This window comes from Mya arenaria, chromosome 7 (genome assembly GCF_026914265.1).
Source record: "Mya arenaria isolate MELC-2E11 chromosome 7, ASM2691426v1".
In the NCBI taxonomy this organism is placed as follows: Eukaryota; Metazoa; Mollusca; class Bivalvia; order Myida; family Myidae; genus Mya; species Mya arenaria.
Genome location: NC_069128.1, coordinates 22,258,434 through 22,315,339, shown reverse-complemented (window position 1 = coordinate 22,315,339; position 56,906 = coordinate 22,258,434). Strand labels below are relative to the sequence as shown.

The 56,906-nt window shown below is 35.1% G+C and overlaps 1 protein-coding gene across 1 annotated transcript; it reads right to left on the bottom strand.

Annotated features, from left to right (window-relative positions):
* Window positions 1-38,439: 38,439 nt before the first annotated feature.
* On the bottom strand, window positions 38,440-48,750 carry LOC128241011 (N-lysine methyltransferase KMT5A-like). Its single transcript, XM_052957996.1, has 5 exons — window positions 48,648-48,750; window positions 43,999-44,152; window positions 43,456-43,572; window positions 42,381-42,444; window positions 38,440-38,708 (listed from the first exon to the last, which is right to left on the bottom strand). Exons 1-5 carry the CDS (start codon window positions 48,748-48,750, stop codon window positions 38,631-38,633), a joined length of 516 nt encoding a protein of 171 aa, XP_052813956.1. The 3' UTR covers window positions 38,440-38,630.
* Window positions 48,751-56,906: the final 8,156 nt, after the last annotated feature.

Here is a 56,906-nt window from a genome sequence, read left to right as displayed (position 1 = left end):
ACATCTCTGAAGACTTCAACTGTGCACGACAATCAATCAAGCTTGAGATTTCCCGCTTCTGCTTTACAATGGCAAGGGAGACAAATCTGATAAACTTACTGCATTATCTCATTACATGATTATCTCTCTTCGACTGTAAATTCACTTGGCTTCATCATTGTGTCACGTGATTGAATGATGCGCTTAGAGTGGATAGTAATTCTTTGTTTACGTTTCGAAGTTCATTCATCTTTTGGCGCAAGGATGCTACTTTAATGTTATCTTTATCTCAGTTCAACAGATTAAATGATTTAATAGATATTGCGTTATGATTGCATCTTGCTTTGTCAAATCTACCTCGGTAATTGGAAACCTAGCTTGCAATTTATATAGTCTGCACTTTCTCAAACTATATTTTTGGTGGTAAATCGGCTGGCGACATTTGTTACTATTAATAGGAATTTTATGTTGTGAGTGTCGAGTTAGTGGTTACACTGAACAGGGTTGAAAACAACCCTGTTCAAAAACAACAGATATTGATACACCATTTGCCCTGTACTACAGTTTTAATGCCGAATGTTATGCAAGGAACCTGTCGTACTGGTATCATATTTTGACAGGTGCGGCCGATAATCGCATTGAAGCAACGTTAGGTGTCGCACCAACGCTAAATGTTGCACTTAACGTTATATGTCGCATGGCTGACCTTAAATGTCGCACCAACGCTAAATGTTGCACTTAACGTTATATGTCGAATGGCTGTCGTTAAATTTCGCAACCAACGCTAAATGTCGCAATGAACGCTAAAAGATGTCGTAAAACCTCCGAACGTCATATGTCGCATTTATTACGCGAAATGTCGCAAACAAGCTTACTGCCACTTTATGTCGCAACATCAACGCCTAATGTCGTAATAACCACATTGGCCGTTAGGGACTGTTTTCATGTATCCGTAAAGTCATCCACTCCACTGTCCGTTAGGTTTAGGTTAAATTGAAAGTGCATGTCTTAGGGTAAACTAGAATGTGTCGTCAGAACACAGAATGTGCCCCCCACCGCCCCCCCCTGTATATTTGTCACACATAAATGGCAGCAATTTCTCATGTATTGATCAAAAGGTGCATCACAAGGTAGAAATGTTTATTTTTGACTACTGCAGGGGCCATAACTCAAAAAAGAAGGGACAGGCTTTCTACAAGATTAAAATGTGTTTTTTTACTGTTTAATTCAAATATTACCATGGCCAACACTTTTATCATGTTTCAACTTTACAGTTGTGAAATGCTTAAAACATTAAAAATATTATTAATTTCCGCTTATAAGGGAGTGCGACATTTAGCGTTGATGTTGGGACATATAGCGGAAGTACAATTCTAAGCGACATTTGGCGCAACAGATGCGACATATAACGTCAGTCGGTTTTACGACATATATTAGCGTTGGTTGTGGCATTTAGCGTCAGCCTTGTGACATATAACGTCAAGTGCGACATTTACCGTTAGTTGTGACATAAAGCGTCAACTTTGCGACATATAACGTCAAGAGTGACATTTAGCGTTAGTTGTGACATTAAGCGTCAACCTTGCGACATAAAACCTCAAGTGTGACATTTAGCGTTGGTTGTGACATTAAGCGTCAACCTTGCGACATATAACGTCAAGTGCGACATTTAGCGTTGGTGCGACATTTAGCGTAGGTGCGACATTTAACATTGCTACACGCATTACTGTTGTTCGATACAATGTTTGTGTTTTTAACTGTTCGGAGCATACTCGTAACGGGGACAAACTCTTTGATTAACTCAAACAAAACATTCAGCGATTACTTCCCATTGTTATTCATGTTCTTAATAGCTCTACATATCGTATTGGACTGCTTAATATCCAGGATTACAATTATATCTAATATCAGAAGTGAAGATAATTCAGAACTATTCACAACTATTAATGGTAGTTAATTTGGAATATTAAAAACTACACTATCAACCACGCGTTTTTGCACATTTCGCACATCACCGAGATTTTTCCTTACCGCGAACGTGATCTTTTTAATTTAATTTCACTTTACCCAGCCAGATAAGCATAACGCCCACCGCGCTCATTTCTGTAATTTTAGCCGAGTTCCAGCGCGTCCAGAAATTTAGGTAAATACGATTTAAGTACATTAAACGTTAATAATAGCAGTCTCAGTTTCAATGAACATCCAACGTTATGAAAAAGCAGTCTCAGTTTTAAAAGAACATCAAACGTTAAGAAACGAAGTCGCAGTTTTAAAGAAAATCAATCGTTAAGGAAAGGCAGTCTCAGTTTGAAAGAACATCAAACGTTAAGGAAAGGCAGTCTCAGTTTAAAAGAACATCAAGCCTTAAGAAAAGGAGCCTCAGTATGAAAGAACATCAAACGTAAAGAAAAGGAGTCTCAATTTGAAAGAAAATCAAAAGTTAAGAAAAGGAGTCCTAATTTGAAAGAACATCAAAGGCTAAGAAAAGGAGTCTCAATTTGAAAGAACATCAAACGTTAAGAAAAGGAGTCTCAATTTGAAAGAACAGCAAACGTTAAGAAAGAGGAGTCTCAATTTGAAAGAACATCAAACGCTAAGAAAAGGCAGTCTCAGTTTAAAAAAACATCAAACGTTAAGGAAAGGAGTCTCAATTCGAAAGAACATCAAACGTTCAGAAAATGCAGTCTCAGTTTGAAAGCACATCAAACGTTAAGAAAAGGAGTCTCAATTTGAAAGAACATCGAACGTTAAGAAAAGGTAGTCTCAGTTTGAAAGAACATCCAACGTTAAGAAAAGGCATTCTCAGCTTGAAAGAACATCAAACGTTAAGAAAAAGGCAGTTGTAGTTTGGAAGAACATCCAACGTTAAGAAAAGGCAGTCTCAGCTTGAAAGAACATTAAACGTTCAGAAAAGGAGACATAATTAGAAACCTCATCCATCATAAGAAAGCATTCGTAGTTTAAGAGTACATCCAACGTCAAGAAAATATAAAAAAATCTCAGTTATCTGGAACTCCAGTTTATAGTCATTCGTGCAAACGAGAAAGACAATAAAAGGCTGTATTCATGTTTTCCATTAAAGTTCATATTGTTTACACTGCTATTTAATGATGAATACTATACTCCGTTTTAGTTCATAGTTGCCCAACATGCAATGGACATTTTTATGTCTGTCCTTGAAATAAACTTTAACAGCCTAGACTAAGTGGTTAAAAACGCCCTCCAAAGTTGAAGGCTCCTGTGAATTTATGAATGAAAAGCAAATACCCTCTAGGATACCCAAACTTAGATTTCCGCCGAAAAAAAACCGAAACCCCACGCACACAATTTTTTTTCGAGCCCCCAAAGTGGCCAGGGCGATATTAACCAGATGGTCCCTAATTAGGTTTATGAGTAGCCAACCCAGCACTTCAAGTTTATGCTTATTTTATCCCAATGTTTATTTCTATACTATTATTAAGTTATTAATAGAATACTTGGTAACGTTTTGTTTTGCTTACAAATTAGGAACATCTGTTGTTCATAAACTTCTTAATCATACACGGCTGGTAGGTACATCAATAGTTATGGCATTGTTAATTGAAACGCCAGGTTCATCAACGTAATCATCACTTGCAGCTTCAGTTTAATAGAAAATGATTTGTTTTTTATGACTATTTTCATTTAACATCGAGTAAAATGTTGGGCTGATCAAGGTACAGTAGCATGCAGCACCGAGTTGCCCGTCCGACTGCAACGATAAAAACAACGATATATATGAGTATGTTTTAATTATATACAAGGCTTTCGAACTTAGAAATGTTGCATTATATCCAACATAAGAATGTGTGTGTGTTTATATGTGTATATGCATGTGTTTATGTTTATGCATATATATATGCATATAAAATATAATCACCTATAAACCATTCATTGTATTGTTAAAATGTTGATTATTGTAAGTTTTGGTCTGTTATATGTTGTATGTAGTGTACGAAAGTGCATATATATATATGGATACTTACACATGTTTGTACTTGTCGCCATTTTTTGTATGATATTCGGCCACATGGGTCTATGATCTTCTGGTAAATAAATGTTCTGTTCTGTTCTGTTCTTTTCTATAATTGGAGAAGTGTAATTTTTCTTCAGTTGGATTCATTGCGTTGTTAACGTATAACTAAAATAATAATAAAAAGTAACAACATTAAAAGAAAACTAACACTACATACATGTTTAAACGTCAGTATTATTCCTCAATGTATAATAAGTAATTGAAAAGGATATTCTTTCTTGCTAGCTATTACATCTTCAAAAGGGTCTAAACTTGTTTATCTTAATTTTCAAAAAAGTTTAGAATACGCATATCGTTTGCTTTTTCGTTTTGGATTTTTCTGATGATAAATATTGAACTTTCAATGCTAATCTTAGTTGGATGGTTTGTACACTAATGTTCTTATTATGGTGACCAGAACGTAAAAATCAAGTCATGTTTTGTTTCCTGTTTTCTATCTACCCACATTAAGGCCTTCGATGAAATATTTGTTGAATTTAGTGCTAGTTCTGAAATAATACGAAATATATTGATTTACTTTCGTGATGAATTGGGAATTGATTAGCGATATCAATATCCTGCTTCTATGATTAGCTATATCAATATCCTGCTTCTATGATTAGCGATATCAATATCCTGCGTCTATGATTAGCGATATCAATATCCTGCTTCTATATCCTACTCCTATGATTAGCGATATCAATATCCTGCGTCTATGATTAGCGATATCAATATCCTGCTTCTATATCCTACTCCTATGATTAGCGATATCAATATCCTGCTCCTATGATTAGCGATATCAATATCCTACTCCTATGATTAGCCATATCAATATCCTGCGTCTATGATTAGCGATATCAATATCCTGCGTCTATGATTAGCGATATCAATATCCCGCTTCTATGATTAACGATATCAATATCCTTCTCCTATGATTAGCGATATCAAGGTAATTGCATTATAGACAACAGCGTAAGATGTAATGTACTAGGTGATTACATTATAGACCACAGCGTAAGACTTGAATGTGCACGGTGATTGCATTATAGACAACAGCGTAAGATGTAATGTACTAGGTGATTACATTATAGACAACAACGTAAGACTTGAATGAACGATGTGATTACAGTTTTGACAATAATGCAATTCCTGAATAAACAAGATGGTTAACTGTAGTTTGGTTTAAACAGTGTTTTGTTGATCATACCATTTCAGTGTAAGCGATTGAATCGCTTTGTACTTTAAAACTATGATGGATACGTCATAAACTTAACAACGAAGTTTCTGATAATTAAAAAAGCTCCCTTTGATTGAAGACAAATATATACCTCTGATTTTTCACAAAATCTTGCTTTCTTTACAGGCTATGTTAGTTGTAGTCGTTTGCCTGAAGTTACACTTACTTTATTATGGTAGACAACCAGACATACATGTCATTTCAATGAGATAATGCACGTTATTTGAAATACATTTATTATTATTATTATTATCATTATTATTATTATTATTATTATTATTATTATTATTATTATTATTATTATATTTTATTATTATTATTATTATTATTATTATTATTATTATTATTATTATTATTATTATTATTGGGAAATGCCAGCTTAATAGTAGATACATTTTTACGATATCATTTTTATGGACAAACCTAATGAAGGCATGGTCGCAATGAAAGGTGAGGTAAATGCAAAGACAAATAACATACACAAGTTATAAGCCTCAAACAAGCGTTTGACCTAGGAAAATTATGACTTTTTCAATTGTTATACTTGATTCACACCAACACATTTTATATACATAAACAAAGTTAACAAAATTAAATCCAATTAGCGCTACAAAGCTTTCGTCTCAATTCTGTCGTTATTAATTTGTTTTGTATATATCACTTGTCTGTTCTTAACGTATTATTACCACAAAAAATCCACTGAATAAAGATAAACTTCGTATATCTTTAAACTGTTTTATTGAAATAGATTTTGTTTCAACCACTTTAAGGTCCTATTTCGTTAAATTGATAATCGGACTTTGGATCATTAACAGGAAATTCACTGACTTAACGTAAACTTCGTATATCTTAAAAATGTTTTATTGAAATAGATTTTTTTCAACCAATTTAGGGTCATATTTCGTTGAATTGATAATCAGACTATGGCTCATTGGAATGGAATATTATTATTTTCTCTACAAAACTGATTCTATCCTACAGTTTTACGAACTTGATGCTGCTATTAATCAAGGATTACAATTATAGCAAAGATTAGACATCTTTGGTTTAAATCTTGCTATTTGATAATTAGGATTACTGCTCTCAGTAACCTGTTTTATCGATGCATCATTTACTAACCACACGTCAACTATCAGTTGTGTGTGACCTTCGCATAATGTACCGAAAGAAATTATGACGTAACTTCCTTTTCCTGTCTGAATTTTTGTTCAAACGGTTACGCATTTTATTCCTCCTTCAGAAATCGATTCTGTTTAGCCGTTTCTACAATCAATCTTCTCTCAAGAACTTCTGTTTATGGTAAATGAAAACGTTAAAAGAAACATTATCTGTACATTTCAAGCAATAATCGATAGTTATCATTTTATTTTCGGCTTAGGTAATCCTCTGAATATATGCACACTAAGCCTCGTTGGGATATCAAACTTCATGAACAGTTACAGGTTTAATCTAAAAGGTTAATGGTGAGGGTCATAAATAAAGAGAATACAATTAAAATCTACACTAAATCATTTGTCAAATTCCTGCTGATTATTCCTTATTCTCATTGAGAAAACATACAAGAACAAAGATGCCGGCCATGCCCCGCTATGAAGAAAGACCCAGAGACCCGTCTAATGCAGCCGCACACAAGACCACGAGGTCGAGTCGTTTGGCGGTCAAATCACGCGGGAAGGCTTCGCAGACGGCTCCCGAGACACCAATCGCGAGGGCAACGCCGACAACTCCCCCGCCATTGGTCACAGCGTCATCAGCTACGGTCAGCACGGAGGTTCAATGTTAAGGGTCTTCACTTAGGTTTGCTGGTTGTAAGGCCCTAATCGAGGGTCCTACGCCGGGACAAGGATTTCACAATAACAGGAAACGAGACGAGTTGCTAGATTTTCAGCCACTTCCAGCAATGGCGTAGCTACATATAGGCCTTGTCGGCCTGGGCCTACAACTGTTTTGGAGAATGACAAAATTAAATAACCCGATAAAGCAATAAAATCTAATAGCTACTCAAACACATAGAATAACTCAAAAGTGTGTTTAATTATGACCAATGCAAGTTCGGTACTAATTTAAACTATGTGCAATTTCATATTTAATAAAGTGTTGGTAATTTGCATATAAAATGGATGCACTTGTGCTTTTGGTTTTTCTCCTGAAATGCTTTTAAATTTCACCATTTTGCTTCTTATTAATAAGGAAACTTTGGGGTGGAAAGGGGGACTTATCCCCAAACTCACATAGATCCATCGGGCATACACACTTTTAAGGCCTAGCTATGACCCTGTCTTGTAACACTTTCTTCCAGGGTGTCCTTCCTCTAAAACCCGTGTCTCCAGGCAAATTTTCTTTGACGAATTTTCGAGCACTTTTAATCTATTTTATCTATTCTAGAACTTTTTTATCAGCACATGCTAAAAAACCCCCACAAGATTTATTAAAATACACGAATACCATAAGAACAGCTGCTAAGCGAAACAGTATACGACGAAAATGCTTCAAAATGCGAATTATCACAAGCGCTAGCCAGACATTGTTCTGTCAAAATGATTAGCGAAAGCGGCCGAAGGGCGGGAACCACCGGAACACTGAACTCTTTTCCGATGGTTCCCGTCCTTCGGCCGCTTTCGCTATTCGATTAAGCCGTGTCGGTAACTACGTCATTTTGACAGCATAATGTCTGGCTAGCGCTTGTGATAATTTGAATTTTAAAGCATTTTCGTCATATACGGTTTCTCTCGACAAGAATACCGGTGTTAACGTGTATATAACGGGCCACTGCATCTATGAGCCAGGTATTTTGTTTGTAGCTTACGAAGAAATTATAATTTTCAACGATAATTGGTCTTTGTTTACGTTTTCGCCGGGCGAACATTCTTCACTTGTTTCATATTACAGTATAGGGTATTTTTTTTTTCAAATCTCATTTTATGTTTATGGCAATGTATTATATTGATAATATACATGTTCAAGTAAATTATAATTTTGGCTAGTTGGAATTATTTATTGTGACTTTAATGAGCATTTGTCATCAAGCCAATGTGGGCTAAACGTCAACGCAGTGATTGATCGTCGTTATGTATCATATGGTGAAATATTCTACTTCTGATGAAGTCGCAGATATGATATTTGAGTAAGGGTTCAAGGCCTTAATAGTGAAAAGGGATATAAATCCGCATTCAGGTTACTACCTATACACCCGTCGGATTTTCATCTTCTTTGCATGAAAATTGGTGGCTATATACTATATCTACAAATGTGTGAGTTATGGTTGCAGCTACGCCCCCGCTCTTTTTGAAAAGTTTGCAACATTCCTTCATTGGTCCGTATCGGAGGCATGCAACTTACAATCTCTGAATCATTATTTAGACGATTTCATATTCGCGGGACCCCGGGATTAAGATATTTGTAGTAATTTGGTCGATGGGTTCACGTATACTTGTAATCGTCTTCGTTCCTTTCTCGGAGAAAAAATCCGCCCGTCCGTCAAACTTTAAGGAGGGGCCGGGACGCACATTTAGCAGACGACTGTATGCAGCAATGATAGGAATTCACAAACCTTATTTGTACGTCCGTAAAACACAATCTTTTTGGTGATGTAATTATTTTTTAAACACATTTAACGGCATTGTTCACATGCCTAAAATCTGTGTGGATTTCAAATGATATCTTAGAATGGTGGAATGACAGCGCCGGTGTCGACGGTTTAGGCGCGGCTTGCTACATGCAGGGGCGTTGACTTTCTTTCAATGGTCAGCGCACTGCAGGGTCAAATTGTTTTTGTTGTTTTTTAGAGCTAGTTCCAGTTTTATAGCCTTATACATTTGGATCCCTCGTTTCTCCGCTAAAAAGTTGATCTTGTGGTCTGACAATATGGGCCTAGTGAAAATACTTAACAGTCACCAAAATCAAAGCGCCTGGTGTACCTAATTCTGTGAATCATGTCCCATGACATTGTTTTTAGAGCGCGTCACATACCAAACAAAGAAAATACAATTTGATAACACGAAAGGTGTGGCAGAGGTTCCGCCAGTTGGCCACAACGACGGGCCCTATTACGGAATATTTACTTGCTGAATTCCTCACCTTCATTTACTGGCCGAAGCTCAAAGACTCTTAAACTCGGCTATAGTTCAAAACACCATGTCATAGTATGCACATGGTCTGGCCAAATTTTCCGAATTTCGAACATAGTACTCTTCATCTCATTTATGTCACTTCAGTCAAGCGCTCCGGCCACTGCACGATTTTATGTTACAGCAATCGGCTATAAGTGCAAAAGTGGGGGCACCAGATCCGTCAACTCAGTTTATAGTAATAAAACTCCTTTAAGGGTACCACTGTCAACGAGCGGGAAAAGACACACGCCTGCCCATCACACCACCTATTTTAAGAATTGCACGATCGAAGTTACTCATTGGTTGCACCAATAGATACGAATCATCCCTTTTTCTACAGCCTTTATCATTATATTTGTTGGATTGTTCTGGATAGGGGATCGTCAACATAATATTAGTTTTATATATGACATCGCGTATGGGAAGGTACATTACATTACCCATGTTTACATAGTCAACATAAACGTTTAATATTTAAAATCTTGTGTATTGCAAATCGTCAAATAATCAGTTATAGCATTATTTTAATGGGCTTCCCTAATACTCTTCATTTCAGACTGGTGTATCGGTTTATCGATCATATAAACACTTATACAAAGGGCAAGTTTGCGGACAGGCGGGTCTTATCTCGGCCCCAAAAACGTTGAAATCGTCTGGCAGGCATACGGGGAAATGTCCCTTAATCAAGGCAAATATGTATTGTCTTTTTTGCTAAACGAACGGGTTCCCCCTTCTAGTACATTGCGGGGCTAATGATATAGGTCGGGTGCAAACTTTCGATATTATGTCCGAGTTTGATTATCTGTTGGAATTCAAGAAACAGCAGCTGCCCAGAACTAAGTTCATTATGGTGTCAAATGCTACCACGTAAAGTATGAAGTTTTTTGTCCGTCGTGAAAGCCATATAATCCGTCCGCATAAGGGTTAATAGCTATGCTGCAAAATCTTATTGGAATCTGGTGGCCATTATTTAACATTTTTTATCTGACCATTCTAGTCTCAGAGTTGCATGAAATGACATTTCAGCAGCTTTGTACGAAGTCATACATCTTGGCTCGCCTGTTTGCTTTTGAATGTGTGAAGTACCTAAAACCTAACAAATGCATCTATGGCTACACCAAACTTAAGCTTTTTTCCCAATGCACGGCGTTTTGGCATATCGACCGCCCAAAATGTATTTTGGGGGGTGTTCCGGAATCCTATACGGTCCTAGATGAACCTTTTCGGTGGTAGATCCCTACTGGCTCAATATGGCGGCTTCGATGTGCCAAAACATTTTACATAATTAGGAAACCGCCTTACGCAGTCCGGTACCGCTGATTACTAAGGTCCGCTGCGGACGGTGATTCTAAGTTTCAATACAGTTTGTGACTTTGTGATCGGTTGTGTACTTTGTGAACATTCGTGACTCTGTGAACATTTGTGACGTTGTGAACATTTGTGAATTTGTGAACATATGGACTTTGTCAACATTTGTGACTTTGTGAACATTCGTGAAAGGGATGACATATATGGTCAAGTTACGACCCCGTCTCCCGCTGTCCTTAAAATGCCGTGCATTCTTCTGCCAAACCTTAAGATAATTAATATTCATAAATAGACATTATCAATTAACATGTGTAGCCTTTTTATAAATTAACATTAAAGATAATGTGATGTGTAAGTCTGTATAATAAATACATACTGTGGTGTAACATTAATAGTCTTGATTGCTAGAGTTCATAGTAAAGCGTCTAGAAACATAATTTAAAGCCGTTGGTTCAACCATATAAACTCGACTTAGAACTTTGGTTATTTTCCAACAAAAGAACTGTTTAAAATGTTTGACACTATAATAAAACCTATTCTATGTTATGGGTCCAAGATTTGGAGCTATACATTCTGTCCTAAGATTGAATATGTACAAAACGATTTCTGTAGGAAGCATATTGGTGTTAATAAAATCACTAATACATGTATGATTCTTGCTGAATGTGGAAGATTGCCTTTATGTATAAATTATTTTTCTTATTGTATTAGATATTATTGCAAATTATTACAACTTTCTAATAATAGATACCCTAAACAATGTTACTTAATGCTCAAGTCGTTGGATGAAGTTGGACGCACTTGCTGGGCATCTTATATTAAGGATATGCTTTTTATGTATGGCTTCGGTTATAGCTGGATATCTCAAGATGTTGGCGATATATCTATATTTATCAGTGTTTTTGAACGGAGAATTATTGATTGTTTCAACCAAAACTGGTACGATTCTATTAACAGTTCCAGTCGGTGTTTTCATTATAAAGAATACAAAACTTTGCTTAATGTGGAACGTTATTTATCTTTAGACATACCTTACACACACAAAATAGCTTTTAGCAAATCTTGATGTTCAAATCATAAATTGTTAATTGAAACTGGTAGGAATAATAATATCCCAAGAGAAGAACGCGTTTTTCGGTTTTGTCTAGATAATATTAACATTTTTGTTTTAGACTGTGAATTCCATGCATTCTTTATATGTTGTAAATATAATGACATACGAACGCAATATTTATTTAATTGGTATTCTAATGGTACTGAATTTTATAGGTTATTATACACAAATCAATCTGAAGATTTACGAAAAATAGCTTATTTTGTATACCATCTCTAAACATTAATGGTTAAGGGGAAGTAATCATGATTTTTATTTACACTTTGCTTGTATGGATTAATTACCCTGACACAACCCATGCCTTTCTTGTATGTTATGTATTTTGGGCCAGTGGCCTTTAATTACTGAATAAACTGTTGACTTGACTTGACTTGACTTTGAACAGTTTATACAAGATGTCCGTCAATTATCTGAACGTGCATGATGTCTGTCGATAATTAGGGTTACTGCTCTCAGTAACCTGTTTTATCGATGCATCATTTGCTAACCACACGTCAACTATCAGTTGTGTGTGACCTTCGCATAATGAACCGACAGAAAATAAGACGTAACTTCCTTTTCCTTTCTGAAATTCTCTCAAACGGTAACGCATTTTATTCCTCCTTTAGAAATCGACCCACCCGCCCCAAGCCCCTAGCGTTAGTTTTTGAACAGGGTTGTTTTCAACCCTGTTCAGTGTAGCCACAAAGTCGACACTCACAACAGAAAATTCCTATTAATAGTAACAAATGTCGCCAGCCGATTTACCACCAAAAATATAGTTTGAGAAAGTGCAGACTATATTAATTGCAAGCTATGTTTCAAATAACCGAGGTAGGTTTGACAAAGCAAGAAGCAATCATAACGCAACATCTATTTAAATAATTTAAACTATTGAACTTAGATAAAGATAACATTAAAGTAGTATCCCTGCACCAAAAGATGAATGAACATCGAAACGTAAACAAAGAATTACTATCCACTCTAAGCGCATCATTCAATCACGTGACACAATGATGAAGCCAAGTGAATTTACAGTCGAAGAGAGATAATCCTGTAATGAGATAATGCAGTAAGTTAATCAGATTCCTCTGCCTTGCCTTTGTAAAGAAGAAGCGGGAAATCCAAGCTTGATTGATTGTTGTGCACATTTGAAGTCTACAGAGATGTTTGTTTTACTTTGTTTTAGAAAACTTGATTGTTTTACATGGAATCTGATGTTCTGATTGTTAGTATTGATTTGCATTTGTAGTCTTTTGTGTTTGTCTTGGGTTAGCAATGGATTGGAATGATAATTATTTCATTCAGCTGCATTTATTTAGTTTTGTCATGTATTTTTACGACATCAGCAGATTTTGTATTTAAACCAAGAATGGCAGTTCCGTGATATTCTTTTAGCCTCTTTCCATATACTAATATATGTGGGTTTGGTTACTGATGATAACATGCATGGATAACAGAAGTCACCATGGGAGAACGAGGGAGTAGGAGTGTTTGATTCCGTAAATCAGTAAGTTCCATGTCAATGATTTATTTTATGATGTACTGTGTTGTTATTGTTGTAATCGCTTGTCTTATATGTGTGTGTTTTATATGCTTTAGCCATTTAATTTAATCTGCCACTGTACACGATTGAATTATACCTGGTATAAGATATAAGACTGTCTACGATGTTAACGTATAAACATGTTATTATTCATCATCTTATAGTTGTTTATATTTTCATGACGCTCCGATATTATATCTCCATTCGATAATGTTGAATGTAGAGATATTGAAGAACACTCTGTTTGTTGTTTGAATTTTAACTGCTACATATGGTAAACTGGACATATAGACCCAGCCTCGCTTAGGAATTCAAATGTATTCTCATCTTAAAACCTGGAATGACCTAGAAAGCAACAATGGTCTCATTGATCTCAATTATCACAGTTTCACTGCTTAAAACATCACATGATAACCCACGTGGGAATAACAAACGTGCTAAAGTGCTGACGAGTTACCTGACAATATAGAAATAGAAGAGAGTTGCTGACCATATAGACAATGAAGGAAAAAAAGTTTCGAAATTAAAGATTTTAAGCTAACTTTATATGATGTATATATATCTCGTACAATTTTTTGAAATCAATTATTTAATATTTCATCATTTTAATTAAAAAACCATTTCTCTTTAATCTGTTTTATTTTCAACGTTGTTTTGTGAATAACAAGGCAAACATAGGCAAACTCTTTCTAATGAGTCAAGTTTGATTAGTATATATATACTCATATGTAACACCATATGATGGAGTTCTGCTCGGATTGGTTACGTTCTCCATCATTGTTTGCCTTCTTACCCAGAGACATTTATTTTATTGTCAATAAAATATTGATTTTCCATTTACCATCATGCTTCAATAAACCTGGGGCGGCCCCTATGGTTGTTTTACACGCGGACTCTTAGATTCACTGTGCAACATATCAGCACCTTATTAATACACATATGATCGTAAATCATAATGGTGAAAACCCGTATAAAACCCTGTTCATACAGCGCTATCAGCGCTTTAATATATCCCTGCAGTTATAAACCAAAGCTAGAAAGTTAGAACCATAACCTAGTCCATTACTCTCGAGCCTGTAAGTCTTATGGGTTATCATTAGCAATATCATACAGTAAAGTCATAGCTACAGACCAGGTGGTTAAGTGTATCAGATGATAGCAAATGATTCATTATTTGTTGGACCAAATCTGCGCTGGTTGTATTGTCGTTTATTTCAGGGTTACTGGGGGCATGACACATTTCCACTCGCGTCGTACGGCTTGAGTCTACTCGTGTCAACGATGGCTCAGGACAGCGCCAGACCGCCATTCTATTTGTCTTAATCAATATTGAACAGTTTCAATCAATCTAGCAATTTGGCTGAAGTTTGACGAAGGGTTTCATTTTGTTTGGCAACCAGCTATTATATCTCAATGTACTGCTCAGTCGTGCTACGTTCGTTAAGAACACCCAGAACATTAAAGACTATGTAATGCACCAGTCATTTGTAACCACGCCCTTCCGTGTCCGGGGAATAGCGGGGACTTTGACTTTCGGTCCAGCCAACTCCTGCTTAAATCCCTGTCCTGTGGGGATGAACAGATGGTAAAATCCCCGACAAATACCCCCGCACCCCAGGGACCCTAGGCAAGGTCCATTCCTCGCTATATTTAAAGCGAAGACAAATCCACCGCATTCAGCCGCAGTGCCGGGGCCACCTAAAGGTAAAAACACGGCCCATTTCCCCGGTACACCCCCGGACCGGGGGGGGCGTGGTTACAATTGACTGGTGCATAGACGAGGTATGCATATGGAATGTTCCATTTTCTGATAGTTAATCTTGTCTTTGTTGTTTGTATGCTACTAATAGTTCGAATTATTTTATTGCCTATGTTATAATGCTGTGTTGTATTTTGCCAGTGTTTAATCCTGTTATGTGTTTTGATCACTGTGCCTCCTAATAGGACACTGGGTAAATGTTTGGATGCTGGGATGGTATTCCTGCTCAAACTTCTTAGGTCATTACTTTAAGATACTCAATTACCTAAGATTTTCGTAGTGAAATTGAAAGATACGTACACGTTTAATGTATATGACTATGCGCATTTTTTTTATAAAATCATTGAAATAAAGTATTTCAGATATCATTAAGTTATTATATCATATGATAAAAGAGAAAGATACCTAGGTAAGAAAATGACTTCAGTTATCAAATGACTAAATGCGTTTTATGAATACCGGCCCTGGGCTACGCCCCTGTTGTTTTCATGGAGTTGAGACTTAATTTATTTTATAATGATTGTGAAGAACGTTTGAAACTAATGCCAATTACCTTTGATGACACGAAACCGAACAATCGTAACAACTCGGCCATCTCCGGCAAGCTTCGAGATAGCCATATCTTGATACTAGCCGAGGAGTTCCGATTGGAAACCGGAGTGAATGGGGAACACATACTTGCCTGGCTTGGTAACCACAAACCAAACTTGCATGTGTCTGACCTGGAATCGAATCCAGGACGCCTTGGTGAGAAGCGAATGCCCAAACCATGACTGCGTTTCCACTGTGTAATTGTATTTCTTCTTTCTTTTTATACAATATGAATTTACATAGACACCGTGAGGCTGCTGCTATAAGCTGCCAAGCAACATTAATATACTTTGGTATGAACTAACTATACAATTAAACAATGGAAACTACGAGGACAAGCCCAGTAACAGTAAGATATTGAACGATATAAGGTTCGAGGCGTATGCATATAACAGACGCTTTACAGTCGAGACGGACATCGTACAAAACAACACAGACAATAGACCATTTTTATTGATATCAACATATTTGGAGAGTTGATCATTTTTACATTTAATGGATGTTATATGTTAACACACTATTTAAGCATTCTGTTTATATACAAACATGCTTGTATTACTCAACTGTACATCTACCGGTTGTTAGGTAGACGCGCGACACACAGAAATAGGTCTTACAGTATAAAACATGCCATACGAGCGGGTCCAAATATGTCGTCATAGAATGGTAGTACCCGCGGTATAACATATTTGTAAGGTTCTTGCTACTTTTAACATAGCTTTTATGCTTCGCTTTGGCAACAACAACCTTTGATACGATGTCCAAGACTAGAAAATCGAACATGTTTTATAAGACCTATTTCTGAATGAAGCGGCTTAATTTTTATCAGCATGCTGCGCGTGTTGTTATTTCTATATTTTCATCTTGTTATTCTTTACATTTATTAGATTTTCTACTTTAGGAGCTTGTGATCTCTGTCATTAAAATTAAAACCTTGAAACTAACCAATCGTGTTTTTTTCTCAACGTACATTTATTTGTATTCATTAAAATCCTATCATTATAATAAATGCTCAATGTTTGATCGGCTTTATGTTACAACTCATTGCGTTCACAGACAGACGGACGGACGGACGGACGGACAGATAGATAGACAGACAGACGGACAGAAGGACAGACGGACAGACGGACGGACGGATGGGCTGGCGGGCGGACAGGCAGAAGTTCCCATATAAGCAGATGTTTATCTTATCCCCCCCTAAAAAACAACAACAACAAAAAAACGACCGAAGCACGGTCGGACATTGCGATATTAGCATGCCCACCTTCGGGGCCTCAAGAAAAGACAACCTTACCACAAGGACAAATAATAAATGATTAATTAACTTGTCTAAGAAAATTTATTCTAGCCGTTTTAAGGTTACACAGTACTCATCTTCATAATTTAACATATCACATTTTACTCCAACACAAAACGGAGGTTTCAATTACCATGTGATATTTTTCAATGTAATATCACATCATCTTAAAAACACTTAAAAAAAGAAAGAAAATAAGTTGATTTCATTTACACCATGTACTATAATAAAGAATGACGTTGTTTAAAATGTACGTGTCTATTGTGTGTACTCGTAAACATGTTAAATTTAAAGCTGCTCTCTCACAGAGTGAAAGTTTTGACAACATTAATTTTTAAACGGAAATATGCAAATCTGCGCCCTGGTCTTTTGTCAGCAATCTTTTAGCATTGGTTTGCAGATATTTACGCAAAAATTTGCTCTTTCCAAGACAAAAAAATAAAAAAGTGGTAAATCCGGTAAATATGTGAGAGTGTAGCTTTAAGAAAAATGCATTAAACATTAATTTTTGAACTAAATATAGAATTCTGCGATCTTATGTTTGATCAGCAGTCTTATATCACTAGTTTCCATGGATTTTCTCAAAAATATGCTCGTTCCAAGGCAAAAAATAAAAAAAATAGTTGTCAAAACGTTCAATCTGTGAGAGTGCAGCTTTAAATGTTTAACTTTAAACACACGAAAGCATTGTGATAGTATGTAAAAATCTTTAAAATAAGGTAAGAACCATAACAGTACGTTGATATATGTAATTTAGTACATATATTTGATTTATATTTCATTTAGCTCATACAAGGATCCGCGCGCGCCCCCTCTAAAATCGTCAAAGTTTACTTTGATTTCAATATAGGAGAGATAAAAAATAATAAAACATCCTAAAAATGCACCATTTTTACAACAAATTGTTACAATGGCATTGAGGCAGTAACCCCAAACTAATATGCAAATAGCTGATGCCATATATTTTGGGTTCTTAGGGAGGGGCGTATGTTAAAAGGTTGCACCCCGAAGTTACGCCCCATATAACGTCAATTCCTGGATCCGCCCTTGGTATCTTTATTCATTTTTTAAATGAATTTGAATATGAGAAAAATACATATTGCGCGCATCCCACAGCCGAACTGTAATGCACCAGTCAATTTTAACCACGCCTCCCCCCCCCTCAGGTCCGGGGAATAGCGGGGACTTTGACTTTCGGTCCAGCCAACCCCGGGTAAAATCCCCGACCTGCGGGGACGAAGAGTTGGTTAAATCCCTGCCAAATGCCCCCGCACTAGGTAAGGTCCATTTCCCGCTGTATTTAAAGCGAAAACAAAACCACCGCATTCACCCGGCACTGCGTGGCCACCTGAAAATATAAACACGGCCCATTTCCCCGGCTATCTTCGGTATATCACCGGACCTGTGAGGGGCGTGGTTACAATTGACTGGTGCATAAGCAACCCATTTATATGGAAAACAACAACAACAAACACTCATGTTGGCTCGGTAATAGATCATTAAATCTTCCATCGAAATCACAAATCACATGATATGATATTTTAAATTCAAACACCAGGATATATGGTAATACAAATAGCTTTTCAGGTTTTATGTTAGGGGCTGTCTCACAGATGATAAAACAGCAATAAAAAAGAAAATTGTCGAAAAATGACATAACCTTTGCATCGATGTGTACAATGTATTGGAACTTACTAACTGAAGTATCACATAGTTTACAAGTTATTTAAGTTCAGCAGTTATTTCGTATTTTTTCATTATAAAAGATTACTGGTTATGTCTTCCAGGTAGAATTCATTCCTTATGCGTGATTGGCTATTCGGTGTGTTCACGTGATATTACCGAGGTAGGTGTATAGCTTAATTATGTCACCCGATTAGAATAAGCCTTAATAGCCCAGTGAGTAAGACGCTGGGCGTCAAATTTGGCGACGCGGGTTCAAACCCGGTCTCCGACATATTATTTTTTTTACATTTTGGTCCTTTTTTACAATAATGACATCAAAGCGCAACACATTCTATTAGAAAGTTGTCCTGAGATTCGTTACAGAAAAACTTTTTATGGTGCCAATCTGTGACACAATCATTTTACATTTGATATGATGAACTCAAATATCATGTTAATACTTAAAGACAAATGATGTTAATTGCAAATAAGACTATATCTCATTTGAAATACCATTTTTGAAACAATATTGCAAAATGCACTGTCCTGCCTTCATAAATACAATACATTCATAAATTCAAGTTAAAGTTCTAAATTTGTGTGAGATTGTTATAATCTGCAATGCATGGGTCAACTCTATACTTTATAGTAGGACGGTTTACCAAATATGAAGTGATAAGGTATATACAAGAAATTATTGAAAGAAATTGAAAAGGATTGTCAAATGAAGTTTTTTTAATGTATTTTTTATTCACATATTTATGAATATGTTCTTATTTTGTTTCTATCACTATGTTATATGATATTCTTTTAAACTAAATTTCATAAAACGGTTCGATGTTTCAGTATCCACTCTACCGGAAGTGTCCATTTTCGCAACTGGAAGTATCCATTTTCGCAACCGGAAGTGTCCATTTCCGTAACCGGAAGTGATGTCCCTTGCCACCTGAAGTGATGTTCCATCAACGAAAGCTCCGCCCGACCTATCGGCACAAACCTACACAACGCTTCATCTTCGCGCCAGCTGACTTGGATGACAAAGCCAGTAAAAATATATTTAATTTCTATGTTATTTAAATTGTTTAAAACCTACCAAACAACTTCAAAGTTTTTAGTTAAGGAATCCATATCTTCGTGTTAACTTATGGAAGGACGAAGAGGAGATTGTCCATACTAAGGTATAGGTGCAGCTCAAGACGTATCTATGTATTCATTTCAAGGGTCAACGTCGGATATCTAATACAAAATATTTATTGTGAGGACCTCAAAACTTAGGGATGGACCCAGCGAGTGTTTTCAATATTAATTTATTGACCCACTCATGGTTACTCTTATCTGTATTTCAGGGGCCACCCTCATGTGTTAAATACCTATTTGTTCGTAACACTGGTCGCGAATCGTCGTGTAATAAGTTTGTTTCTTTCTTTTATATCAGCTTTATATTGAAATCGAATAACATTATTTGTTTTCATGCTTTAGTTTCCTCATGCAACCGGAAGTGACGTCCATTGCAACCGGAAGTGATGTCCTATGCAACCTGAAGTGATGTTCCATAGACAGGAACAGTGTTCGCGCCAGCGGCCGTTGAGAGCAACATTAACAAAAGGTGAGTTTAATTGTAGTGCTCATTTATGTTTTAAGAAATAGTTTGAAACCAAAAAGTCCGTCTAACATTTTTTTATTAATTGAACATGGGTATCAAAAACACTTTAATTCACGTCCGTGTATGTTCATTTTTATATAAATTGCATATAACTATAGGGGGTTTCTTTTCTATGGGATTATGTTTTTATCTTTAAGGGAATGTATTCATACTTAACAGTAAGACAATTTATCCTATTTGAAATGAAAAACTATCATAGACATCATCTCAAGAATTTGATATTAATTATATAATGTTCGTAAAATATAATTTTCTTTGGATTCACTCACGGTTGATTACTCTATTTTTTAAGGGGCGATTCTCATGAATTCACGAAATAACTTGGTATTAAGTGTGCCTCATTATAATATATTATCAGCTTTATATTGAAATAGAACTAAATGAATTCGTTCACCTAAAGTGATGTTTCATCGACGTGACCTCTACTCGGACAGTCTTCGCGCCAGCTGACGTTGATAGTATCATTAGCAAGAGATTGGTTTTATTGTGCTCTCTTATGTGTAAAAGAAATTGTTTGAAGGTCTGTTTCGCATTTAAAGATATGGCAAAAGTCAAACAGAAGACGGTAAAGTAAACAAAGGGTTCATTTAAAGAAAAACAGTAATAACTAACATTCCGGCTCAAAACGATTGATTTCATTTTATAAGTAAGTCTGTATCAAATCTTAACATTCATCTCTGTTTATAAGTTTAATCATCAAGAAAACCACACACACTTGAATTCGGTTAAGGTAGAAGTTCTTAATAAAAAACAGTATCATCAATCTCATAAACGTTCAGTGATATTGTTTATTTCAATTCTCGGGGGCGGAGGTTAGAGGTAGGGGTGGAGTTGGTCAACAAAAAATATAACTTATTTAATTCTTTTTCGAAATACACGAAAATCGAAATGAGCATTTCTGTTGGTTTTTGAAATCTTACAGTGAAAATGCTAAAGGTGCCAGCATCTTTCCCAAGATTTCTTTAACCGAACATGGGTAGCAGAATCGCTTTATTTCGTTTTAGTGTATGTTCATTTTTTTTTATAAAAATTGCACATAACAGTAGGAGGTTTCGATTCTATGGGTTTTTCATTAAAAAGGGATTTATTTTATACTTAACAGTAGGACGATTTATCTAATTTAAAGTGAAAATTCTTAAAGACATCATTTCAAGAATAATATTAACTGTTTAATTAAAATGTTTTTGTTAAAATGCAATAAATATATTTTTCATCGGGATTCACTCACGACTGGTTAATCTAATTCTTTTAAGGGGCCATTCTCATGAATTCCTGAAATAACTTGGTATTAAGTGTGCTTCATTATAATATATATATATTCAGTTTTAAATTGAAATACAATGACATAATAAGTTCACCTTTAGTGATGTTCCATCGACATGATTTCAACTCGGACAGTCTTCGTGCCATCTGACGTTGATAGTAACATTAGCAAAAGATTAGTTTCATTATGCTCTCTGTTTCGCATTTTTAAATATGACAAAAGTTAAACAGTTGACGGTACAGTAAACACAGGGATCATTTAAAGAAAAAAGTGTTCACAAACAGTCCTACTCAAAACGATTGTTTTCATCTTATAGTCAGTCTGTATACAATTTTCTTAGCGTTAATCTATGGTTTTAAGTTAAAATATCAAGGAAAACACGCACAATTCAATTCGTTTAAGGTAGAAGTTCTTTATAAAAAAAACAATATCATCAATGCCTTAAAATTGCAGTGTAATTGTTAGTTTCAATATAACAGGAGGATTCATTACTGTGGGATTATGTTTTCATCTAAAATGGAATTATTTCATTCTTAACAGTAGGACGATTTATCTAATTTAAAGTGAAAATCTATAAAACGGCATTATTTCAAGAATATGATAGTAACTGTTTAATTAAAATGTTTTTGTTAATATGCACAAAATATAATTTCTTATGATTCACTCACGACCGGTTAATCTAATTCTTTTAAGGGACCATTCTCATGACATCCTGAAATAACTTGGTATTAGTTGTCCTTCACTATAAAATGTTATCAGCTTTAAATTGAAATAGAATTACATAATTAGTTCACCTTAAGTGAAGTTTCATCGACATGACCTCTACTCGGACAGTCTTCGCGCCATCTGACGTTAATAGTCCCATTAGCAAAAGATTAGTTTCATTGTGCGCTCTGTTTTGCATTTTAAAATATAACGAAAGTCAAACAGTTAACGGTAAAGTAAACACAGGGGTCATTTAAAGAAAAGTGTCCACTAACAGTCCAGCTCTAAACGATTATTTTCATTCTAATAATAAGTCTGTATATAATTTTCTTAACATTCATCTCCGGTTATAATTTTAAATATCAAGGAACACACACACACAACACACACACTTCAATTCGTTTAAGGTAGACATTCTTTAATAAAAAACAATATCATCGATCTCATTTAATTGCAGTGAAAATGTTTGTTTCAATTCTCGGGAGTGTGGGGGAGAGGGTCATAAAAAATGCTAACTCAATCTTTTTCGAAATACACGAAAATCGAAATGAGCATTTCTGTTGGTTTTTGAAATCTTACAGTGAAAATGCTAAAGGTGCCAGCATCTTTCCCAAGATTTCTTTAACCGAACATGGGTAGCAGAATCGCTTTATTTCGTTTTAGTGTATGTTCATTTTTATAAAAATTGCACATAACAGTAGGAGGTTTCGTTTCTATGGGTTTTTCATTAAAAAGGGATTTATTTTATACTTAACAGTAGGACAATTTATCTAATTTAAAGTGAAATTTCATAAAATACAATATTTCAAGAATAATATTAACTGTTTAATTAAAATGTTTTTGTTAATATGCAATAAATATAATTTTCATCGGGATTCACTCACCACTGGTTAATCTAATTCTTTTAAGGGGCCATTCTCATGAATTCCTGAAATAACTTGGTATTAAGTGTGCTTCATTATAATATATATATATATATATATATATATATATATATATATATATATATATATATATATATACCGATATGGACGTTAAAATGGGCAGTTGTCCTTGGACCGACGATATGGGATGATGGCTTTCCAGTTATCTGTAGATGATATATTGTGCATATATATATGCATTTTAAGTACCGTAAACAATATATACTAATATAGTTTGATTCTGCGAAGAACAAATGTAATGGGTTGATTTGACGGGCAGATGACCCAATACACTATCCTGCCCACTTTCGCTCTGCAGTGTGGGCTGATACAATATATATAGTTCGTTCTAATGCAGGGTCGTAGCTAGGGCATAAAATACTTGTAGGCCCGATGATTCTATGTGAGTTTGGGGACTTTTATATGCACATTTCACACACTCAATTATACTTGCAATGATTACAATCATATCAAGCAATACACCCTGCAGGTAGTTTAATAATAAACACAAAATTGCTTTCCTTAAAATAAAACAATCTTTTGAAGTGTTTGATCGAGTAGCTATTATTTTTTGTTGCATTTTTGGAGTTATTCAAATGTGTCATTGCCCATTAAAGTTGTAGGCCTGGGCCTACAAGGCCTTTATGTAGCTACACCACTGGTAAAAATGTCTAACCCTTCTCCAAACCTTCTTAAACATCTGATAATGGATTACTTGCCAGACAGGCAGTGTTTTAGATGAGATACAGCGACAGGCAGACATTTATTCGTGTCGGCCTGTTCAAATGTCGAATAACTTTAAGACTAAGGACGGCATTCTCGAAAATTTCAGTAACTGCAATTATATTCGCCTGTATGTTAGTAAGCATCACGATCATTATACTAATCACTAAAACTTACAATGCCGTCACGATTGATTGTCTAACGGTTCTTAACCAAAATCCGTTCTGAGAACCTTCCAAACGAAAGTTTTTTTCATACTTTTTTTTCTGAGTCGATCGACGACTTGGCTAACTTTTGCCTATGTTATGTCCCACGTGGAGAAGGGGTTGGGGCACCAGCAACAAAATAAAGATAAAATGATCAACGAACACAGTTATTCAAAATCAATTCTGGCACAAAGCATGTATACTGAGCTTGAACTCGTTTTTTTGTGCGTGTTGCAATGGGGAAAACGGCATATTGTGCATCTAAATTTCTAAAAATGCATTACTAAGTTACAAAATAAACAGAAAAAAAGAAATATATCACTACCAGTAGATTCACGCACAGAGTACCGGGAAACGGGGTAATGTGCAGTGGGGTCGCGACAGTATCAATTAAAGACACGAAAAGATAAGCTTTGTAACGCGGTTTGGTAAATTTCTGATACACACTGTACAATGGAGACGTTGTTCACTCAGTCTGCTACAGTATTGTTTTCTTTCAACAAAGTTCGTGGACATATATATTCACCACATGCATATTTTCATAGATACTTGCACACATAATGCTTTAAACAATTTGTATTCATTTGTAAAAAAAATAATTAATGTTCAACTAGTTACAACCTTGCTTTTCCGGTCACCATAGCAACCCGCTTGGGCTTTAGCGGCGCAGGTCAAATAATAGCCTTACTGTTACTTATATTTTCAACAGTATACATTCCATAATTACTTTTTGAATTAAGTCCATTTTAGAGTGTTTTCGTTCTGATAAACACGCAAGCTTATTATGTACTCTACACTTAGCAATCATGTTTTATTTTGTTGATAAACTCATTGAAAATACTCTTGTGCGTGAAGACAAAGACGGAAATTTGACATCACGCCAAATTTTATTTGGACACACACCATCTCTATGCATGTATTTCTCCCTAAAAAGCAAACCATCTTCATATTATATCATATTTGTAATATTTGTTCATGTACGTTTGTGTCTTGGCCATATCGATATTTATGCAATGTGTAAATCACAGGCATCTGGATCATTGTTTGTCACTTAAATGTTGTTTAAAACCATTTTGGGTACATACAATGAGATAAACAACACATCTGAAGATATTTAGTCTCTTTGATATACAAAAAAGAAACAAGGTATGTAACTCAAACTTACCCGAGTTCACGGTAGAGTCCAGTTTTATGCAAATTTCTCAACCAACATATAAACAATCCATTTTTAGATAGGTGATATGGAAAGAAGAGTCAATTACCTTTAAAATGGTGTGCGATATGTTGGTAAAACTATATTGTCTTTAGACAAACAAGCATGATTCAATGTCCAATTCTCGTGTTTTTCTTTAGTCGGAAAGAGTACAGCAAATTCAAAACTTTCTTTTTTGTATATCAAAGAGACTAAATATCTTCAGATGTGTTGTTTATCTCATTGTATATACCCCAAATGGTTTTCAACAACATTTAAGTGACAAACAATGATCCAGATGCCTGTGGTGTAAATGGCCAAAGGCAAGATGCCGATTTGCCAATAGAAACTTGTAACTTGTATTGAAAACGATATATTGAATATATATTGCGGGGATGATCGCGTTGTCGTGTTTGCATCTTTTTTCATAATCTGACATATTATATATAATAATTACGGAGGTGATGCCAACGACGCCACGGACGCCAAACAAAGCGATCGTATTGGCGACCAGTTCGTGACATACTACGGGCCACCGAAGATAACAAATTATTTGTAACCTACACTTGAGGTCTAAGTATGTTTAAATAACATTTCAATGCATCACTTTTAAATGTCACTTCCCCTATCATAGCACGTTGAGTTTGGGCCTGATACAGTGAAAGATGAGTCATCTCTGACTGTAATGGACGGTGAAAGTGGTGGCTCTTCTGCTGCGCTGTATGGTTTACCGGTATTTCGACGACAAACTACGCATGAACGGAGAACACTCTTTACGTAATGACGTATGCTTGAAATCCGGTTTTTAAGGCGTAAGCGCGTAACGGTATGTGCGAGACGGCATTGAGCTACTGACGATGACCATTCAACACAATCAGTTTAGTAAAATGTTGTTCTTTTGTGGCAACAGGTAAGGAAATCATGTTGATTTGTGTAGCCTGTCCATATATTTCAAATGAAGCATACATCGTTACAGGTTGTGTCAATTGTAAGCCTTGTAGGTACTACAATTATTTCACGGCCTGTCTTCATCTATTGTCAATAGGTTTTGCGATAACTGGAACAATCAAGACCCGGATAGGTAATCTTTCGCTTAAGAAGCATTGACGGGAACCGTTGCGGTTTGAAGATGTTCTGGCGATGGACAGGATTACCAAACGTCGAAGTATGAATGACGTCAACTCCTTCAGTCTTGAATTTTTGCTTGCATGCCATTTCAGACGTAATGAACGAACGTTGGTCACCTTCACCCATCTATATGTTGGCATCGATCACAAACGATTCCTAACTCACTTTCATTACTGCTGTTTTCAGCAAAACGTCGGACTTGGGCTGATTCGACGAGGAATGCAAGGTAGACGTTTAATTGTTTGCACTAACATATGGGGACTGGTCGTTTTAAGTAACCGTTCCTGTAGATGTCGCTGTAGCGGTCTTCTCACAGATGCTTGTATGGTGTTTTCCATTGCACTGGCGACATCTCTATCGAGACTGACAGCTGACTGAATGTGACGATTGCTCAGACAGTTAAAACATGGACCCTTAGATTTCACAATGAATTTACGTTCGATTACCGACGTGATGGTTTTGCACTCATTGTCGTGAGGAAAATCGCTGAAAATGCATTTCTTCCTTTCGTTGTTTCCGACTTTCCGGTTACCGTCTGATTCACTTCCATTACGTTTCGTTGTGTGAAACACTGCAGTCAGGATGAAAGGTTCTCTTTCGTTGTGTGTCTGTCCCGCTTCGGTAATTTCAATTTACCGGTAGATGGCGTGGCGCAGCTTCTGTAACTCCCATTGCGAATTCCCCTGCTCTCGTGTGAGACTTCTTGGGTTGCCGGGCGGCAATTTCCTGAAAATTAGAGGCGCTAGCATATCGTCGTATGTGTCCTGACACTTACCAAGCAACTGCAGTCCCCGTGTGTGCGTCTCCATTTTGTCGTGGAAATTGCGTATGCTTGAGACACAATTGTCAGGGGCTGGTAAATCAATGATAGATTGCATATATATGTCGATAGCCTTGTGCGATTGGCCATATCTCTGTTTCATGAACTCGATAGCGCCAGCATAGTTGGCATTTGTCAGTGGAAATCAAGGTAGAGCTGATGCGGCGGAACCATGAAGTTACCAGCGTAAGTAAGTAAACTACCAAACACCGGGTATAGATGAATTGCAATGTGTTCATGTCTCATACGAGTCCCAGAAAGTTTGCCTCTGGGTTAAATCTTCATTAAATGTAGGTAGGATTAGTTTCGGGAGGTTGTGGTTTGAATAGAAAATTTATTTTTTTACTTGCAGTATTCGTGTCATCCGAACCTGGTAATGTTAGGGTGTGTTGAGGTCGGTCTGGTTGTAACTGTAGGTATTCACGTCTCTTCTGGGTTCGCCTTTTGCAGTGATCCGAGCTTTAGGTCCAGGTCCTTTTGTCCATGGCATATTCTTCTTCTTCCACCAGCTCCACTGTAGTGTCTTCTACATTCCGTGTTTGACATTTTTTTTATTAAGAGAACGAATTGTTGCTGCTATTTCTTTAAAATGATGATAAGCGCCGCCGTTTTCGATGGTAGTAGCTGGTCGATGTTTTCAAGTTGCAAAAGTGGAGGAAAACAAGCGCCGAAGTCCAATCCGTCCATGATGTGACCCAAGTACACGATCACCAGACTGTTAGTCAGACATACTTCCCACTATGCTGATCGGACTGCCTCTTCTCCTCTGCTGAAGAATATCCTCTTGAAATCTGTCCGTAAGCGACGATTAGGTCTACATTGTACCATATGATCTTGAAAAAATGAGCCAACAATGAATGGTGTTGATGACTATGGATTGTAAACACTGTTTCTGGTATATCAAACACCAGTTTGAAAGAGTAGACAAAATCACTTAGGTTTGTTTTGGAAACATTTTTGTCTGCGTTTAACAGTCCTTATCAAGTACACTTACGAATAGTTCAAAGATCGGGCAGTCTTTTGACGACCAACCAGATTGGAATAACAAGTTCAATCCCAACACATGCAAAAACAATTTGTAGGATTCAATGGACACACAATCAGGTACAAAAGTGTACCAAACATTGAATACAGGTAACAACTAGAGCTCTTTCGTAACGCGATCAAAGATGGTGTCAGGTGTGTGAATCCCACATAATATTCATAGCTCACGCCTTCCAGTACTTCGATTATCCTATAGGCTGTATATTAAAACATTTCCTATAGGTTAAATAGTAAAAAAATAACTAAGTCCCAAAACTGTTGGAGAAAACTAGTCGCATCGTGAATTAATGCCTTTAAAATCATCTTTGTTATCTTTTTTAGTCTTGCAAAACTGAAGTTATCAATAAATTAAAATCAAACGCCGCAATGCAACGAAACGAGTTTTCGTTGATTGAAAGAAAAACTTCAGCCTGTGTCCGTTTTTCTATTTTTAGTAACAGTGACCTTGACCATAGGGACCTCGAACGCAATCCCATGAAAGGAATCCATAAACCCTTCCTTAATACCAAGTTTGGTCAAGATATGTGGACCCTAACCAAAGTTTTTCAGTTTCAACCGTTTTATTCTTTTATTTTTAGTAACAGTGACCTTGACCCTAAGCCCAAAACGAAATCTCATGAAAGGTTTCCATAAACTCTTCATATAGACCAAGTTTGGTCAAAATATATCAACCCTAACTAAAGTTATCCAGTTTCAACCGTTTTTTTTAGTAACAGTGACCTTGACCCTAGGGACCCAAAACGCAATCCCATGAAAGGTATCCGTAAAATCTTCCTATAGACCAAGTTTGGTCAAGATATATTAACCCTAACTAAAGTTACTTAGTTTCAACCATTTTTCTATTTCATAGTAACAGTGACCTTGACCCTAGGGACCCCAAACTCAATCCCATGAAAGGTATGTGAAACCCTGGTTAAAAACTGTCTTCAATTAGGACTCAACGACCAGCGCACCAAGTTTCATTGCAATCCGCTCAGCTGACAGGAGTGAAAACAATATAGTGTCAGCGCCTTGACTGACACCAAAATAATAACAGACAAGTGTATTATGAATAAACAATTTATTTCACCGAGTAGCAGATACCAAACAAACAGAATATACATTCTTACATAAAATTTACAATGGGATCAAGCCTGATGTTGATACAGTAAGCTGAGAGTTTCTATATACCGGTCATTGCTAATATGTTGTAAATCACATGACCTTAATATTATGTTGATTTTAATTATCGTTATTAAATGTTCACCAATATCAAAGGAATAAAAGTATTTCTCTTTTCTAAACACAATGTGTAAATTGCAAGTCTGATTAGAAAATAAGTTGTAACACCAATTGCCCAAAATCATGTGAACACATTCATTTTCACATTTAAGTTGTTACAAATACATAAACTTGAATTGAATTATAGCAAATTGAAGCGCTTGAGCAATATTAATATAATTATTGTTGATATTAGTGATAGCTTATATTCTCACAAATATAACAAGAGCTGTCACAGAGACAGCGCAACTCGACTATTCTGCCGCTTTTTGGTCTATGGATTGAAAAGTTTTGGCAAAACATACATGGATCACTGTTAGATTAGATTTCAATGCAATACATGATGTGCTGAGATATTTACATAATTTGAATGGAAAATATTTGAGGTGGTACGCAAACTTTAATGTAAATTTTAAGTTGAAAAAGGGGCATAATTTTGTTAAAATGCTTGATAGAGTTTCCTCCTCCTGTGTACAGGTTGGGGGCATGATGGTGAACAAGCGTGCAAAGATTCCAAGCCAGATGTCAATGGACTTTGAAAATATTTGAGGTGGTACCCAAACTTTAACATAAATTGTAAGTAGAAGGGGCATGATTTTGTCAAAATACTTGATAGAGTTACCTCCTCCTGTGTACAGGTTGGGGGCATGATGGTGAACAAGTGTGCAAAGTTTCAAAGCCAGATGTCAATGGACTTTGAAAATATTTGAGGTGGTACACAAACTTTAACATAAATTGTAAGTTGAAAAAGGGGCATATTTTTGTCAAAATGCTTGATAGAGTTATCTCCTCCTGTGTACAGGTTGGGGGCATGATGGTGAACAAGTGTGCAAAGTTTCAAAGCCAGATGTCAATGGACTTTGAAAATATTTGTGGTGGTACACAAACTTTAACATAAATTCTAAGTTGAAAAGGGGCATAATTTTGTCAAAATGCTTGATAGAGTTACCTCCTCCTCCTGTGTACAGGTTGGGGGCAGGATTGTGAACAAGTGTGCAAAGTTTCAAAGCCAGATGTCAAATGACTTTGAAAATATTTGAGGTGGTACGCAAACTTGAATGTAAGTTCTCAGTAAAAAAAGGGGCATAATTTTGTCAAAATGCTTGATAGAGTTACCTCCTCCTATGTACAGGTTGGGGGCATGATGTTGAAGAAGTGTGCGAAGTTTCAAAGCCATATGTCAATATTTGACTCATACAAAATCTTTAACATAAGTGGTTATGCCGACGTCGACGCTCGGGTGACTAGGATAGCTCTCCTTATTCTTCGAATAGTCGAGCTAAAAAACCTGCAAAATGTGTAGAAGAAAAAACACTACTATTTAAACAAATGGTGTTGTTGGTTTTTAAACTGCCGGACTTGCTACCAAGAAAAATATGCTTTTTAATAGGAATGAAAAACAAACCTTAGAAAGACCAAAACAATTCAGCCCAATACAAGGGGAAATTTGAAAATGTGTCACATATCAACATATGATATATCCAGTGTTCTTTAAATAGAAGTTGTATGTTGTAAAATAATAAACATTTGAACGAACAAACCATTATGTACTTTTTTAAAGAGCATTCTAATTAGGAGCAGTTCCTTTTTTTAAAGAAAACATCAACAAATCCAGGTTTTGTTTGTTTTAAACAAAGAAATATATATGATATATTACATATATATGTACTAAAAGGTTTGCTGTTAAATAACAATATCAAAACATATTTTTTAACACACAACATTTCAAACAAATACTCAAAACACTAATAAAAGTCAGGAATCTTCCCATCTTTAAAATAAAATAAAAAATATTGCATTAAGAGCAGATGCTTAATATATGAGAACTTAAGAAGACAGGTTGTGGGCAGATGACAAGTACATATATAATAATAATGTATGAAAATATAGCATTTAGGGCAGATGGGAAATATATAGAGTTTAATGTGATATCTGCAGTATTTCAAATAACTCAGAAGAAAAAACTGTATCAAAGTCATCATTTCAATGCAGAGATACTTTTCAATAATTTTAGCTGAAAATATTCCATTCTTGTTGTTTAATGTTTAAAATACTGCCCTCTGTATAAACATTTGGTCATATACAGATTTAACAATTAATAGTCATGTAACAAGATAGAATAATAAAACTTGTAAACCTCAAATGTTTATGCAATTTTTATTCTGAAATTTAATATTTTACAACCAAATATTTCTAATTAAAAATTAGGTAACAAAACAGCTTCCATTTTTTAAAACAAGCGTGACATTAAACTTGGAAACATTGGCTTATATTTGCTACACATTTTTGTGTGAAGATGAACATTTTGACGAGGTTATTTTAAAATCCGTCCATGCATAACAAAGACAAAAAAAGAAGGGTAAAATTATGATGTTGACCTAGAACTGAGAGACCTGGTAGATATATGTGTATACATTTAGGCTATAATGATCATTGCACCAAGTTACTTTAACATTCCTCCATGCATGACAAATTAAATGATTGGACAAGCAAAAGTTGTTTAATGTTTTAGGGGAAAAGAAAATTGTCCAAAATTAATTAAAAGTTGGTCCATGCACCAAGACGTTCATCGGACAAGAATGGACCGAGGGACAGTTTGAATACTATAAGCTACATAAGGGGGCAAGAAAAAACAAACTAATGGACAGGAACTACCAGTCTATAGACCATAGTCAATAAAAACCCTCCAAAGTCTCTTTCTCCCTTAGAAAATGAGCAACAAAATAAACAATGTCCATTCTGTTAGTCAATGACAACATATTCAACAGAAAATTTAAGAGAAACAAGCATATATTCAAAATCAGCAATATTGGTAGCCTTTGATCATAAACTGTGACCTCGACTTTGAACCCAAGACCAAGGCTTAAACATGACACAACCTCAAAAAAAGTCTACAACTGTACAGATTTATATGCAGGGAGCATAAAAATGTCATTTTTTTTTTCGGCAAAGTAATACTCCTAACAAGAGCTCCACAAATTGGGGAAATATATGCCCAAATTTATTTCAGATCCTTCAGGGTGTTTAATATGTCCCGGACAAAGAACCATAAGGTTTGATCTTGATCTTTGAGGTACAGGCCTGCACAGAGCCACAAAAGTATGATATTGTTGGTGCAGACAGACAAATGACTGAGACCATAACATACAATGACCCTTAAACCTTTCAAAAAAAAGAGTCAAACATGTTTGGAAGGGCTACAACACAGGATTCTCTAACATTTTGAGCGTTAACAAGATCCAAGTAACATTGCCATTATCCCCTGCCTAACCCCGTAAGACATAAATGTTTAATAGTTCAGTCTGAAAATAAAAATTAATTATGTGATGAACTTAAAAACAACAACAAAAAAACAAGGGCAACACATGCAAGGCAATGACAAAAATACAATGACAGCTAATGTGAAGAACCCTATTCTCTGAACTTCTCATTTCTGTGATCTTTCTGTCCATAAAGTTTTTAGGTCAGCATCATGAAGGACGGACAGAGACCATTACCCAACCAGTTGGCAGGGGGATAACAAAAGCTTTTTCATAGAAGTGTTTACATTACTTGTTTTCCTTTTATTACATTGTGAACTCTAGTTCTTATCTGCGCAATTCCTCTTTCTGGCAGCCGTTTTGCAGCCACTTTTAGTTGAACACTAGTTGGCATAATTTTATCATCAAGGCAATTTTTAAAACACTGTTTGAAAATGATGTTTTCTTCCTCTGACCATCTCCTTTTTCGCATTTTTAATTCTTCTCCACTTGATTCCTCAGATCCTTTTTCGAGAGTGTATGTGGGATCGTGAAGAGAGTCATCACTATCCATGTCTGCATGGCTATCTACATATAAACAGAAACATATCATTAACACTAAAAAAGGAATTTTCTGACAAACTTGACCTCTTTTTCAAAGGGTTTACTTATATACGTCTATGTAATGTATTAGGTGATACTTCAAATATCAAAGACCTTGGCTATGTAGTTTCAGACAAAGTATTTTAAGTAAAGGGATATAATTCCAAAGTAAAGCAAGTAAAGTGATTGGTATTGTACACAACACTTTGTCTTAATGTATTCTTTCCATGTGTCAAGACTCTAGCATTAAAAAGAAAATCATGAGAAATATGCATATGCTCAAGCTTGATTTAAAGAAGGTTATTGGCAAGTTCACAACACATTAAGGTCCTCTAAAAATTCATCAAAATGGAAAATGCTGACAATAAGCATATGGAGGCTTTTAAAGTAATCATCATTAATTTCAAGTTTCACTGGAGTATGACCAGCAGTTTAGGAGAAGAAGCTTGAAAACAATTTGTTGACATCCATCCTGAGAGACAGACAGCCAGCACAACATGAAAATGGCTCCCTACCTATTATGTGGAGGGAGACATAATTACTCAAAGGTAATGAATATACAGGGCAGAAAATAGGATATGAATCACACCATAATGAATCCTGTTCATAGACGGGCATATACAAATTAATAACTGTTACCCCTTGATGAAGATTCCTTCTGGGCAGGCATTACATGTTGTATTCTTTGGCGTTTTTGACAAAGCCGTGCAACTGGTAATTCTTCAACTGATGATTCTCTGGCTAGATAAAAGAAATACAACACTTTTTGTTTATAAATATTATGAATGTTTACATACATATAGATAAATAATGAAAAAATGTAGGAATATTCTGAAGGAATCTTCCTATATTTACAGTAGCTTAACAAAAATACTCACTTACTTTTACAGGATATACCAATACTGCAATACATATATCAGGGCTATTCCATTTAAACAAATAATCCACGAGGGAAGGCACTTTTAAAATATACCACCCCCTACAAATGCAAATTTACCCTTTCGGGGTCCACATTGGCAAAAAGACACCCACCCATATACCATTTAAATAATTGCCTCCCTCGTGGGTTATATGTTTTACTGTAATAGCCCTCAGATATTTTTAAAAAAACTTTCCACCCCAATTTAATTAGAACAATCAGCCTACTTACACATTTTAACAAGTAATTACAACTAGAGATTGCTTTTTTGAAAAAGCGCATGTCTCCCCCATTGTGTGGTCGTAGGTGAGAAATAATCAATGATGGACATGAAATTTGTACTTCCTCCCTACCAAGTTTGGTGAACCTAGGTCAAACCATTCTCAAGATATTGAGCGGAAATGTTTTTTTACATTGGGGGTCGCCTCGACCTTGACCTTTGACCTAGTGACCCGAAAAACAATAGGGATCTTCTACACCTCATGACCAACCTCCCTACCAAGTTTGGTGAACCTAGGTCAAACCGTTCTCAAGATTTTGAGCAGAAATGTTTTTTATATTGGGGGTCGCCGCGACCTTGACCTTTGACCTAGTGACCCCAAAAACAATAGGGATCCTCTACACCTCACGACCAACCTCCCTACCAAGTTTGGTGAACCTAGGTCAAACCGTTCTCAAGATTTTGAGCAGAAATGTTTTTTATATTGGGGGTCGCCGCGACCTTGACCTTTGACCTAGTGACCCCAAAAACAATAGGGATCCTCTACACCTCACGACCAACCTCCCTACCAAGTTTGGTGATCCTAGGTCATGCGGTTTTCCAGTTATCGATCGGAAACGAACAAAGCATTCTCCTGATATTGCACGGAAATATTTTTTTACATTAGAGGTCACAGCGACGTTGACCTTTGACCTTGTGACCCCCCAAAATATAGGAGTTTTCTAAACCTCATGATCAACCTCCCTACCAAGTTTGGTGAACCTAGGTCAAACCATTCTCAAGATATTGAGCGGAAATGTTTTTTACATTGGGGGTCGCCGCGACCTTGACCTTTGACCTAGTGACCCCAAAAACAATAGGGATCTTCTACACCTCATGACCAACCTCCCTACCAAGTTTGGTGAACCTAGGTCAAACCGTTCTCAAGATTTTGAGCAGAAATGTTTTTTATATTGGGGGTCGCCGCGACCTTGACCTTTGACCTAGTGACCCCAAAAACAATAGGGATCCTCTACACCTCACGACCAACCTCCCTACTAAGTTTAGTGATCCTAGGTCATGCGGTTTTCCAGTTATCGATCGGAAACGAAGTGTGACGTACGGACGGACTGACGGACTACCGGACTGACGGACAGGGCAAAAACAATATGTCTCCCCCAGAGAGGGGGAGACATAAATAAAAAAAGAAAGTATTATAGCATTCTGACATTCAAACCGTAAGAATGTTAAATACATTTTATTTACAAAACCAATGCATGCACTCCAATGTATGCCTTGGAGGCTTGTGCTGTACAACCATGTGAGATGATAGTGAAAAATCATTTGACTTGAAAACAAAATATGAGAAGGTAAGAATGATTCTTGTACACTGTACTTCAGAATGGTTCTTATACACTGTACTTCCTGGCAATTTTCTGTCAAATGTGTAAAGGGTACAGAAAATCCCTTTTGTTGTTCTCTATTTACTTTTATGCTCTGGACAAGACATTTAATGAAGTAATTCAAGAGATAAGCATTGTAAAATTACTGGTCTCTCAAAATCTTATGCCAAAGTGCGAAGTTTCAAAAAGTAACACTCACAGTATTTAGAGTTATTTTTACATAGAGTGAGATACATGTAGATACGGACTGCTTATACTATATTAGATATTATTATTTTTATAACTTTGCCTTTTACATACCCCACACTATGATTTGATTAAAATAAACTAATAACTAAATGTAAAAGGTGTCTTGGTCTGGACTTTGGGTGGTCTTTGTTAACAAGCAAAATTCATAAATATTGAGGTCAATATACCCTAAATAAATTGCATCTCTGAGCCACCAAAGAATCTACTGTCAGCTATACATTCTGTAATGATTGTGGAGACTTCAACAAAATTCATATTTATTTAAACTTCTCAAATGTATGTACCTTTCCTTTTCCTTTGCACAGAAACACTGGCAGCAGATTTAGCAACCACCGTATGGTCCTCACCAAGGACTTGGTCTAAAACACAATATCATATAAATAAAAGTAGTGAATGGAGACAAAAACTTGTTTCAATTATGAAATAAAATGCCTGATTTTGTCGACAATGCCATAAGAGTCCACCACTTTTTGTTGCATGAAATCTTAAACACTCCGATACTTTGATTTTGAAGCAATTTGTTTTACAAAGTTCACAGTATATACATATATTGTCATAGAAACAGGACTGTTTTTCATACCAAAACTATCAATAACAACCTAATCACTTTCTTTAAGGCTTTTATTTTTTTAATTTTCTGATGGACTTCCGTTACTTTAAGTAACAAAAAATTGGTGAAACTGTGATTGCATGGTGAACAAAACTAGGGCCTTTTTTACATTCAGACTCAAAAGTGATAACAAGCTTGGTGATTGGCTTACATAATGGTGCCATTCAGATTACACAAATCTCATAAGACTGGATCTACATCTACGTAGGTAATAGTAAACTAACTATATTGTGAAAACCAGACTTATACAAAATTTATGAAAAGTGATTGAAACCATTCCTTAGTAAAAATTAAAAAAAGTAATATCACACAAATAAACTTAATATACTTTTGATCGAGCAGATTAGAATACAAATTTCAATTGTATTTGTATAAAATAATTCATGCAATAAATCACTGGGGTTTCCAATTACACCCTAACAATCTCTATCTGCCTTCTGAGAAATCAAAAAAAATCTGCCAAAATAATTATCTTATTACCTTCTTTCAACTGCTGCAGCATGGGAAAGTCGTCAGTTTCAAAGCCATCATCACAAGAACTACTGTCTACTCGATCATCAGTACATGGATCTGCGTTATCCTCCCAGAACAGACTTTCAACTATATCAGGAAATGTCACTTGGTCTTCAACAGCTGTAACTGGAGAGGATTGTTCCACATTGGTTTCAAGTGTGTCACCATCAGTGCTGGAAGTCTGATGTACGGTGTTTGTGTCAGACGCATCAGGTGTGTTATCTTGGAAGGAAGGACTTTCAACTCTGGCTGTACATGGCAGTTGGTCTTCAACAGCTGTAACTGGAGAGGATTGTTCCACATTAGTTTCAAGTGTGTCACCATCGGTGCTGGAAGTCTGATGTACGGTGTTTGTGTTAGACGCATCAGGTGTGTTATCTTGGAAGGAAGGACTTTCAACTCTGGCTGTACATGTCAGTTGGTCTTCAACAGCTGTAACTGGAGAGGATTGTTCAACATTGGTCTCAAGTGTGTCACCATCGGTGCTGGAAATCTGATGTACGGTGTTTGTGTCAGACGCATCAGGTGTGTTATCTTGGAAGGAAGGACTTTCAACTCTGGCTGTACATGTCAGTTGGTCTTCAACAGCTGTAACTGGAGAGGATTGTTCAACATTGGTCTCAAGTGTGTCACCATCGGTGCTGGAAATCTGATGTACGGTGTTTGTGTCAGACGCATCAGGTGTGTTATCTTGGAAGGAAGGACTTTCAACTATATCAGGAAATGTTACTTGCTTTTCAACAGCTGTAACTGAAGAGGATTGTTCCACATTGGTCTCAAGTGTGTCACCATCAGTGCTGGAAGTCTGATGTACGGTGTTTGTGTCAGACGCATCAGGTGTGTTATCTTGGAAGGAAGGACTTTCAACTCTGGCTGTACATGTCAGTTGGTCTTCAACAGCTGTAACTGGAGAGGATTGTTCAACATTGGTCTCAAGTGTGTCACCATCGGTGCTGGAAGTCTGATGTACGGTGTTTGTGTTAGACGCATCAGGTGTGTTATCTTGGAAGGAAGGACTTTCAACTCTGGCTGTACATGTCAGTTGGTCTTCAACAGCTGTTACTGGAGAGGATTGTTCCACATTGGTCTCAAGTGTGTCCCCTTCAGTGCTGGAAGTCTGATGTACGGTGTTTGTGTCAGACGCATCAGGTGTGTTAGCTTGGAAGGAAGGACTTTCAACTCTGGCTGTACATGTCAGTTGGTCTTCAACAGCTGTAACTGGAGAGGATTGTTCCACATTGGTCTCAAGTGTGTCACCATCGGTGCTGGAAGTCTGATGTACGGTGTTTGTGTCAGACGCATCAGGTGTGTTAGCTTGGAAGGAAGGACTTTCAACTCTGGCTGTACATGTCAGTTGGTCTTCAACAGCTGTAACTGGAGAGGATTGTTCCACATTGGTCTCATCTGAGTCACTATTGATAGTGTGACCTGAAATCAAACAACAAATATGATGAGCTTTATAATAGACCATTAAAACAGTGAAAATCCCGACTTGCCCTAAAACTTTAACAAGACGCCGACGTCAGGGCAAGTAGTATAGCCCTCCTTATTCTTCGAATAGTCAAGCTAAAAAACAGCTGTGACAGCAACCCAAGTTGGTTAGAAAAGTGTCATAAGTGTAAATGAACAAGGGAGAATAATTATGAGGATTCAATAGGGATATTTTTACTATGAATGCATGAACATGCTATAAAATGGACTTTGATAAGGTACATGGACGTGTTTCAACAATACAAAGCAAATATTGTGCGCATTTTTTTCCCTTTAAAGAAAGCACCCTCCCCTTTTTCATTTCTGGCTTAAACACTATCCGTGTAAGTTTAGTTTAAATCCATTCATAATTTCTAAATTCATAGAGAAATACCCCTTGTATTTATTGATAATCATTATAAAGGCAATAACCTTGACCTTTGCACTAAGAAGCCAAATGTTGTGCACGTCATAACACAATGTCGACATTCTAATGGTGAAGAACACAACTTTCCAGTTTTTAAGGAGAGGATACATTATTCAACAGGACCTACTTCTGATCACTTCTAATAAAGTTTAGGTACAGCAGCCCTAAGTATAGCATAGTCTTGTATTACAGAATTGTCAAAGTTCATGTTAAAGTTGCACTTTCACAGATTGAATGTTTTGACAACTTTTTTTTTGTCTTGGAATGAGCCAATTTTTGCGAAAATCCATGGAAACCAGTTATATAAGACTGCTGACAAAAATTAGATCGCAGATTTTTATATTTAAGTTCAAAAATTGATGTTTTGTGCAATTTTCATTAACCGTTAGTAACGGTTTAAGCGGTAAAACATTAATTTTCGAACAGGGGCCGTTTTCAATAAGCATCTTAGTAACAATTTTCAACTTAGTGAAAAATTGCCTTTTTTCTAATTTGAATTTTAAGAAAACGAACAATGTTTGTACACCAAAAGTATGAAAATAAGCAAGAAAATGGTCTAAACAATATATGCATTATATGAATAAATCGGATGAAAAGTAGTGGGTATTTAAAATAATCGATGTCAAATATTACAAAATTCTCACTAAGTTGAAAATATTCACTAAGATGCTTATTGAATGAGCTCCTAAGTTCCAACCACTGCATCAATGGGGAACAACTACTAACTATGGGTTAGATTTAAGATGGATAAAACTGTTCCAGATCTTACAAAAAGTTCAAAACTGTATTCCAAAAATCATAGAAACAATGGCATCTGAAAATAATTACAGTTAAGTTCCCCCATTTAGACCACCTTAACATTGAGACAATCCTTGATTTCAAAACCAAAAAAAAATGAGTATTTTCTTAATAAAATGGTCTCAGTAATGAGGCCAGTTCACTAAGGCCTAAAAAAAATAATTTTTGATTAGGGTTACATCCTCTTCAAAAATAGGTAGGCTTTTTTTTATTTATTTTTTTATTAGACTTTATATAAGAACGTCATTATCATCATTGGAGAATGGTGTTAAAGTTATCGTCTATATAAGCATTTAAGGTTTTAAACTACATATTGAAAAGCATAAAAAAAAAAAGATTTTTTTTTTTTTTTTAGTTTTTCATTTTTTTTTCCAACTGACTATAAAAACGGTAGGGTCGGCGCCTATTCCGTAGGTAGGGTCGGGTAACCCGAACCAAATGTACTTTTTTTTTAGGCCTAATCAAACTTTAATCTAGTATGAATGGTAATCTTATTGTTGGAACTAATAACAAAACTAGATAATGCTCAACAATTCAGTGTTTGTCCCAAACTAAACTAACAAAAGGGACACCGGAACAAACAAGTCAGTCAATCATTGAAAACAACCTTCTGGCTTTGCTTTATGACCTGAACATCTGTTAAAAGCTTTGAAACTATCTGATGCATTTATTTGCAGGTAAAACTTGAACACAATTTGGTAAAACCTGCCCTATGACCTAACTTTTATCACCCCCAATAGCAATATGCATTTTTTAAAAGCCGAGCTCTGATAGTTACCAAACTATAACAGATGTTGTCGAGCCATCTTGAAACCAAAAATGCTGATTGGAATATATCTTAACTAAATATTAACAGTCAAGCTAAATTGCTTTGATTGAAAAATATTTGTTCCTACTGTCATAGAATACATCTATATACCAGACATTTTTTATTTAAATTTACAGCATTTCTTTCTAAAATGTTCTAGATTCAATCATACATTAAAAAAAATGCATGAGCAAGAGGGCCATGGGGACCCTTTAAATATCAATAATCCATTTATAAGAAAGGTGTTTAAGTGAAACTTTTATTGTTTACAGAAATGATATAACAATTCACTTTAAATGATTTTAGGAAGCATTCAAGCTTCCAGCAAGTTAAACCTTTCGTAGTAAGATTTTATTTAAAGTAAGTGGATACAAATATTTTTCATTGGCAAACAATGAAATGAACAGTATAAACACAATTTTATACCCTGTTCATGCTGATACTGAAATATAAAACAAATGCATGCATACTTACTTTTGTTAGGGATATGTAAAGTGTCAATCAATTGCACATTATTATGCAGAATATATGTAGCAATTACAAACAAGATATATGTTTGTGAACCGATATGCCCCCTGAGCGCAATGTTGTAAAGAATATTTGGACAATTGAATGGAATATGCATGGACCAAAATGACAGCTGATTTGGCATTGACATTGAATACCTTTGAGGCAGTTTTTAGATTATGACCATTCAAAGTATGGGTATAGTAGGTACAGTTTTTGATCATGTTCAAATGATAACTGATCTTGCAGATAAACATGATCCTCTAACCAGCACGAAATATGTAAACATAATGTAATTTTAATGACCAATATGAGTTGTGACAATGACCTTCAATCTCAATATGAATAGGGGTCATCTACTGGTCACCCCAAATCTATATGTCCAGTTTGAGGGCCATAGGTGCAGGCATTGTCGAGCTATCACAGACATGATTTTTGTGTTCAAGGTCACTGTGACTCTGTCAGGTCCAAACATCATGGCAAGTTTGATGACCATATGTCCAGGAATTGTTGAGTTATCATTCAGACTAGCTTTAACAATTTTTCCCATATAAAGGTCACTCTGACCTTGACCTTTGAGCTGACGACACCTAAAATAAATAGGGGTCATCTACTGGTCAGGCCCAACCTTCATGTCAAGTTTGCTGAAAATAGGTCTAGCAAATGTTCAGTTATCACTCAGACAAACATTGGTCTATGACGGACTGACATGTGCAAATCAAAATACCCCTCCTCTTCGAAGGGGGGCATAATATATATATTTCAGCATATTCATGTACTGGGAAAGATCATGAATTTTGTGTACAGACAGGCAGACGAACAAACAAACATACTGATTACTACTGCTTATAGTTTAGTTTTGCAGGGTCCTTATAATAGCTAGTTGATTGATGCCTATGAATCAGATGAGTAAACTAACTGAACCATTAGCTAAATGTTAGATACAGAGTTACAACATTTTACTTAAATTGCAAAATTATGGTAATTTGTAAAAATTGGAATCATTAGTTTGTGTTCAAATATCAAGGTGTCTTTCAAATACATGAATATCCGGTCTTTGCAAACAAGTTAATCCTGAGCTAGCACTCACCTGTGTCCAGGGGTATTCCTTTAATCCATAATCGTAAAGTAGCTCTTCACCTGCACAGATGTCCCTGAAAAACACATTAAAGGGGCTGTACTCCATATGATAAAATAGCACAAAAAGAGAAAATTGTCGAAAACTGACATAAACTTGGCATCGATGTGTACAATGCATTGAAACTAAGAACTGAAGTACCACATAGTTTACAATTTATTTAAGTTTAGCAGTTATTTCGTATTTTTCCATTTAAAAAGATTACTGAGTATGTCTACAAGGTAGAATTCATTTCTTATCCGTGATTGGCTAGTCGGTGTTATCACGTGATATTACTGAGGTAGGTGTATAGCTTAATTATGTCACCCAATTAGAGTAAGTTGTCGTAGCTCAGTGGATACGATGCTGGACAGCAATTTTGGCGACACGGGTTCGAACCCGGTCTCTGACACATTTTTTTTTACGTTTTGGTTACTTTTTTTACAATTATGATATCAAAGCGTAACACATTCTGTTAGATAATTGTCCTGAGATTTGTTACAGAAAAAAAACTTTTTTTGGTGTTCAGTCCCTTTAAGGTATTAAATTTGATGGTGAAAAAAGGTCAATAGCTCCAAGAAAAGGTGTAACAGATATTTACGAAGGAAGATGGTTCGTCAGTGAAAGTTTGAGGCAAACCCTTCAACACAAGAATGAGGAGTATGACAGACAAACTTTTGGGACATACAGTCATACAAAGTGGGGGCATTAAAAGTTATGGCTGATAAGATTTTGCATTCCGACAAGAGAGCTGTCACAGTGCCAATTATAGCAAAAAGGCTATGACAATATCTCTAACTTTTCTCTTTTAAACACTGACAAGTTGAAAATAGTGTGTTACTGACTGAAATATATGTATTGTTTATCGCACGTTAAGCCTTATTAAATTTCTAGGTCTTATGTTCTGAAAGGTCCCCAAAATAAGCCTGCAAATAGTGCGTGCGTGTTTTGTTTAAGTTTATTTCTATATAATTGTTCATCCATATTCTTTTGACTTTTTTGCTGAGATCAAGGTGTACTCAGCATTAACTTAATACATCAGAAATACCTTTGTGCAAACAGGATCAACTGCCCACTAACTTCCTTCATCACAGCATTCAGTTCTTTTTTATGACCATGGTTTACCAGTCTTCCAAGTCTTCCACTTTCTTCAGAAGCATCTACGCTACAAACAAAAAACATATTTTTTCTCACTGAAACTGGAGCCCTTCTGCGATATCATACTACATAATGTATTTAACACAGATAGGCGGCATATTTGGAGCACTATAATCTATGAGTTATAACTTGTTTAATTTTAGAAGAAGCAATGCTATAGATACAAAATGTATTACATTAAACCGATTGAAGGAATACAAAACTGGTAGATTTAGTAAGTTAACAATAGCCTTATCATATATTATGCACAAAAACAGAGGTTCGAACCATGGTGTTGCACAAAACACGCAGTGTACCGTGGTATTTTTTCCGTGGTACCAATCTCTATTATGAACACATAGCTATTAATATTATGTATGACCACTTAAGCCCAGATAAACACCAAATGTATGACAAAATCTGAAATCACAATACAAAATTTTGTCAGACTTACCATAACTGCTTGCCTTTGGATATGAAAAAGAAACGGAAGCCTGTTGAGTTTTTTGCTTCCCTTCTATCACCTTCTTCACCTGTTATAAGTTCACCTGTGTAGTGGAGAAGGAAATCTCCATTTTTCCTGTCTGCTATGGTCTTTATACCTCGTCCTGAAAATGATAATATATTAGATAACTTTAAAGATACTGTATGATAAAAATGCACAGTTCTAAGGCATGTTAATTGAATAAAACATAAACAGTGTAATAAAAAAGGTGATTTTTTGATGATAAGTTTAAAAAAAAATTAAACTTCAAGGAGCGATATGAAAAAATGACAGCTTTAACCAACTGTGCTATTCTGCATTGTAATGGAATATGAGATAACTATGGTTATACTCATACAAATCACTCACAATTCTGATGAGAAAAGGGCCAAACAAACAAGAGCTGTATTATAAGTTGACTTTTAACTCAGAATGCATAAACTCCATAACATACAGTAAAAAGATACTACTGAAGTAGATATTTCTTCCAGACACACCCTGAATCTACATTTCAGGAAACAATTGAGCTTTCTGTTCTTTTCAAATCCTTTGAGAACGCTACTTTAGTGGGCAGATATATTCTGCCCACAAGGTGATAACTAACTGCTATGCTATCATCAAACTCTCTTTTAAAAAGGGAAAAATGGTATTTTTTTCTTAAAAAAAAGTCACATTCAGGAACAACAGTGTTGTTATTGTTGAAACACTTCACAGGTGGAGATATAGTCGTCAGAACTTGACATACATACAAATATCAATCTGAAAATCATTACTATTTAAATCTAATGTACCTGTTTCCAAGCTTTTAATTAAACAAAAAATGACTGAGATGTCATTAAAGAAGATGGGGTTGATGGAGAGGAACCTTATGCAATTACATGTACCTTATCAATTTAATTATGAATTTATTAATCATAACATACAATGTACTATGCGTAATGGCCTAATGGTTTCCTGTAATGAAGATGTTGTTTGAGTCTAGAAAATGTATACATATGTGTATACCAAGGATAATTTTACTTTAGAGGGCAGATTTTTCTGCCCATGAGGTTGTCTGTAATAGGCATTCATGGTTTGTCTCAAAGTTATGAATTCAGCACTAGTACACTCACAAAATGCAAGTGATAATTGGAAATTGGGTTTAAAGGTACTTTTTTGAGCAAAATTTTGCGACTGAAAGCCCTCAATTTATAGCAACCTTCACTTTTCCTACTTTATTTCTCGTAATACACATAAAATTATGATATTTACCTAAGCGTGTTGCATTAAGCGCACTCAGTAGACATTTTTTTGTGTTCAGACTTTAGGTGGCAGTATTTGGCTCATATATTTCCAATGTTGAGGTGCAGTCCACTATCATGATATGCCCATAAACGGTTTGTTCACGCATCAATATTTGAAATGGAAAACTTCTGATGGCGATGATTAAATTAATCAGACATAAAAGCCTAAATTAAATAATCTGTCCATATAAACTAACTTAACGGGAGAAAAAGTCCACATGAAATTAACCATCAATACAGACTACGCTGGAAACGTCTGCAAGACATTTTGTGCGGCTGCATATCAAACCTCCTCAATACATGTATCTAATTTAAAAGGTGAATTATTATGACATAGAAATCATTGTTGTTGTTTTGATCATACATATTACCTAACAAAATAAGGGGTGAACAAAACTTTTGTGAGACAACTTCAGATTTTGCACACAAAAATTTGCTAGTACATTGTTTTTCTAAATTAAAGCCCTGTTTAGTGGGCAGATTCCGTCTTCCCATAATGGCTGTTTGGAATATATAGGTTTAGTAATTGTGTGAAAGCTATAAACTATATGGGAAGCTTTACTTCAATCTGCCTATAATTGTTGTCATAGCTACCTGCCAAAACTAACATTACAGCCACTTTTTTAATCACAAATTATTACTTACCAAATTAAAGAGTCACCTAATTACACAATACACATTTTATTCAGCAAATACATATTTATCATATCAGTAACCAAAACCAAGGTATACATTTCAAAAACATTTCTTTCACAAAAATTGTGTAAAAAATAATTTAAGCTCTGACCAGTTTATTGTCAAGATACATGTATTTTTGTGTTTATATCACTGAATAAGCTATTTTATTGGCAGCATATTAAGCAAACCTCGCTGTTAGCTTAGGGCAAAGTTGTTCAGTTTTCCTCGACACAAATCAGTGAAAATTGAGTGCTGTTAATGGATTAATCAATTTTTGAACTTAAATATAAAAATCCTCGATCTAATTTTTTGTCAGCAGTCTTATATAACTGGTATCCATGGCTTTTCGCAAAAATTGGCTCATTCCAAGACAAAAAATAAAAACGTGGTCAAAACGTTCAATCTGTGAGAGTGCAGCTTTAACGGAATGTGTTCTTAAGAAAAAGCCAACTTAGTCATGTTGAAAACTGCCATTTTTGGACCTGGGAACCTTGTAAGTGTATTTTGAATATACTGTCAGTATACTACTAGTACTACTAGTAGTATTACTACAGTATAATCATTTTTGAGTTTTAAACATTTATTGGTGTCGTAATTCACAAATATACAGTACACCAAATAAAACCATGTGCAGGCCAGTTTTGGTAATGCACCAGTCAATTGTAACCATGGCCCCCCAGGTCCGGAGATAGCCAGGGAAATGGGCCGTGTTTTTACCTTCCAGGTGGCCCAGCAGTGCCTGTAACTGCAGTTTTGTCTTCACGCCAATTATAGCGGGGAATTGGCATTATCTAGGGTTCCCTTGTTAGGGGGCATTTGGCTGGGGTTTACTGGCATATCGTCCCCGCAGGACGGAGATTTTGCCAGGGATTTGCTGAACCGAAAGTCAAAGTCCCCGCTATTCCCCGGACCTGGGAGGGCCGTGGTTACAAATGACTGGTGCATAATGAACAAGAGTGTACCAGTAGGCGAGTAGTTCTCGGACACTTTTAGAGGTTTTATGGATCAAGTATTCTTATTTTAAACGATATATGATATTCCAATGTTTATAACAAACTTCAGCTCTTCTTCTGTTGAAATAATGCAAAATCAAGTGTAATTGAACAATTTAAGTCCATTCTCATAGGCTCCGAATGTGGTGCTCAAAAGGGGCTAAATTTTAGTTTGACAGAAGAAGTTCTCGGACACTCCCTTAGATGATCAACAAAACCCGGAAACATGCGCTGAAGTGATTTTTTTATTTAAAATATTTAAAAGTGGAATTTTCAAACCAGTAAGTAATATATGTCTTATTATTTTTCATTAAAAACCAATCTAATTGTACATAATTATATACATAGACCATGAAGCTCATAAAACTGAAATAAATGATTTCTATTTTTAGCACATATGTGTAATGTAAACTCCTGACTTAACATGAATATTTTCTAGTCCAAATAATTGTATGTTGACAGATCTTTTTTAGATTTTTGATATGGCAAATCCTTCACGAACAAATTGGTTAGAAAAGTATCAAAAGTGGGTAGTTGTTCCGATCAGGATTCCGGGTTAAAGCATATAGCGTCTATAAAATATCACAAAAACAAGAAACATTACCAGATAATGTTATTTTATATTAGTTCCGTACACAAAAAATTAATATCCAACTTATAATTATGAGTTTGACCGCTTTTCTTCATTTCATTCTGTCAAAACATAACGATATATACATGAAGGGCACCTGCAAGGCTCTAGGGCACAGTTTTAAATCGCTCGGAACATTTCGGCCATGGCCGAGTTGTTACGATTGTATAACGAGGTCTATCTCGAAGCTTTGTTGGAGGAGGCCGAGTTATTACGATTGTATCGAGTTGTTCCCCTTCGCATAATTGTTGTCTGTGTCAGTCAACTTTCATTTTATTGGAAAGGTAAACAACTTGTTTTAATGCATTAAATATTTGTTTAGTGCAAAATAACCTTTCACTTACATGGTGAAATATGAATATAACTCTTAATGATCAATTTCAACCATAAAATACTTCATTTAAAACAATTTCAATATTTTTAAAACACCCCCGTTTTTTGCACATTCCCGTTTAGACGTTAGGGATTGGAAGAATCCCGTATAACACGTCTATTATTTTAGACTAGCATATTTTCGTAAATGCAGAATGTCGTCTGCGTCAAAAAAGGAAGTATACCAGTACCGAACTAATAGTTTAACCTAACTGTTGCCCGTATTTTAAGTTGTGCTTTTTGAGCATGCGCACTAAAATTGTGATTCCCAGCGGAGGTAAAATGTGATTTTGGAAACTTTTGGAATTTAACGTCTTATAATCCTTACCTAATGAAAATATTTGGTACCTGCTGAAACTTTTCAAACACCTGATTGATTGAAATCAGGTGCTTGATATGTAACTTCCAAAATGAGGCGAAAATCGTGAGTGTCCGAGAACTACTAGTGTCCGAGAACTACTCGCCTACTGGTAAATTACTAAATATTCAGCCCCGTTTTGAATACGATCTCCTTTCTTTTTGCCTTAAAACAGACAGTAACATCAAAGCGACTTATTTCGACTACGGTACGAAATGACATGCCTCAAAACAGGCCCTAATGCGAGATGGCGAGGCTACGATGACCAGATCCCGCCCGGCTCACACAGCCTACAATAACTTTACCTTTGAAGCCGAAATCTTTCACTGTATAACCATCTTGGTCTTTGTCCAACTTGATAAAATAGAGCGCCTTGTCTATTGGTTTAAGCCGTGCAGTAGGTCGCATGATGCCAGTTTACCGTAGTACACGAATACTTAGTACACGCTGCTCCAGAAAATAATACGGAAGTACTTGGAAAAGACATGCGCAGTGAAGCGTAACTACTCGGTGATTTCCGACAACTTCGGAAATAGAAATCGCCTATCCATAATCGCCGAGGTGATCCAGTTGTGAATCTATCGCGCAACCAAGACTAAGGGAAGCAACTAGTACACGTTATTTTCATCCCACAACTCCAACAGAGTGAAAGTGGGCAGACCCGCTTTACTCAAAATTTTACGCAACAAGTCATTTGCATTCAAATTAGACCACCGTATATATGGGCACGGTCATACAAAACTATATATATATATATATATATATATATATATATATATATATATATATATATATTCAGTTTTAAATTGAAATACAATGACATAATAAGTTCACCTTTAGTGATGTTCCATCGACATGATTTCAACTCGGACAGTCTTCGTGCCATCTGACGTTGATAGTAACATTAGCAAAAGATTAGTTTCATTATGCTCTCTGTTTCGCATTTTTAAATATGACAAAAGTTAAACAGTTAACGGTAAAGTAAACACCGGGATTATTTAAAGAAAAGAGTGTTCACAAACAGTCCTGCTCTAAACGACTGTTTTCATTTTATAAGTCAGTCTGTATACAATTTTCTTAGCGTTAATCTATGGTTATTAGTTAAAATATCAAGGAAAACACGCACATTTCAATTCGTTTAAGGTAGAAGTTCTTTATAAAAAAAACAATATCATCAATGCCTTAAATTGCAGTATAATTGTTAGTTTCAATATAATAGGAGGATTCATTACTGTGGGATTATGTTTTCATCTAAAATGGAATTATTTCATTCTTAACAGTAGGACGATTTATCTAATTTAAAGTGAAAATCTATAAAACGGCATTATTTCAAGAATATGATAGTAACTGTTTAATTAAAATGTTTTTGTTAATATGCAAAAAATATAATTTCTTATGATTCACTCACGACTGGTTAATCTAATTCTTTTAAGGGACCATTCTCATGACATCCTGAATTAACTTGGTATTAGGTGTCCTTCACTATAAAATATTATCAGCTTTAAATTGAAATAGAATTACATAATTAGTTCACCTTAAGTGAAGTTCCATCGACATGACCTCTTCTCGGACAGTCTTCGCGCCATCTGACGTTAATAGTCCCATTAGCAAAAGATTAGTTTCATTGTGCGCTCTGTTTTGCATTTTAAAATATAATAAAAGTCAAACAGTTAACGGTAAAGTAAACACAGGGATCATTTAAAGAAAAAGGTGTCCACTAACAGTCCAGCTCTAAACGATTATTTTCATTCTAATAATAAGTCTGTATATAATTTTCTTAACATTCATCTCCGGTTATAATTTTAATATCAAGGAACGCACACACACATACTTCAATTCGTTTAAGGTAGACATTCTCTATTAAAAAACAATATCATCGATCTCATTAAATTGCAGTGGCATTGTTTATGTTTCAATTCTCGGGTGGGGGAGAGGGTCATCAAAAATTCTAACTTAATCTTTTTCGAAATACACGAAAATCGAAAAGAGCATTTCTGTTGGTTTTCGAAATCTTACAGTGAAAATGCTAAAGGTGCCAGCATCTTTCCCAAGATTTCTTTAACCAAACATGGGTAGCAGAATCGCTTTATTTCGTTTTAGTGTATTTTCATTTTATATATAAGTTGCACATAACAATAGACGTTTTGTTTCTGTGGGATTTTCATCAAAAAGGGATTTTTTATACTTAAAAGTAGGACGATTTATCAAATTTAAAGTGAAATTTCATAAAATACAATATTTCAAGAATAATATTAACTGTTTAATTAAAATGTTTTTGTTAATATGCAATAAATATAATTTTCATCGGGATTCACTCACCACTGGTTAATCTAATTCTTTTAAGGGGCCATTCTCATGAATTCCTGAAATAACTTGGTATTAAGTGTGCTTCACTACAATATATAATTAGCTTTAAATTGAAATAGAATTACATAATTAGTTCATCTAAAGTGATGTTCCGTCGACATGACCTCAACTCGGACAGTCTTTGCGCCATCTGAGGTTAATAGTAACATAAGCAAAATATTAGTTTCATTGTGCTCTCCGTTTTGCATTTTAAAATATAATAAAAGTCAAACAGTTAACGGTAAAGTAAACACAGGGATCATTTCAAGAAAAAAGTGTTCACTAACAGTCCAGCTCTAAACGATTATTTTCATTTAATAAGTCAGTCTGTATATAATTTTCTTAACATTAATATCTGGTTATAAGTCAAAATATCAAGGAAAACACGCACACTTCAATTCGTTTAAGGTAGAAGTAATTTATTTAAAAACAATATAATTAATCACATAAAATCGCAGTGTAATTATTAGTTTCAATATAACAGTAGAATTAATTACTGTGTGATTATGTTTTCATTTAAAATGGAATAATTTCATTCTTAACAGTAGGACGATTTATCTAATTTAAAATGAAAATCTATAAAACGACTATTTTCTTAACATTAATCTCTGTTTATAAGTTAAAATAGCAAGGAAAACACGCACACTTCAATTCGTTTTTAAGGTAGAAATTCTTTATTAAAAAACAATATAATTAATCTCATAAAATTGCAGTGTAATTGTTTGTTTCAATATAACAGTAGGATTAATTACTGTGGGATTAGGTTTTCATCTAAAATGGAAAAAAAAAAACATTCTTGACACTAGGAAGATTTATCTAATTTCAAGTTAAAATCATAAAACGACATTATTTTAAGAATATGATATGAACTGTTCCATTAAAATGTTTTTGTTAATATGCAATAAATATATTTTTCATTGGGATTCACTCACGACTGGTTAATTTAATTCTATTAAGGGGACATTCCTGAAATAACTTGGTATTAGGTGTGCTTCATTTTAATATATTATCGGCTTAATATTGAAATATAATTACATAATTAGTTCACCTTAAGTGCTCTTCCATCGACATGACCTCTACTCGGACAGTCTTCGCGCCATCTGACGTTAATAGTCCCATTAGCAAAAGATTAGTTTCATTGTGCTCTCTGATTCCCATTTTAAAATATGACTAAAGTAAAAACAGTTAACGGTAAAGTAATCACAGGGATCATTTAAAGAAAAGTGTTCACAAACAGTCCTTCTCAAAACGATTGTTTTCATTTTATTAGTCAGTCTGTTTACAATTTTCTTAACATTAATATCTGGTTATAAGTTTAAATATCATGGAAAACACGCAAACTTCAATTCGTTTAAGGTAGAAGTTTTTTTTATTAACAAACAATACCATCAATCTCATAAAATTGCAGTGTAATTGTTTGTTTCAATATAACAGTAGGATTCATTACTGTGGGATTATGTTTTCATCTAAAATGGAATAATTTCTTTCTTAACAGTAGGACGATTTATCTAACTTAAAGTGAAAATACTTAAGACATTATTTCAAGAATATGATAATAACGGTTTAATTAAAATGTTTTTGTTATTAAGCAATACATATAATTTGCATTGGGATTCACTCACGACCGGTTAATCTAATTCTTTTAAGGGGCCATTCCCATGACATCCTAAAATAACTTGATATTAAGTGTGCTTCACTATAGAATATTATCAGCTTTAAATTGAAATAAAATTACAAAATTAGTTCACCGAAAGTGATGTTCCGTCGACATGACCTCTACTTGGACAGTCTTCGCGCCATCTGACGTTGATAGTAACATCAGCAAAATATAAGTTTCACTGCGCTGACTTTTGTGTTAAAAAAATTGTTAGAAGGCATTTAGTATGTTTCGCATTTTAAGATATGGCAAAAGTTAAACAGTAAACGGTTAACTAAACACAAGGATCATTTAAATAAAAAAACACTCCCTTAAATTAGTGTAAGATATTAGTACTGAATTAGAACAAAACAACAACAACTATATCAGTCTCATAAATTTGAGTGTAATTGTTTGTTTCAACCAACTCACGGTTGGTTAATTTCTTAAGGGATCAACCGCATAATGTCAATTCTGATATTCTTAAGGGGTCAACTCATTATGTCAAGTACGTATTTATTCTTCGGACCAATTTCGGAATTACTTGGTATCTAGTTTGCTTCATAATGATATGCTATCAGCTTAATATAGGACCAGAATGACATGGTTTATTTCAATTTTTTAGCATCCACTGCACCAGAAGAACCTCTTCATGCTTCCTAGATTGAGGCTTCATCGCAGCCCCCGTCTCGGCACAGAAGCAAAAGATAAGTTTTATTGTGCTCATTTATGTTTTAAGAAGTTAATGAAGCCATAAAGTCTGTTTCGCATTTTAAGATCTAATAAAAAGTAAACAATAAGAAATAAAGCAAATACAAATCTCATTTTAAGAAAGAAACAATAACAAGCAGTCCATCTCAAAATCATTCACTTTATAAGTAAGTCTGTATATAATGTTCTTAACATTTATGACTGTTTATAAGTTCAAATATCAAGAATCACGCATACTTAAATTAACTTACGGGAGTGGTCATTGATTAAAAAAGTATTATCATTTGTCTCATAAAATTGTACTGAAGTTGTTTATCACGGTTTGAATTTGGGAAGGAGGGGGGGTCATCAAAAAGTAAAACTTAATTAATTCTTTTTAAAATACACTGAAATCGAAAAAAGCTTTTCTTTAACCGAACATGGGTAGCAGAAAGGTTTTTTTTCGTTTCGTGTATGTTCATTTTTATAAAAATGCATATAACAGTAGGAGGTTTCTTTTCGGTGGGATTACGTTTGTATCTAAAAGGGATTAATTTCATACCTTACATTAGGACGATTTATCTAATTTAAGGTAAAAATCTCTCACTAACGGTTGGTTACTCTAATCCCTTTAAGGGGCCATTCTCATGAATTACCGCAATAACTTGGCCTTGAGTGTGCTTCATTATAATATATGATCAGCTTTATATTGAAAAAGAATTACATCAATAAGTTCACCTTAAGTGATGTTCAATCGACAGGCCCTCTACTCGGACAGTCTTCATGCCATCTGACGTTGATAGTAACATGGACAAAATATTAGTTTCAATGTGCTCACGTATGTGTTAAATGAATTGTTTAAATGCATTAAGTATGTTTCGCATTTCAAGATATGGCGAAGGTTAAAAATTCAACGGTAAAGCATATACAAGGATCATTTCAAACAAAGTAATAACAAGCAGTCCAGCTCAAAGCGATTGTTTTCATTTTATAAGTAGGTCTGTGTACAATTTTCTTAACATTCATCTCTGATTTGTACGTTCAATCGTCAAGAATACTACATACACTTAAATTCGCTTAAGGTAGAAGTTTTTGATTAAAAAAAACAATAATCATCATCAATCTCATCAAATTTCAGTGTAATTGTTTATGTTTCAATTCTCGGGGGTGGAGGTTAGGGGGTGGGGGTGGAGGGGGTCATCAAAATGTAAAACTTAATTAATCTTTTTCGAAATACACGGAAGTCGAAAAGAGCATTTCTGTTGGTTTTCGAAATCTTACAGTGAAAATGCTAAAAGGTGCCAGCATCTTTCCCAAGATTTCTTTAACCGAACATGGGTAGCAGAAAAAACTTATTTTCGTTTTCGTGTATGTTCATTTTTATATAAATGTAGCTAACAGTAGGAGGTTTCATTTCTGTGGGATTATGTTATGATCTGAAAGGGAATAATTTCATACTTAACAGTTGGACTATCTATCTAATTTCATTGAAAATCCATAAAAGACATCATTTCAAGAATTTGATATTAATTGTTCAATTTAAATGTTTTTTAATAATGTTCGAACAATATAGTTTTCTTGAGATCCTCTCACGGTTGATTGCTCTAATCCTTTTAAAGGGCCATTCTCATGAACTTGGTCTTAAGTGGGCATCAATATAAGATATTACCACCTTTTTCTTTCATGCTTTATGATGAAATATGGGGTTTTAACAGTGAAATAACAACAGTGAAAATATCAAACGTTTGTTTATCACCGTATTTATCAATATAATCAACAATTGTTTGTTTTCCTATTATATTAACATTAAGGCCAGAGTTTTTATATCTTTAGATTTACGGGAGCGCCGTACCTAAATATTGCAAAACCCAAATAAAAATGAAATTCATTTTCGTAGTTTTATTTTTATTTTTTCCGACGAACGTTGCTCCAAGGTTAAGAAAAAAAATAAAATTAGTGTTCTATAACCCATATCTCAGAACCAACTGGTGTACCAATTGTCATTCATTATCGGTCTTTTTACTGCACAAACCACGTAACCAGTCGGAAATACGCGGGGAAACAGAACAGGTACCCGTTACCATAACAACGTCCTGTTAAAAGTGAAAGTACTTTTTGTCATACTCTATTTCTCACAATTTCTGCAGCTATATAGAAATGTTTTACTACAAAAACGTTCCGATGTTTATGTTTCATTATTCAAATCAAACCGTGGTGAACTTAGAGCGTCTTTATTGTGATTTTTTTGTAGATTCAGTATGTTGTTCGCGTTTCGTGGAATGATTGCGAAACTTCCGGTCAAAATAAGGAGACAGAAATTCGTGGGTTGTATTGTCTATTAAAAGTCGTTGGCGCACGTCGTATATTAACAAGGATGAATTGGATTACAGCGCAAAAATGTATAGCTTCTGACAAACACAAACTGCAAAATGATATCGTGTTCATCATAGTCAAAATGGATATTTTTGTCTGAATTTGACTCTGGGGAGCATTGAACACACTGCTTCACGATCACATATTTGAAGAGAAAAACACAAGGTATCGTGATATTCGTAGTTGTTAATTAGTTTAATAATGATTTAGAATTTAAATCGTTATAGAATACTGAAAATGATGTAATAATAACATAGTGTGTGTTTCCGATAAAACAGAAAAAATCTGAACATAAGATATCTGGCAGTCAGTGCAAAGTCAAACTTATCCGTTGCTTATTGCCCAACGGGCATAGCTGGAATTAGAAGGATATTTTTCAGGACTGATTCTAAAATCAGTTCTTAGACCTGGTTTTTTGAAACATATAACACTTGTAAAATTTATCTTAATGCTCCCGAATTTTCTTTGGTGAAGTACATAAATGTAGATTTTGACTGTCTGTGTATCCGTAAGCCCTGTCAAACTTTGAAGTGAAGAGGAATTTCCATCAGGGCTTCTACTTTTTTGGTTATATATTCTATATAAAAACCACATCACGGTAAATTGTCACGGTGCTATTTCGTTAAAGACAGAAAAACACATTTGACCTCCTTATTATACCGTGTCTGAAACTGTGTTCAATGTTTGATTACTTCACAATGGGAAGGATATGCTTATATTGTGGGCAAAAGGTTAGAATTGGCCATTTAAACTTCTTTATTACACTGACATGTTTCATAAAATCCATGGGTTGAAAATATATGCACCTCATATGCATAGATGCATTCAAACAAATATATACAATTAATTTCAATGAGCGCTTGAACTCACAGTGTTGAGGTCAATATTTTCAGTCATTAAAAGGATCTTTTAATTATGCTTTTGAAACTTTGTGGTGATCTATCACCCTTTTTTTCAGCCTATGAAATAGCTGACACAAGTAAGGTGTGTTTTGTCTTCATGATATAAGAAGATTAAAAAAATAAAAAAAATCGGAGAAAAATCCGTTTTATTTTTATTTATTTCTCCTTTGGGACATTTTATGCATTTTATTTTTATTTTTATTTCCTCCTCCTTACCCAAATTTTTGAAAATTCTCCCGTAAATCTAAAGATAAAAAAACTCTGGCCTAACTGTATTTTGAAATGTACATAAAACGGCCCTTTCTTGCAGAAACAACGCTACCAGGAGTGTCCATTCATGCAACCGGAAGAGGTGCCCCTTGCTGCATTGAGAAAACTGTTGTCGGTAAAATAGCCAAAAAAACCCGTTTTTACTACTATGTAAATTGCTTGAATCCAAACAATCAGTTTTTCACATTTAAGTTATAGATACAGTTTCTCCCTGATAGTTCATGTATAAACGAACAGGGAACTGCTCATAATAATGTATGGATACAATTTTGATATAAATATATGGGACCCTTAATGTTTAGTACCATATTTATGAATACTTTTTACATCTGTTTTACTATGATATA

Bases quoted from the DNA above. Each gene is read 5' to 3' on its own strand.
- LOC128241011 (XM_052957996.1), bottom strand. From the start codon at position 48,750: ATGCGACCTACTGCACGGCTTAAACCAATAGACAAGGCGCTCTATTTT. The intron at 43,573-43,998 runs GTAAGTCTGACA...TTTTGTTTGTAG, and splicing joins TCCAAAGGCAAGCAGTTATG to CGTAGATGCTTCTGAAGAAA. The intron at 38,709-42,380 runs GTGAGTGCTAGC...GTTTGATTTCAG, and splicing joins AGGAATACCCCTGGACACAG to GTCACACTATCAATAGTGAC.